The 72089-nt window shown below is 38.0% G+C and overlaps 1 protein-coding gene across 2 annotated transcripts; it reads right to left on the reverse strand.

The window, feature by feature from the left end:
* Window positions 1-19188: 19188 nt before the first annotated feature.
* RAB18 (RAB18, member RAS oncogene family) lies at window positions 19189-55462 on the reverse strand. Of its 2 annotated transcripts, XM_003269396.4 has the most exons (8): window positions 55199-55364; window positions 49729-49784; window positions 32436-32497; window positions 27702-27788; window positions 26741-26813; window positions 25491-25609; window positions 25350-25416; window positions 19189-21461 (listed from the first exon to the last, which is right to left on the reverse strand). In XM_003269396.4, the coding sequence occupies exons 1-8, from the start codon at window positions 55264-55266 to the stop codon at window positions 21286-21288; spliced, it is 708 nt and encodes a 235-aa protein (XP_003269444.1). In that variant the 5' UTR covers window positions 55267-55364; the 3' UTR covers window positions 19189-21285. The 2 variants fall into 2 exon arrangements, with proteins under 2 accessions (XP_003269444.1, XP_003269443.1); XM_003269395.4 differs by lacking the exon at window positions 27702-27788 and having other exon boundaries at window positions 55199-55462.
* Between the last annotated feature and the right edge of the window lie 16627 nt (window positions 55463-72089).

A 72089-nucleotide genomic window follows, 5' to 3' on the forward strand; every position in this document is an offset into this window, starting at 1 on the left:
AAAATGTCACTTTTATAAATTAATACATAAATTTAATGCAGCTCCGATCAGGATTCCAAAGGACTTTATTTTGTAACTGGGTAAAATGCTTGCCAAAATAGTAGTTACTAAAAAAAAAAAAAAAATAGTGAGAGGAGAACTTAATTTATAAATATACTGTCAATCAAAGTGGTTGTGATTTTGGCATAGGACTATGTCAGTGAACAGAACAGAATCTAGAAACAGACTCTACTGTATATGGGAACTTACTCTTTGAAGAAACAGAAACCATCATTCTCAGCAAACTATCACAAGGACAAAAAACCAAACACCGCATGTTCTCACTCATAGGTGGGAATTGAACAATGAGAACTCATGGACACAGGAAGGGGAACATCACATTCCGGGGACTGTTGTGGGGTAGGGGGGAGGCGGGAGGGATAGCATTAGGAGATATACCTAATGTTATATGATGAGTTAATGGGTGCAGCACACCAACATGGCACATGTATACATATATAACAAACCTGCACATTGTGCACATGTACCCTAAAACTTAAAGTATAATTTAAAAAAAAAAAATGATTCATGCAGCACCGGGGCCTCCTCCCTTTCAACTTTCTCCCAGGTTATAACCTGGAACTACCATCAATATCTGAATGTCAAACCTCTCTCTGACATTTCTTTCCAGGTCCCTTGCCTGAGTATATCTAGGCTGAACTATTTGGCCACATTAGGAACACCCACCCTTTGGTTCTATCTACTTTTTTCACCCTCCATCATCAGCTTCTCACTGACCTCACTTCTCTCTTTATCCAGTTCAGATTCATAATGCATCATTATAATTTGTCCCTTGTGTTTACTTTTAGATAACTTGTGGGGACGGACCTATCCCCATTTTGCTCCCTTAGGAAAATCCCAGCCCTGCTTAAATTCAACTTTTTACCAACTCTGTGTCCCTAGATGAACATGCCTAGAAAAACACACAGAATTACACTGACTGGCCTCTATTTTTGACCACACATTTTAAAAAATCACTTTGCACTACTGATAAGTTCTATTATATTACCCTAATAGAGTTTCTTTCCTATTGTCCTAGATAATTATTTCCCATTTTCTCTTTTCTCAAATCCTCTCTTCCATTTACCTTAGTGATGGTCTTGCTTTTTACACGAATAACACAGAAGCAATCCGAAGACAACTCTCACATCCTCCTACCCAAACCTACAAGTCTGTCCATATGTGTGCTCCCCCGCGGTCTTGCCATCTGATACCAGGGCTGCACTATCTCTGCTCCTGTCTGAGGTCACTGTCTCCACTCAAGAAGTAGAACCCATTCCTTCTTACCTACTAAAGAGCTTTGTTCCTACCAGTTTCCCTTTTCATGACTGTTATTTTCTTTATAGTACATCATTTCTGATGCAGGGCAGGTGAGCCCCCAAACTGGCGGTTAGCCCAGGGGACCTCTTGACTTCACCCAGAAAAGAATTTAACAGCAAGCCAGTGATGTTGGACGGTAACTTTTACTGAAGCAGCAGTACACGGCAGCAGCAGAGGGACTGCTCCTCATGGAACGGGGCTACCCATCGGCAGTGCACCCAGAGCAGCAGCCCAGGGGCAGTTCTGCAGTCATATTTACACCAACTTTAAATCATATGCAAATTACTGGACAGGTTATTTAGAAATTTCTAGAAAAAGAGTGGTAACTTCTGAGTGTTGCCATGGCAATGGTGAACTGACATGGCACTGGTGGACGTGTCTTATGGAGACGTGCTTTCACCTCTTCCATAGAGCCAGTCTTCAATCTGGTCCAGAGTAAAGTCCTGCCGCCTACCTCACTGTCTCATTCCCATCAACACAAAAGCATTCTGTAACGTCTCCCATTTTCTCTCTTCCTAGGCCCACTTACCCTCTCTTCACTTCCAGCGAGTACTCTATTCCAACAAGATGTCTATTCTCTCTGCCTCCACTTGCTTCTTTCCCTAACTTCCTTTAACCCACTATCTCTAGGCTTTCATTCCACCCACCTCTGAAATCTGTCAGTCACCAGTGACCTCCATATTACCAAATCCAAATGTGAATTCCCTGTTCCTATATGTCTCTGCTCTCAGCAGCAGGGGATAGTGTCTAAAAGCACTTTACACCAGAGGACAAGAATCTGGTCTTGAATCAACTGTGAAAATATGGGCAAGTTACTTACCTCCCTGTGCCAAGGTTTCCTCATTTGTAAAAGGATGATGGTCATACTACTCTAACACTATATTATAGGGTCTTGGAAGGGTTCTGTGATTTAATATGTATAGAGCACTTAGACCTTGTCTGGCACAACATATAACAATTCAATAAATGTTGGCTGTTATTAGTATTGATTGTTCGATTCTTCTTGAAACCTTTTTTTAGACTGACTTCTAGGATACCACACACCCCGGATTTTTCTGGCAACTTTCCAGTCTCCTTTGCTGACTCTTTCTTCTACTGTCTAAACAGCAAAGGGTTCTAGGATTACTTAGCACTTTCTTATTATCTATCTGTTTTATAGATATATTCTCCCCTTGGTGATCTACTATATATCGCATGTGTCTATGGCTTTAAATTTCATCTATGTGCTAATAATCCTCAAATATGTATTTCCAGATCTCTAGTCTCTCCTGAGCCCCAGACCCTTATATTCAAATATCTATTCAAGGCGGGGCACGGTGGCTCACGCCTGTAATCCCAGCACTTTGGGAGGCCGAGGTAGGCGGATCACCTGAGGTCGGGAGTTTGAAACCAGCCCGACCAACATAGAGAAACCCTGTCTCTACTAAAAATACAAAAATTAGCCAGGTGTGGTGGCACATGCCTGTAATCCCAGCCACTCGGCTACTCAGGAGGCTGAGGCAGGAGAATCATTTGAACCTGGGAGGCAGAGGTTGAGGTGAGCCGAGATTGTGCCATTGCACTCCAGCCTGGGCAACAAGAGCGAAAACTCCATCTCAATAAATAAATAAATAAATAAATAAACAAACAAACAAACAAACAAAACACCTTTATTCCAAATTTCCACTTGGATATCTAAGTGGCAACTCAAATTTAGTAAGGGCAAAATAATTTTTGCCCAAGTCTGTTTCTCCCTCCGTATTTCCCATCTTATAATGGAGCACCATTACCCCATTGCTAATGCTAAACACCCAGGAATCATCCTTTGATTCCTCTCTTTTCCTCATCCAATCTATTAGCAGGTCTTACTGTATTTACCTTCAGAATACATCTTGGATCTGACCAGTTCTCACTACCACCCTTAGTCCAATCCACCATCATCCCTTCATTAGACTTAAGCAACACCCTCCTCATAGATCTCCTTTCACTCTTGCTCCCAAATACCAGTTTAGCAAATTTTTTGAAACAAGTATCAGATCACATTTCTTCTATGGCAAAGTTGGTTAATTATCTTTCCAATAACCACGTAACACTTCTTCCTTATTTCCTTACTGCCATTGGAGACAGCAATGTGCCTAACCTAGACTATATTTTCTAGCTTTTTTTGTTAGGTGTGGCCAGGAGATTACATTCCAGCCAGTGAAATAAATGGGAACACTATATATATCTTCAGGAAGTTCCTCCAAAAGACAACTGACTCAGTAGAGAGTGTGCCCTTTTGTCTTCCTCTCTTTCCTGCTGCCTGGAATGTGGATGTGATAAACAGAGCTCTCCCACCCTGCAGCCACTTTGGACCATGAGGTAGTCTTGAAGATGGATAGAAATGGCCAATAGAGTCACTCTCAACAGTCCTGAATGATCATTTTTGGACTTCTCTGGTATGAGAAAACAAACCCTTGTACATTTAAACAATTATTATTCTGAATTTTCAGTTAATATACATCCAAACCTAAATCCTAAATAATACAACTCCTCTGTTTTTTCTTAATCATGCTAGTTAACATATCCACCCCTTCATGTACTTATTTTTCTGTGGTGAGAACTTTTTTATTGGTACATGATTTTTGTATGTATTTATGGAATACAAGTGATATTTTCATACATGTGTAAAATGTGCAATAATCAAGTTATTTGATTATTCAGGCTACCCATCACCTCAAGCATTTATCATTTCTTTGTGGTAAGAACATTCAAAATCCCCTCTTCTAGCTATCTTGAAATATACAATATAGTGTTAACTATAGTCACCCTACTGTGCTATTGAACATTAGAAATTATTTCTTCTATCTGTATTTTTGTAACCCTTAACCAACTTCTCTTCATCCTCCTGCCCATCTTCCCTTTCCAGCCTCTGGTAACTATCATTCTACTCTCTACCTCTGTTAGATCAACTTTTTTAGCTCCCATATATGAGTGAGAACATTCAATATTTGTCTTTCTGTGCCTGGTTTATTTCACTTAACATAATAACCTCCAGTTCCAACCATGTTGCTGCAAATGATTTCATTCTTTTTTATGGTCTAATAGTATTCTTCTTTCTTTATCCGTTCATCCACTGATAGACACTTAGGTTGATTCCATCTTTTGGCTATTGTGAATAGTGCTGCAATAAACACTGGAATGCAGATATTCCTTTCATAAACTGATTTTTTTCCTTTGAATAAATACCCAGTGGTGGAATTGCTGGATCAAATGGTAGTTCCATTTTTAGTTTTTTTGAGAAATCTCCATTCCCTGGTCGCTGTGCTAATTTACATTCCCACCAACAGTGTAGACGAGTTCCCTTTTCTCTGCATCCTCACCAGCATTTATTTTTGTCTTTTTGATAATTGCCATTCTAAAAGGTGTGAAATAATATCTTGTTATGGTTTTGATTTGCATTTCCCTGATGATTAGTGATGTTGAGCATTTCTTTTTCATATACCTATTGGCCATTTGTATGTCTTCTTTTGAGAAAAGTTTACTCAGATCCTTTGCCCACTTTTTAATGGGATCATTTGTTTTGCTGTTGTTTGTAACTTCTGTATTTAAAGCTCTTCAGTGGTTTCCCATCACACTCAGAATAACATCCAAACTCCACAAAGGATCTACGTGGTCTGACTCCTGCTTCCTTCTTCTAACACCTTCCTGCTCACTTTCTGTGCCACATAAACACTGGCCTTGTTATTCCCTGAACTCACCAAGCAGGATCTGCTCAGGCCCTTTCACACTTGCCAGTCCCTCTCCAGTAAACTCTCTTCTCCCACACATATGTGTATGCATAGCAACATCTTTTCTTGTTGAGAAATGACTAGAGTCTCTGCTCAAATGTCACTTGCCCAGAGAGGACTTGCTTGAGACCGATACACTTTTTATCCAGTTAGTGTGGTCTATTTTCTTTCCAGTCTTATTTCAAAATCATGTAATTCATCTTTTTACTCTCTTTTCCACCCTACTACATACACTAACACGAGGACATTGACCCTGATTTATTCACCATCCCTAGGACTTAGAACCGTGTCTGACAAATAGGAGGTCTGAAATAAATCTTTACTGAATGGATCAACAAGTTATGGAATTTCTATTCAGGGGAGAAAATATTTATTAAATTGTGTTGGCATAGTTTGCTATCTGCCTGGAAGAAAATAAACATCATAAAAACACCATAGGGGGGTGGAGCCAAGATGGCCGAATAGGAACAGCTCTGGTCTCCAGCTCCCAGCCCCAGCGACACAGAAGACGGATGATTTCTGCATTTCTGCTTGAGGTACCGGTTTCATCTCACTAGGGAGTGCCTAACAGTGGGTACAGGACAGTCGGTGAAGCGCACTGTGCGCGAGCCAAAGCAGGGCGAGGCATTGCCTCACTCGGGAAGCGCAAGGGGTCAGGGAGTTCCCTTTCCTAGTCAAAGAAAGGGGAAACAGACGGCACCTGGAATATCGGGTCAGTCCCATCCTAATACTGCGCTTTTCCAACGGGCCTGGAAAACGGCACACTAGGAGATTGTGTCCCGCACCTGGCTTGGAGGGTCCTATGCCCACGGAGTCTCGCTAATTGCTAGCACAGCAGTCTGAGATCAAGCTGCAAGGCGGCAGCGAGGCTGGGGGAGGGTCGCCCGCCATTGCCCAGGCTTGCTTAGGTAAACAAAGCAGCCAGGAAGCTCGAACTGGATGGAGCCCACCACAGCTCAAGGAGGCCTGCCTGCCTCTGTAGGCTCCACCTCTGTGGGCAGGGCACAGACAAACAAAAACTCAGCAAGAAACTCCACAGACTTAAATGTCCCTGTCTGACTGACAGCTTTGAGGAGAGTAGTGGTTCTCCCAGCACGCAGCTGGAGATCTGAGAACGGACAGACTGCCTCCTAAAGTGGGTCCCTCACCCCTGAGCAGCCTAACTGGGAGGCACCGCCCCAGTAGGGACAGACTGACACCTCATTCAGCCGGGTACTCCTCTGAGACAAAACTTTCAGAGGAACTATCAGACAGCTGAATTTGTGGTCTCACGAAAATCCGCTGTTCTGCAGCCACCGCTGCTGACACCCAGGCAAACAGGGTCTGGAGTGGACCTCTAGTAAACTCCAACAGACCTGCAGCTGAGGGTCCTGTCTGGTAGAAGGAAAACTAACAAACAGAAAGGACATCCACACCAAAAACCCATCTGTACATCACCATCATCAAAGACAAAAAGTAGATAAAACCACAAAGATGGGGAAAAAACAGAACACAAAAACTGGAAACTCTAAAAAACAGAGCACCTCTCCTCCTCCAAAGGAACGCAGTTCCTCACCAGCAATGGAACAAAGCTGGATGGAGGATGACTTTGACGAGTTGAGAGAAGAAGGCTTCAGACGATCAAACTACTCTGAGCTACGAGAGGAAATTCAAAACAATAGCAAAGAAGTTAAAAACTTTGAAAAAAAATTAGAAGAATGGATAACTAGAATAACCAATGGAGAGAAGGGCTCAAAGGAGCTGATGGAGCTGAAAGCCAAGTTTCGAGAACTACGTGAAGATTGCAGAAGCCTCAGTAGCAGATGCGATCAACTGGAAGAAAGGGTATCGCTGATGGAAGATGAAATGAATGAAATGAAGAGAGAAGGGAAGTTTAGAGAAAAAAGAATAAAAAGAAATGAACAAAGCCTCCAAGAAATTTGGGACTATGTGAAAAGACCAAACCTACGTCTGATTGGTGTACCTGAAAATGATGGGGAGAATGGAACCAAGTTGGAAAACACTCTGCAAGATATTATCCAGGAGAACTTCCCCAATCTAGCAAAGCAGGCCAGCATTCAGATTCAGGAAATACAGAGAACGCCACAAAGATACTCCTCGAGAAGAGCAACTCCAAGACACATAATTGTCAGATTCACCAAAGTTGAAATGAAGGAAAAAATGTTAAGGGCAGCCAGAGAGAAAGGTCGGGTTACCCACAAAGGGAAGCCCATCAGACTAACAGCTGATCTCTCAGCAGAAACTCTACAAGCCAGAAGAGAGTGGGGGCCGATATTCAACATTCTTAAAGAAAAGAATTTTCAACCCAGAATTTCCTATCCCGCCAAACTAAGCTTCATAAGTGAAGGAGAAATAAAATACTTTACAGACAAGCAAATGCTGAGTGATTTTGTCACCACCAGGCCTGCCCTAAAAGAGCTCCTGAAGGAAGCACTAAACATGGAAAGGAACAACCGGTACCAGCCACTGCAAAAACATGCCAAATTGTAAAGACCATCGAGGCTAGGAAGAAACTATAGCAACTAACGAGCAAAATAACCAACTAACATCATAATGACAGGATCAGATTCACACATAACAATATTAACGTTTAATGTAAATGGGCTAAATGCTCCAATCAAAAGACACAGACTGGCAAACTGGATAAGGAGTCAGGACCCATCAGTGTGCTGTATTCAGGAAACCCATCTCACGTGCAGAGACACACATAGACTCAAAATAAAGGGATGGAGGAAGATCCATCAAGCAACTGGAAAACAAAAAAAGGCAGGGGTTGCAATCCTAGTCTCTGATAAAATAGACTTTAAACCAACAAAGATCAAAAGAGACAAAGAAGGCCATTACATAATGGTAAAGGGATCAATTCAACAAGAAGAGCTAACTATCCTAAATATATATGCACCCAACACAGGAGCACCCAGATTCATAAAGCAAGTCCTCAGTGACCTACAAAGGGACTTAAACTCCCACACAATAATAATGGGAGATTTTAACACCCCACTGTCAACATTAGACAGATCAACGAGACAGAAAGTTAACAAGGATATCCAGGAATTGAACTCAGCTCTACATAAAGTGGACCTAATAGACATCTACAGAACTCTCCACCCCAGGTCAACAGAATATACATTTTTTTCAGCACCACACCACACCTATTCCAAAATTGACCACATAGTTGGAAGTAAAGCTCTCCTCAGCAAATGTAAAAGAACAGAAATTATAACAAACTGTCTTTCAGACCACAGTGCAATCAAACTAGAACTCAGGATTAAGAAACTCACTCAAAACCGCTCAACTACATGGAAACTGAACAACCTGCTCCTGAATGACTATTGGGTACATAATGAAATGAAGGCAGAAATAAAGATGTTCTTTGAAACCAACGAGAACAAAGACACAACATACCAGAATCTCTGGGACACGTTCAAAGCAGTGTGTAGAGGGAAATTTATAGCACTAAATGCCCACAAGAGAAAGCAGGAAAGATCCAAAATTGACACCCTAACATCACAATTAAAAGAACTAGAAAAGCAAGAGCAAACACATTCAAAAGCTAGCAGAAGGCTAGAAATAACTAAAATCAGAGCAGAACTGAAGGAAATAGAGACACAAAAAACCCTTCCAAAAATTAATGAATCCAGGAGCTGGTTTTTTGAAAAGATCAACAAAATTGATAGACCGCTAGCAAGACTAATAAAGAAGAAAAGAGAGAAGAATCAAATAGATGCAATAAAAAACGAAAAAGGGGATATCACCACCGATCCCACAGAAATACAATCTACCATCAGAGAATACTACAAACACCTCTATGCAAATAAACTAGAAAATCTAGAAGAAATGGATAAATTCCTCGACAAATACACCCTCCCAAGACTAAACCAGGAAGAAGTTGAATCTCTGAATAGACCAATAACAGGTTCTGAAATTGTGGCAACAATCAATAGCTTACCAACCAAAAAGAGTCCAGGACCTGATGGATTCACAGCTGAATTCTACCAGAGGTACAAGGAGGAACTGGTACCATTCCTTCTGAAACTATTCCAATCGATAGAAAAAGAGGGAATCCTCCCTAACACATTTTACGAAGCCAGCATCGTCCTGATACCAAAGCCTGGCAGAGACATAACCAAAAAAGAGAATTTCAGACCAATATCCTTGATGAACATTGATGCAAAAATCCTCAATAAAATACTGGCAAACCGAATCCAGCAGCACATCAAAAAGCTTATCCACCATAATCAAGTGGGCTTCATCCCTGGGATGCAAGGCTGGTTCAACATATGCAAATCAATAAATGTAATCCAGCATATAAACAGAACCAAAGACAAAAACCACATGATTATCTCAATAGATGCAGAAAAGGCCTTTGACAAAATTCAACAACCCTTCATGCTAAAAACTCTCAATAAATTAGGTATCGATGGGACGTATCTCAAAATAATAAGAGCTATCTACGACAAACCCACAGCCAATATCATACTGAATGGGCAAAAACTGGAAGCATTCCCTCTGAAAACTGGCACAAGACAGGGATGCCCTCTCTCACCGCTCCTATTCAACATAGTGCTGGAAGTTCTGGCCAGAGCAATCAGGCAGGAGAAGGAAATAAAGGGTATTCAATTAGGAAAAGAGGAAGTCAAATTGTCCCTGTTTGCAGATGACATGATTGTATATCTAGAAAACCCCATTGTCTCAGCCCAAAACCTCCTTAAGCTGATTAGCAACTTCAGCAAAGTCTCAGGATACAAAATTAATGTACAAAAATCACAAGCATTCTTGTACACCAATAACAGACAAACAGAGAGCCAAATCATGAGTGAACTCCCATTCACAATTGCTTCAAAGAGAATAAAATACCTAGGAATCCAACGTACAAGGGATGTGAAGGACCTCTTCAAGGAGAACTACAAACCACTGCTCAATGAAATAAAAGAGGATGCAAACAAATGGAAGAACATTCCATGCTCATGGGTTGGAAGAATCAATATCGTGAAAATGGCCATACTGCCCAAGGTAATTTATAGATTCAATGCCATCCCCATCAAGCTACCAATGACTTTCTTCACAGAATTGGAAAAAACTACTTTAAAGTTCATATGGAACCAAAAAAGAGCCCGCATCGCCAAGTCAATCCTAAGCCAAAAGAACAAAGCTGGAGGCATCACGCTACCTGACTTTAAACTATACTACAAGGCTACAGTAACCAAAACAGCATGGTACTGGTACCACAACAGAGACATAGATCAATGGAACAGAACAGAGCCCTCAGAAATGATGCCGCATAGCTACAACTATCTGATCTTTGACAAACCTGACAAAAACAAGAAATGGGGAAAGGATTCCCTATTTAATAAATGGTGCTGGGAAAACTGGCTAGCCATATGTAGAAAGCTGAAACTGGATCCCTTCCTTACACCTTACACAAAAATTAATTCAAGATGGATTAAAGACTTATATGTTAGACCTAAAACCATTAAAATCCTACAAGAAAACCTAGGCAATACCATTCAGGACATAGGCGTGGGCAAGGACTTCATGTCTAAAACACCAAAAGCAATGGCAACAAAAGGCAAAATTGACAAATGGGATCTCATTAAACTAAAGAGCTTCTGCACAGCAAAAGAAACTACCATCAGAGTGAACAGGCAACCTACAGAATGGGAGAAAATTTTTGCAACCTACTCATCTGACAAAGGGCTAATATCCAGAATCTACAATGAACTCAAACAAATTTACAAGAAAAAAACAAACAACCCCATCAAAAAGTGGGCAAAGGACATGAACAGACACTTCTCAAAAGAAGACATTTATGCAGCCAAAAAACACATGAAGAAATGCTCATCATCACTGGCCATCAGAGAAATGCAAATCAAAACCACAGTGAGATACCATCTCACACCAGTTAGAATGGCCATCATTAAAAAATCAGGAAACAACAGGTGCTGGAGAGGATGTGGAGAAATAGGAACACTTTTACACTGTTGGTGGGACTGTAAACTAGTTCAACCATTGTGGAAGTCAGTGTGGCGATTCCTCAGGGATCTAGAACTAGAAATACCATTTGACCCAGCCATCCCATTACTGGGTATATACCCAAAGGACTATAAATCATGCTGCTATAAAGACACATGCACACGTATGTTTATTGCGGCACTATTCACAATAGCAAAGAGTTGGAACCAACCCAAATGTCCAACAACAATAGACTGGATTAAGAAAATGTGGCACATATACACCATGGAATACTATGCAGCCATAAAAAATGATGAGTTCGTGTCCTTTGTAGGGACATGGATGAAACTGGAAAACATCATTCTCAGTAAACTATCGCAAGGACAAAAAACCAAACACCGCATGTTCTCACTCATAGGTGGGAATTCAACAATGCGAACTCATGGACACAGGAAGGGGAACATCACACTCCGGGGACTGTTGTGGGGTGGGGGGAGGGGGGAGGGACAGCATTAGGAGATACACCTAATGCTAAATGACGAGTTAATGGGTGCAGGAAATCAACGTGGCACATGGATACATATGTAACAAACCTGCACATTGTGTACATGTACCCTAAAACCCTAAAGTATAACAAAAAAAAAAAAAAAAAAAAAAAAAAAAAAAGAAAGTGGGATATTTGGGAGGTGATTAGGTCACGAGGGCAGTTCCCTCATGAATGGGATTAATGTCCTTATGAAAGAGGCCCCACAGTGATCCCTTGCTGCTTCCACCATGTGAGGATGCAGCAAGATGATCCCTGCTATAAACCAGGAAGCAAGCCCTCACCAGACACCAAATCTGCCCATGCCTTGATCTAGGACTTTTCAGCCTCCAGAACTGTGAGAAATAAATTTCTGTTGTTTATAAGCCATTCTGTTGTTTATAAGCTTATGGTACTTTGTTATAGCAGTCTGAATGAACCAAGAGCTTACTGATCTAAATAAATTACTTTAAAATAAAAAAATAAAAAAATAAAAAAAAATAAAAACACCATAAACACAAATAAATTCCAGATGGATTACATAATAAAATATAAAGACAAATAAGCAAACAACAAAACTACGAAAATAGTAGGAAAAAAATGTTTGAGAACGGCTGTACAACCTTGGGATGGGGTTGCCTTCTTAACTAAAAGGGAAACACAAAAGCCATAAAGGATTAATAATGTCATCCACACAAAAGTGAAATAATTAAATTTAAGAGTTAAAAAACAAATGATTGACCAGGTGCAGTGGCTCACACCTGTAATCCTAGCACTTTGGGAGGCCAAGGCAGTGGATCACTTGAGCTCAGAAGTTCAAGACCAACCTGGGCAACACAGTGAAATCCTCACCTCTACAAAACGAAAACAAAAAAGCCAAATGACTGCTCTGAACCATTGCGCCTGGCCAGGAACAAATGCTCGGTCTCTGACAAGGACATGAGTTGGTTCTTATGCCCTCCCTGAGAACATGTTAAAAATATATTTTAAACATTAAAGAACTTTGGGAGGCCAAGGCGGGCGGATCACGAGGTCAGTAGATTGAGACCATCCTGGCTAACACGGTGAAACCCCATCTCTACTAAACATACAAAAAATTAGCCGGGTGTGGTGGCGGGCACCTGTAGTCCCAGCTACTCGGGAGGCTGAGGCAGGAGAATGGTGTGAACCCGGGAGGTGGAGGTCGCAGTGAGCCAAGATCGGGCCACTGCACTCCAGCCTCGGTGACAGAGCGAGCCTCCATCTCAAAAAAAAAAAAAAAAAAAATTAAAGAACAAATCTTTGTTGTTTTTGTGACGGAGTCTTGCTCTGTCGCCCAGGCTGGAGTGCAGTGGCACAATCTCAGCTCACTGCAACCTCCGCCTCCTGGGTTCAAGTGATTCTCCTGCCTCCCGAGTAGCTGGGACTACAGGCGACCACCACCATGCTTGGCTAATTTTTGCATTTTTAGTAGAGACGGAGTTTCACCATGTTGGTCAGAATGCTCTCGGACTCCTGACCTCAAGTGAACTGCCCACCTTGGCCTCCCAAAGTGCTGGGATTACAGGCGTGAACAATTGCACCCAGCCAAGAACAAATCTTAACAATAAAGGGCTGAGGCAGAAGGATCACCTAAGCCCAGGAGATCAAGACCAGCCCGGGCAACATAGAGACCCTATCTCTCCAAAAAGTAGAAAAATCTGCAGGGCACAGTAGTGCCTACCTGTAGTCCCCACTACTTGGGAGGCTGAGATGGGATGATTGCATGAGCCCAGGAAGCTGCAGTGAGCTATGATGGCAGCATTGCACTCCTGCCTGAGCAACAGGGCGAGATCCTAACTAAAAATAAAATAGTGAAGGCAGCGAAGAATATTATCCTATGAGATATTTCTACAGATTTATGCAAGATAGAGGCCTCTAATAGATAAAGGAAGAGAAAAAGGAAGTCTAGAACACATAGGTAGAGACTGCAGAATGATGAGAGCCAACCTGCCTTGGGGTGGCCAGGAAAGCCCTGATCAGTGTCAGGTATAGTAGAGGTGGGAGGAAGGAGACCAAACATAATCACAAGGAAACTTTCTAGTAATACGAATATTCTGTATCTTAACTGACAGTGGTTCTTTAGAGAGTGGGGAGGACGGGGTCTCACTCTTGCCAGGCTGGAGTGCAGTGGCACAATCACAACTCACTGCCGCCTTGACCTGGATTGCTCAAACGATCCTCTCACCTCAGCCTCTGGAGTAGTGGAGACCATAGCTGCACCACAATATGCCTGGCTATTTTTTTTTTTTTTTTTTTAGTTTTTTGTAGAGATGAGATCCCACTATGTTGCCCAAGCTTGTCTGGAACTCTTGGGCTCAAGCAATCTTCCTGCCTCAGCCTCCCAAAGTGCTGGGATTACAGCCGTGAGCCACCACACCTGGCCTTGATTGTGACAGTATTTATACAAGTGCATATATTTATTAAAAATCATCAAGATGTAGCCTTATGTAATCAAAGTAGATTACAGTACTTATGGAATTTCATCTAAGACAATAAACATAAACACTGAAAAATTACAAATTGCATTTTTGCTATTTTGCCTAGAAAATGAAAGAAACCCTAGTTAAAACCAAAGTACCAAATGAAAGAAATTAATTAGGTGTCTCAATAAACTTAGAAAAGTCTATAGCTTTTCTTTATTAGTGACAACTACATAGAATTCCGAAATGAAGAAAACCTATGTTCTATTCACACTGACAAAACAAAATTCATAGGGATAACTTTAATAAAGAAGGTATAGGTCCTATGTAAAGACAACCATAAACTACTAAAAACACAGAATCTGAATACAGAAAGATACCCCATGTATCCTAATGGCAAGTCTTGTAACTAAATTATCAGTTTTCTCACAATTAATGCGGGAATATCATGTAATCCCAATTAGAATCCTGATTTTAAAAAACTAATTAAAAATTAAATTTTTGGTTTTTAAAACTTTTAAGGAAGCAAAACTTCAAACAAATTCAAAAGACAAGTCACTGGGTGAAGATGTCAGCAATACATATTAATGACAGAAGATTAGTAACCATATTCCATTAAAAGAAATAAACCTCCTTCATATGAATATTTTTTTAAAGAACCCACCAAAAGGAAAAATGGGTGAGGGATCATTTTGAAGATTCATATGTGAAGAAAAAAAAATAAAGCACGTAGAAGGATTTGCCTTACAAGCCATATACTATGTTTTCTGTTATCTAAAGTCACGATCAAGACTTTTGCTTTACCAAACCCGTAGCAGTCTGACGAAACCTGCAGAGCTATTTTAAGAATGTTTTTTAAAACATAAAATACACAGGATTAAAGAAAAACCAATTATACTAAAATACATTACTTTCCAAGGTTAAGAGCCCCTAAAATAGAAGGTCAAAGTAGATTACAGTACTTATGGGAATTTCATCTAGGGCAATAGCAGTACTTCGGCTCAGTAGGAAAAGGCAGGCTTCTTTCATGTTTTGTGCAGAAAAACAAGCCACATGTATGAAGAAGAATGAGATGGCTCCTTATCCTGTGCCATAAACAATTGAATTCCAAGGGATTCAAGATTTTAAAAGAAAAAATAAAATAAAAATCTCAGAAGAGGTTAAGGAAACTATGTTAAATCTAAGAGTTGAGGAGCCCAGAAGCAATAAAATTTTTTTTAATTGTAAGGAAAATATAGTATAAACAAAATTTAAAAAGGCTTAGGTTAGAAAAAATGCTTATAACATACACATTTAGATTAATATCTGTAGTATACAAAGAGCTCATATAATAAAACCACAAAAAAACTGAACAGAGAAACTGGCAAAGGATATAAATAATCATTTCAAAAAAGAGTCCACAAACATGAAAATGACTGCAGAAAATGCAAACTAAGTTACACTCAAAAGTTACACCTGGCCGGGTGCGATGGCTCGTGCCTATAATCCCAGCACTTTGGAAGGCTGAGGGGGGCAGATCACCTGAGGTCAGGAGTTCGAGACCAGCCTGGCCAACATGGTGAAATCCCGTCTCTACTAAAAATGTAAAAATTAATCAGGCATGGTGGCACATGCCTATAATCCCAGCTACTTGGGAGGCTGAGGCAGGAGAATCACTTGAACCCGGGATGCAGAGGTTGCAGTAAGCCGAGATCACGCCACTGCACTCCAGCCTGGGCGACAGAGTCAGACTCTGTCTCAAAAAAATATATATATATATATACTATCTGGGAAAGATTCATTAGTATTCCAAACCTCAGCATCACACAACATACCTTTGTAACAAACATGCACATGTACTCCCGACTCTAAAATAAAAGTTGAAAAAAAATTACACCTTATAAGTATCAAAGTAACTAAAATGTGGTAACACCTCAGGGCTGATGGGGAATGCAGGGAAAGTGATATGTCCATAGTTATTACACTAGTGGAAATGTAAAAGGTTACAGACTTTGGGAAGCTATTGACAAAATATATCAAAACTTAAAAAATGCATTGTCTGATCTATGGATCCAACACATAGATATCTTACAAAAGGAAATGTGTACAAGGATATTTATCGTGGTACTATGTACAGTAGCAAAAAAATAGAAACAAGATAATTGCCCACTACTAGAGGAATAGTTGAATAAATTGTGGTATCCCACACATTAGAATTTTAATATTGTACCATCATGGAAATGGATCTTAGATGTACAGAAATTGGTTTGGAGGGATTTTCACAATCTACTGTTAGGAAAGAAAAGCAGCCAGGTGCAGTGACTCATGCCTGTAATCCCAGCACTTTAGGAGGCCAAGGCAAGATAGCTTAAGCCCAGGAGCTCGAGACCAGCCTGGGCAACACAGGGAGACCCTGTCTATACAAAAAGATGTTTAAAAAATTATCCAGGCATGGTGGTGCACACTTGTAGTCCAGCTACTTGGGAAGCTGAGGTGAGAAGATCACTTGGGATTGGAAGGTCGAGGCTGCAGTGAGCTGCAATCACGCCACTGCACTCCTGCCTGGGCGACAGAAAGAACGCCTGTCTCTAAAAACAATTAAAAAAAAAACAAAGAAAAACAACATGCAGAGATGAATATACAGATGGTTCCAATTTATAATATATACTTAAAGAAAATTATAACTATATATAAATATATATGTATCTATATATATTTGCATATGATTATAAACATCAAGAAATGCAGAAAGAGCACATTAGCTAGGATGCAACAGATAACCTCACGGAGGAGAAGAACGAGAGGGCATGCTCAGGTGACAGAGGAAATGAAAAGAAACCACATCATATATGTATGAAGTTAACTCATTTACAGTTTTCTATTTCCATAAAGAAATACGTAAAAGTAATCTCACTAAAATGTTAATAGTTATTTAAGAGTAGTGGCTTTTCAAGTGGTTTACTTTTTTCTTCCTTATGCAAATAATCAATCTATTATTGATGTAACTAACTTGATGTACAAGCACCTCTGTAAATAAGAAAAACACACACATTCTCACACAACATATATTTGGTTGCAAGAAAAAAGAAAATCCAAGTCAAACTGCCTTCAACAAAATAGGAATTTCTTGGCTCACATAAGTGAAAGCTGAGAAATAGATCTCAATTCAGGTCCAATTTGATCCAGAAGTTCCCAAGGGCTCCAATAGACTCCCTCTCACCCTGGTACTGCCTCAGGCTGGTTCCTTTATATTAGAAAAATGAGCTGCAGCAAGTTCAGAATGTGACTCCTCCCAGCACACTATCTCCAAGAAGATGTCTTCAATAGCTCCTGAAAAAGCCTAGGCAAACATCTTTATCTCAGTAGTCTGGTCTGGGTCAGGTGCCTATCCCTGAACCATTGCTACTGGGGAAGTGGGGCACTGCTAAAAGGTAATTGGGTTAATCTAGAAAGCCGAGGGTGTGACAATGCCACCCAAATCACATGCATGATTGTTTGCAGGGGTGGGGGTGGGGGCGGTATGGTGAGAGAAGGAAGTAGGTGCTGGATTGGGCAGCTACAGCACACACAAACAAGAAATTAAAGTCAGTCACAAACATATCCAATAAAATATTAAAAGTACTCAAGCTCACTAGTAATCAAAGAAACACAAATAAAACTAAGTAATTTGTTGCTTCTCCGGTTAAAAAAGAGGAAAAACAAACAAACAAAAAAAACAAGAAATAAACTGTATGAGAAATGGTAAAGGGGGCAAGACTGAGAACAGGCGTGAACACATGACTATTCAAAATATGTGTGTATGTGTGTGTGTGCTTGCATTCATGGAACAGCTTTAACTAAGGGGCACTTAAGCAAACTTTATACCACAATCAGAAACATGACTGATTCCTAAATATGAAACAATAAGCTAGCAACAAAACAGTAAAATGTAAAGCCCCATCACAGTAGTCCTTCAGCATGATAGATATTCCCATCTGGGGAGAGAAAAATTAAAAAAAAAAAAAAAAAAAAGACCTGGGTGATTCTATATTCCTGAGCCCCTAGTCTTGACTTAGCCTGTCTATGTCTATTTATTCTTGTCTTTCAACAGTTTAGGCAAAACCCAGGGTGAAGTCTATATAGTTGAGTATACACGGCAGGGTCAGAGTCAGAACAATGTCTTCTGAAAGTTCAATAACGTTTTTACCCCTATACTTAACTAGGGAAATACACGAAAGACAAAATAACTTCCTAAGTATTACTGGTGAAATGTACCCCCAAGAAATAGAAGCATAATGCTTGAATATGGAGAGGATCTCTGATCTATAATACCTGAAGAATTGTTGAGTTCATTTGAAAAAAATACACAGAAAAAATATTAAGTTGTACTTAAAGATACTATGGATATTAGGTAAGTCTGTGCCAGCTCACAGGCAGAACAAGTACTGGTGTAAGAAGGATTCTTTTATGAGCTACGGTGCTAGCCCTACCCTTAGTAAAGAATCACGTCTCTTGACCATGCAAGCTACGATGAATCAAAATCAAGTCTATTTCCACAACACTCAACTAGAATGTCAACACCAAGTATGAGTTTACGGATGGCAATCAAATACATGAAATGAAAACATCACCCCCAGATTTCAGTTTTGAGCAAATTACTGTTTCCATAATTTCTATTCTCACATAAAAAGTGAAGGTACCATAAGTCCCCTAACTTTGTACCTTTTCTAAGTCAGGATTTTCAGTCCACTCTGAGCAGGTGAAAGAAATAAGACCACCTACTCCACTACCTTAACTTTTATGTCACATGACTTATGACGTAGGTTTACATCATGGGATTTACTCTATAACCAAAAAGTCTGAAATACTTCTATTACATACAACAAAAGAGTGATAAAGAAATAGTGGAACTGCCTTAACTCAGTTGTGTTACAAAAAGCTGGTAACTACCCATTGCAAAAGGAGCGATGGTGAAGAGTATGGGCTCAGGAGTAAAAATGCCATCACTGGAATCCAGCTCAATGACTGAGGAGCTATGTGATCTTTGGGGGTTACCTAACATACCTACATTGTTTTGTCCTCACCTTTAAAATGGGCATAATAGGAGTACTAATCTCTTAAGGTTGATGTGAGGTTTAATGAGATAATTCAGCACTTAGAATGGCACCTGGCACCAAGGAAGCTTTCAATAAATATTAACTATTACTCAGAAATTGAATAGTTTTTTATTTGTTTGGGTCAATCTCAGTACTCCTAGACCGCAAAATACTATACTCTAATTGTTCTAATTTGTACCATCTACAAAAGACCCTTTAAGACTGCTTCAATGATTCTGAAAAGAATTAACAAAACCCTGTTACTAGGTGCCTGACCTTAGATATTACAACCGTTTCATTTACAAAACCTCCACTACAAAACACTAAGCTTGCAACAAAATAACAAAATGTAAGCCACATAATATGAGTAACACAACAGTACATATTCCTCAGCTGATGAGAGTAATAGGGAAATGTATATACTTCCTACACAAATGCATCTAGGGAAAGCAGGCTATATTTATTCAAGAACTAGAAAAAGGTTACAATATAAATCTATCAAACAAAATTCATTTTTGTTATATTCAAGTAACTCATATATATTCAAATTTAGACCAAATCAAGACAACAATCCAATACACAGATTATTATATAGCTCAAGGAGCAAAAAACAACAGTCTTGTCAATACAGACTCTACATAAATACACAAATCTCAAGTTTTAATATAACATGAACAAATCACAAGTACACGTGTTAGTGTTCTTTCTCCAAATTTCTAGTAGTAAATCTTGTATATTTAGTAAAAGCATATAGAATGTATAAAACCTTCAACCACATGTAATGTAGACTAGGAAGTGTAAATCAAATAGAATGTGAGGTTTTCATATGTAAAGATATACATTTCAGAAAGAACCCAACATGAAGTAAATTAACAAACATATTGCAAAAGTGGTCACTCACAAAAATGCTTACCATTTGCAATTGTATACAGAGAACAAACTGCCCAGAAATTAATATTGGAATCTTACTGAGGGGTATTATAGTAACCAACCTTAAAGGACAAATAACTTATTTGGGGGGTTAAAATAGCAGAGATCAGTGTAAATTAAATAACACATGAATGAAAAAAATCTACAATATACAATAGCAAGAGGTGAGAAAACTGAATACTGTGAAGAAGATTTATTAGTCTGTACAAGTTGGTTTTGATGAACTATTGGTTACTTGTTAAATTGGCAAGATTTTCATTGTGACAGTATTTTCCCTCACACATCAGAATCTGGAAGCAATATGCCTTTCTCAAATTATCACTTTTCCCCACCCCCTCAAAACACAGAAATAGGTTTTTGAATATCAACTAGCCATTATGGAAGCTGTAAGATACAGATATTCATCAACATTACACAAGCTACAATTAAGTTACCTGGACAAACACTACCAACATTTATGAAAAAAGATGTTGGTTTTAAAAGTGTATGAGGAGTTACAATAAACACACTATTCATGTCCTCCTGAAACCAAAATGGGGGAAAACCTTATTGTCATTCTGCCAAACACCACATAACTAAAAATGCTGCACAGAGTCATGAATCCAATGTACATATCACAGGATTAAAACTCCAGTTAAGCAACTGAGCTAATCATTGAAGTAAATTAAAAATACCAAGCTTCTTTAACTTATCAATGCTGTTTTAGAAGCGTCATCAGAACAAATAGAGATTTAGTTATAAATTGGCCAGGGCTACATTCTGTGATAAGAATTCTGCTTAGTACTAAAAAAGAATCTCAAACATCCTAGAAAAGCTGTGGAATCATGCTCTTTATTATTCCTGAAAGAAAATTTGCCACGTTTGATGGTACCTCTATTCTTCCCCGTGGTTCTAGGAGTTCTAAATACCAAGTAATTCAGAAAATGATAGGAGTATTTAAGCAAAAAGAATAGCAAAAGCAGACTTTGTATCAACATATCCTAGATAGATGGATTTTTTAAAAAATTACATGATAAATGTAAATCATAAAATTGAATGTACTTATAAAGGTACACCTATTTTGCGCTACATAAAAAAACTGTAGACTGCAAACTGTGCATGCTTACCATAACATTTTACCCGGGGTCGATGAGTGGGATTTCTTGCAAATATTTACTGCTATGATATAAAACAATTATGTGCAAACTGCAAGGTCCCTAAAATAGCAGTTAAAGAGTTTATATACAGAAAGATGTCACTATCTGATCAAATATGCAAGAGATGGAATTTCCCAGAGTTTATAACACAGAACAATAACCACCACAGGCTCCTCCTCCTTGGCCTTCTTCCCTGTGTGACAGTTTGACTCCTTTATTCTGGTTCTCACTTTCCCACAGTCCAGGGGTCTGAATGATCTTTTCAACAAGTTCTTCAAAGGCACATTGTACACCATCACAGGTTTTTGCACTTGCCTCTGAAATTCAAGGAAAAAGGTCATTCATAGTATATTCCTTTCTGGCCATATTCTCATGTTTTTCTGGGAAACTATCAGGGCATAAATATCAGCCTATAATATATTAAGAAACAAATCAGTAATTTTTCCCCACAGGTCAACAACTGGTGAATTTCCAAATCTCAAAATTGAGCTACTTAAATTCTATACATAAGAATACCAGTATATAAATTTATACCAAAAAAATACTGGTTTATAATATTAAAACTGTGATAGAATTGTAACTTGTAAAGCCCTACTTAAATAGCATGTGAAAGTTTTTTCCTTAAGCTTTCAGTTAACTCTTACGACTCGCTCCCAAGGCAGGTATTATTCCTATTTTAAAATAAGGAAATTCATACAAGTTAAACAATTAACCTGATTATTCTGTGCCTTCAACCAAGCAGCTCCAGGCAGCTGGACAAAATGACAAACCACCATGAAAATTGGTCCCACAGCAAATGTTTGCTCATGAAACTCAAGTGGACACTCAGCACTGCTACCAACCCTACGTTTCCTTAGTGATGATCTTTCTCACTGTCTGAGATGACTACTTTATTCCCTCCTCTCAAAACTCTATCGCAGCTAATAATCTAGCTGCATTATGCTGAGAAAATCAGAAGCAATCTGGCAAGAACTGCCTGATCACCCCACTAATAAATTTACCAAGCTACCTGCATATGTATCCTCATGCTCTGCTTTCCCTCCTGTGAGAACAGATAAACTGTCCCTGCTGCTATCCAAGCCATCGCCTTCTTTTGTTCCTGGAGTCCCATCCCTTCTCATTCACCGAAGGATCAAACGCTCTCTCTATTGGATCATACCAATCAGCCTAAAAGTCTGCCAAATTATTTTCCATCCTATTAAAAAACAAACTTGCTCTCTGGGCCACATGCCCTTCTTGTAGTCACCCATTTCTCTACTCTCTTTGAAACCTCTTCTAAAGAGTTATCCACATAAGCTGTTTCTGCCTTCTTATCTCACATTCTTTCTTCAAACTACTCTACTTAGGCTTTCATTCCCACCACTCCACTGAAATCATTCTTTTCCAAGACCACCAACACCCTTTATCTTGTCAAATCCAATATCCTAATTTTATTTGACATCTTTGGTATTTGATACTGCTAATCACTTCCTCTTCTATCAAACAAGTTGTTCCCTTGACTTCCAGGACACTGAACATGCCTGAAAATCCTCTGATCCCACTGGCATGTCATGTGCAGCCTTATTTGCTGGCACTTCCTCTTTCTGCTGACCTCTAATTGCTGGAATCCCCCAGGGTTCAATCTTCTGCCATTTTCTTTGTTTTGTTTTTGAGACAGGGTCTCACTCTGTCACCTAGGCTGGAGTGCAGTGGGAGCTCCACTGCAGCCCTGGCCTCCCAGGCTCAAGTGATCCTCCCACCTCAGCCTCCAGAGTAGCTGGAATCATAGGCACATGCCACCACACACAGCTGATTTTATTTGGAGATGAGGTCTCACTATGTTGCCCAGGCTTCTTCAGCCCTTTTCTATCCACATTTCCTGAAGTCACCACTCTAATCACATGACCTTAAATGCCACCTAAATGCCAATGACCACCATGTCCACCGGTTATTGGGAAAATGTCTCATTCTTATGTCAAAGTGAGATTCTTCATTCCGCACTTCCCTACCCTAAACCTGCTCTTATCTCAATCTTTCACATCCTAATTATTGGCAGCACAATCTACCTCACTGCTCATGCCTAAAACACGGAGTTATCTCTGATTGCTCTCTTTTTTTTTTTTTTTTTTGAGACGGAGTCTCGCTCTGTCGCCCAGGCTGGAGTGCAGTGGTGCGATCTCACTCACTGCAAGCTCTGCCTCCCAGGTTCAAGCGATTCTCCTGCCTCAGCCTCCCGAGTAGCTGGGACTACAGGCACCCGCCACCACGCCTGGTGAATATTTTGTATTTTTAGTAGAGACGGGGTTTCACCGTGTTGGCCATGGTCTCCATCTCCTGACCTCGTAATCTGGCTGCCTTGGCCTCCCAAAGTGCTGGGATTACAGGCGTGAGCCACTGCGCCTGCCCGATTGCTCTCTTTTCTTATCCTCCATACCCAAGCCATCCACAAATCCTGTCAGCTGTACCTTCACTGTATCTCCCAGAACTGCCAATTTTCCACCACCCTCTACGGCTACACAGTCAAACCGCTTCTTCCTTCATCTGGGCCACTGCAAGAGAAGAACTAGTCTCTTGCTTCTGTTTCCCCTAGTCCATTTTCTACACAACAGGATCTTTTTAGAGTATCAGGTCACACCACTGCTTCCCTGCTTTCCACCACAATTGGAATACAATCCATCTCTTTACCATTTGAATGGCATCTCTCACCATCTGCCTTCTCCTTAACACACACTATGCTCCAGTACACATGCTTTCTTCCTGTTCCTTTAACACAGTAGCCTGGTTCTCACCTCAGGAAATATTCGCTCTTCTCTCAGCCTGAGATGATCTCCCTCTAGACTAGGGGTGTCCAGTGTTTTGGTTTCTCTGGGCCACATTAGAAGAAGAAGAATAGTCTTGGGCCACACATAACATACAGTAACACTAATGATAGCTGGAACTTAAAAAAAAAAGCACAACATCTCATAATGTTTTAAGAAAGTTTACAAATTTTTGTTGGGCCACATTCAAAGCCATCCTGGGCCACATGCAGCCCATGAGTTGGACAAGCTTGCTCTAGATCCTCACCTGAGAGATTTCTGCTCAAATGGGACAGCCTCTAAGAACTTTCCCTAACCCTAACCCTAACCCTAACCCACTCCAGTCATTCTCTCTCCCCTTATAATGTTTTATTTCCTTCATAGCACTACTTACATTTAAGTCTGTCTCCCTTACTAGAAGGTAAACTCCATGTGGGCAGAAAGTTTGTCAGTTTTGTCCACTGTTACATCTTGGGTGTTCAATAAATACTGGGTAAACTAATGTATGGAAATGGGGGACATATAGCAGTAAAAGTACTCAATTCCTTTCTGAAAATCTCAATACTTTCCACTAATTCCACTCTGCTTCTATCTATATATGAAGTCCTCTCAACTCATTTGCAGATTCCTAGTAGCTTCTAACACCATGGAATGGTTAAATCAGTAATTCCTAAAACTGGCTTCACATCAGAATCAACTGGAGTGCTTTCAATAAACTGCCTTTCAAACCTGTAATAAGGCACAGGGCCCAGGTGATTCTGATATAGCTCATCCAATTTTCTAGATGAGGGGTTGGCAAACTATTTCTGTAAAGGGCCAGATAGTAAATATTTAGGCTTCATGGGCCATATGGCCTCTGTTGTAACTACTAAACTCTGCCATATGGCACAAAAGCAGCCACAGACAACATGTAAACACATGGACATGGCTGTGTACCAATACAAATGGTGGGGCCAGATTTGGACCAGGCTGTAATTTGGCAACCCTTGCTGGACCATGTTTCTCAAAAATTAATGTGCACACAAACCATATGAAGAGCTTGTTAAAATGCAGATTCTAATTGAGAAAATCTGGGGTAGGGCCTGAGCTGAAGCACTGCTAACAAGCTCCCAGGTGGTGCCGATGGTATCAGCATATGGACCAGCAAGGCATAACTTTAGCACTGGGTGCCAAACTTTACTGAATGTCATTATATCCTGTGAGGAATAATTTGACTGTTTTTTAATATGATTTCACATAATATGATCATACATTTTACAGGAAGAAGAATAAAGAACCTTGCTATATAGTTAGATTTTGTAACACAAGGCAACTAGGAACAATACTCTAAATACATTTTATGGTTCATAAAGAAATAAACTTGGCAAAAACTCCATTCAAAAATTCCTCATTAATAACGAAACGACAGATATTCATTCACACACCTACCTATAAATAACATGGAATGCTTTCGTGCAAATTTCAGGCCTTCATTTCTATCGACTTCACGATTTTCCTAAAACATAAATGCAATGATTAAGAAAGGCTACCAAAATATAGAACCAAAATGCCAAGTGTCTGCCTTCTTACCTTATCAATTTTATTTCCAACTAGCATGTTTACTATGTCATTTCTTGTACAGTATGTTTCCAACTCATTTAACCAATTATCCAGTTTAACAAATGTGTCTCTTCTTGTGACATCATAAACTGAAATAAAAGGAGTCATTTTTTAAATAAGCATTAAAGAAAGAAGCAATGGCGTATTTCTGATATGTAGCTAGGAGTTAGCATTACTAAGCAATATAGACAAGTCTGTTTTTTATTGTCTTCAACGATTGAGTGTCTACTGATCCAAATGGAAGAAACAAGTGTTTTTTTAAAAGCATATACATTTCAATCCTATTAACATATGCTGTCACAGAAATGAAATTATATCCTGTGTAATAAGTGAAAACCCATTTAATACCCATTAAAGCAAAACAACAGCTATTCCCATTCATAATGATGAATGAGGTCTATCCAAAAACCAGAGTGTTTAGATTCGAATCTGTGGCAAAAAAAAAAAAAAAAAATACATGAATGTAAACACCTATGACCCCATTAATTTGTTTATTACAAGAACCAAAATTTATAGCTTTGAAAAAATTGTAGTACATGGGTTCCTGGTGGTCTTCCTGTTATCACTTTCATCTTATGTCATTCTGCATTATAACAAAAAGCTTATTAAAGTGTTTCATAAACTCAAGAGATGCTGAACCAAAAGGCTGTCACTATCAAGCCATAATATTTTAAAAAAGAGAATTCTACCTATTAATACAATTGATCAATATTCATTTTAAACAGTTTCCCAGGAATATCAAGAACAAGCACTTTTCAACAAATTACACTGAGAATCCACATCTGGTTTCTAAATTTTGTTTGATTATAAATCAATAGTGTTAAGTGCTTTGTGATATTTTTAGGACTAATAAAGCAGATTCTACTAATCAACAAATAATTTTCATCCTTTATAAACTGCCGCAAATATTAATATGCTGATGACTGAAGCCCAGTTTCTGTAACACTCCAAGACAGTCCAACATATGCTGATTAATCCTCAATTATGTTCTCATTGACATGTTTTCAAACCAAATAAATTAGTCTTGTCTTTATTTTTTAAGTGCTAGACAAGACTAAAATCAAGCTTTAATATTCATTAATATTACATGAAGTTAATACAACTACAAATTACATAAAAGTACCTCTAACGAGAAGTAAAACAAAAACATATTAACTTTCACAGACTAGGACAATCAGAAACTCCAATAAATATTTTTAAATAGTAAATTAAACACTTACCTAATATAACACCCTGTGCACCTCTATAATAGCTGGGAGTTAATGTTCTAAACCTCTCTTGACCAGCAGTATCCTAAAAATGATCATCATTATTAAATTAAACAAAGTATAAATAGACCTTCAATATACTAGTTTAAGAGTAGAAAGTCAAACAGCATTACTAAATAGTATTAACGCATGAGCTCATTAAAAAACTGGAACTTAAATAAGATGTGTTCAATTACTGACAAGTGTCACAAAATAAAATTATTTATAAATACTCATCTCTAGAAAAATGAAACTATGTAAAGGTTTTCTGCTGTTTTGAATTTAAGATTTTTATCATACATGAAATGAAACCCATGGTTCTAAACTCCAGCTGCACAATGAAATTTTCTGGGAATCTTGAGTCTAATCTCCAAAAAATTTCTGCTTAATTGGTCTAAGGTAATGACAGGAATTTTTTTAAAAAAAATCTTACCAGGTGCTTTTAATGTAGAATCAAGGCTGAGAACTACTGATTTGAAGAAAATTATGGGGATGTCTTACTTTAGGTAACAGATTTTTAGGTTGGGCTCTTTTAAGTGTTTTCTATGTATCTCCTTTTGAGAAAATGCATATAACCAAGCCATTCTTTATTACATGTTGTTGCTGACTCATGTTAGGGTTAGTGAACAATGTACACTTGGTAGAAAATGTAAATTTCATAAAGCAGGGACTCATCTGTTTAATCACCAGTTTAACCATTGTGCTGAGACCAATTCTTGAAAAAAGATAGTTGCTCAGAATTTGTTGCGAAAAAAAAAAAGAATGAATCTATTTAACAAGCCTTTACTTCCGGGCCCAATTCCTTCTCTCTGTTGTCTTTCTACCATCCTTGGACTATGGATTCAAGGTACCTAAGATTATACAAAGCAGCTCAGCCCACCACCTGTTTTATTAAATAAAGTTTTATTGAAACACAGCAGGCCTATTTGCTTACGTATTGCCACATGGCCCACTTCAGGATTGGACTATTTCCTATCTGGCTCTTTAAGAAAAAGTTTGCAGTCTGCTGATGCAAAGTAACCTAAAGAAAAGTAAAAGTAAAAACATGTATCAAACCTCAACTTAGCTACCAGTCCCACTGCTGTAAATGAGGGTTTGCTATGGGACAAGCAGAAGCTCCTCTAGATACAAAAATGTTACAATAACCTGTAAGAGGTTTATAAGATTGGAGAAGAATTCAAACCAGGGGCGTGAGGGGCTTGAGCAAGACAGTAGGGAGGATCTGCAGTCATTTATAACCCCAGAAGAGGTTAAAGTTAAGAGGAAAGTAACGTTTCAATGTAAACCACTTTGAACATTCACCACTCTTCCACAGATATACTTACATCAATTTGAAAGCCTTTCCTTCCAGATCCTTACCACCACAGAAACTAATCCCCACCCTGCCATGCTTAAGTGAAGAAGTAACAGATTTAACGTAAATGTTCTAAACAGATAAATTTATAAAATAAATGATTTTTCTCTTTACAAAAATTCTCTCTGCCTCTAAGTTTCTTACAAAACCTGCCTTGGATTTTTAAATTATTCAATTTGCATATTTACTCACCTTTTCAAGAACAATAATATAAATTAAAAGCTGTTTAAAGCAAAGTGAACTTGCTATCTAAAGCAGATTATAACTTTGATAACATGAGACGAGTCAATATTGTAGTCCACTAATCATTACTGAAATGGCACATGGATGCCCAGTGATCTTTTTTGATCACTATGCTCAAGTAATCAAAACCCAAATTTGCAGGGAAAAAAAAGTAATCAACTAGAAGCCAAAAGATATAACTACTATGCATATCATAGTAAAATGATTACTATGTATATCAGTAAAAGTGTCACCACTTTTAGGAAGCAATTGGTAATATATATAGTAAGAAACTAGAAATGCTCTTCATAGCCTTGTACTAGTACCTATTTCAGACAATCTGATTCATAAAAACTCAACAAAAAATGTATATTTTAAAATGACAAATCATTATGAGAATGTATCCTAGCTATTTGCTTACATGCAAAAAATGACAAATTAGTAATATTCAAATTATTCAGTATCCAGATACATTATAACTTTGAGAACTGCACCATGTTAAGCATTTAACTTTTAGTAGTACAGACTATCTTTTTTAGAGAGAAAGAAAAAAAAAAAGAAGGAAAAGCTATTATTGAAAAGACAAGCCTTGGATTTGGAACAGCGAATTACTGAATTAGTGAATCTGGAAATTTAAGAAGCAGCTATTTTTCTATACAGTGAATTAGTGAATTTGGAAATTTAAGAAGCAGCTATTTTTCCATACATGGAACACCATTCTATATTCATAACAAATAGTTTGGGGCAAGGACCAAGTATGAAATATTTTAGCCCCAAGACTTTGTGATAACAGGAAAAAAGTTTATTCTATTTGCATAAGGAAACTGTATCCATAACTTCCAGAGCTGGCAGAAAAACAAGTGAACATGAACTTTGTTCTCTCTGGTCTTCATTCAGATCAACTTCAAAAACTGCCTTAATGAAACACAACATAAAAGTCAGAACTGCAATTCCAGTTAAAATATCCATAAATCCTGATGTTTTAAAAGTAAAAACCATAGCAAGAAAGTTTTAATGTTGAAATATTACACTTGACTTTGAAACTTTGCTTGTGAATATTTATTAATAATTAGGCCAGATGTTTAGAGCCTTGCCATTTTTGGATTCACTTATAAAAATGTTTAAATAGGTGTTATAATTTAGGGGGTGGAGGGAACCATGTGCAATAGCATTGCATCAGGATTTATAGTAACTATAAAGTGTATATGCTTAAATAGAAGTTAGATTGTTGCTTGTGTTTGTTTTCAGAACAGGAATATGTGGTAGGTATAATAACATCTTTGTAAGATAAATGAAGCACAGCTTTTTGTCTCTATCCTGTGGTTTTATTTTCTGATGGGGGAAGGAAAGAAGAAATTACTGAAAGATACATAGACAAATTCAGGGCTAGGAAAGAACTAGAAAGGCTTAATAATAGATGTAGGGAGTGAAAGTGAAGCAAGGACATACAAAAAGGCAGTAGAAGAAAACAAGGTCATGATGAGTATGCACTTTCAGGAGGTAGGAGGGGCAGGGCTATGCTTAATTATTCTATTTCATCCTAGAAGAAGCTTCCAAGTAGGAGAGAAACTCATAAATAAAACTATAGAAGAATTAGGCAACTATGGATTCGTATATTTCTAATACAGAGGAAAGGCCTTCCCAAATACGTTACACCCAAATGCCATGATAAAAATAGCTGATACAACCATATAAATATTAAAACCTTGGAATGACAAGAACACCCTTTACCTCCTCTTCGCCTCCCCATCCCCATATTCATCCTTAACAATATTGGAAGGTAAATGACAAACTGGAAAAAAAAATCTGTAGCATATGGCAGTTAGTATTACACACACACAAGAACACAAACATATGTTCAACTGATACACGATTTAAAGACAAATGATAGCTTAGAAAATTGTACCACATGACAAAGAGCTAATAATTTTATTATATAAAGACTTTAATGAAGAAAAAGATGAATGCTAACATATAAAATGGGTAAAATATGTAAAAAGAAAACTTATTTTTTAAAATGATCAATAAACAGGCAAAAATCTCTTATCAAAAGACATACAAATATAAGTAAAACAGTAACACTCAGAAGCAAAAACAGAATGATAACAGTACAGATAAGGATGTGGCAGAATGAATATGAATACAATTGGTGGGAGTATAAACTGAAAAAAAAGGCTTTTTGGTGTACATTAATGTTAAGACTTCATATTCATTTCTACTTCCAGCTACACATTCTAAAGTAACTGGACAAGTACACACAGACGTATAAATCAGGATGCTCAAAGAGCTCTAATCTTTTCTGAAAAGCTAGCAAAAATGTAAGTATCTCTCACTGAAGGTTGACTAAAAGTACAGCTATGAAATGGAATACTAGCTGGCCATCTAAACGGATACAGCACATACTATGAGTGGCGGTGAGGTGGTAGGAAAGGAGGACAAACAGGTTTAAAAATGTAAGATATAATCCCTTTGTTTTGGAAAACTCACATACTCGTATGTATAGTGGTATATATACATCTCCCTAGATATTTTAAAGAATGTTCACTAAAATGTATTCAGTGGTATACTTTTATGGATGTTCTTCTCTGCTACTGTCTTATTGTCTCAATTATCACTTTTAGAATGACCCTGTATTATTCTTACAGCCAGGGGGAAAACCTCTCTTCTTTAAAAAATGTTCATAGGCCTATGGTAAAAATGTCTCTTCAGTAATACCTGCCAGCCTTTTTATTAGGCAGGAACTAGAAAATAAATTTAAAACAAAACGAAACTATGAGAGAAAAACCTCACTGCAACCAGCAAGCCTCAGATACTACTCTAATCTATGTATTTCACAAAGCAGCAGCAAGGCCGGAAAGGGATAATAAATCAACCATGAAATGCATATGGAAATCAGAGGCCCCCACTTTAGTATGGAAAAAGGCAGCATTCTTATATCGTTCAACACATTTTACCATAGTCTAGTCCAACATTTTCCAAATTGTTTTCTGTTAGACATTACTGTTCTGATTGATATTAAACATATTTGGGGGAAAGAGGCAAACAGGTTAACAAATTTAAAGTATTGTATGTTAGGAAAAACTGACATAAAAACATTAAACACACTTACATAGTTATTTGTTATTTGGGGATGTGTATTAGAAACAGTGTGCCATTCAGAGAATGCCAAGAAATATGACATCATACAATGCATGAACACTTGCTGTTTTCAATCTGTGACTGATGTACAAACAGCATTTACCATTTAACTACCATGTGGAAATATGTCTCGATTTGATGACTGCTGATCAGTTCTAATATGATTTCTTATGTTACAAACATATATGTATAATTATCACAGTATATGGGAAAATTAGATATATAAAACAGTATATATTTAGAATTAATATATGTATATATATAACCGATCATATTTAGATAGACAGATATAGATAGATCGGTATGTAGGTGCGTAAATAGACTGATGAAAGGGAGACACAGAGAGAGATAAACATAGACACTAAGCATCTTGGATATTTTTGACAGTTAATGCTACCTTATTTGACACTAGCATGAGGAGTTCTGGCTAGTACAGCAATGGGGATCAGAATGGTTGGATTGACAGGAAAATGAAAAGAAGCCAATAAGGAAAAACGAGGCATTAAAAATAAGCCCAAAGTTTGAAACCTCAAATTTTATAAATATCTATACTAACAAACAAGAAAAATAAAATTTTTTCCTAAATATCACGTCATTCCTCCTCCCCTTAAAAATTGTCTTTAGTGTTAGTTCAGTCTAGATAGTCTTTTTAAAACTGCAAAGAAACATATCCAATTATGATTCTCTTTGGCAGATGAGATGATTTTTTAATATTCTGTTCTGTTTTGAAATATTCATAAAGAATTATGCATTGTAAAAATTTAAACAAAACATAGCTGCCTAATTGCCCAATTATAAGATATTACTGTTTATCCTTTAATCAGTATCAAATCTCCCAAAAGTTATTTAATACAAATTGTTCATTCACCACCTCTAGAACACTACACAAATCAATTTCTGCATCCTTAAAAAGTAAAGTTTAATATTTTAAAAATACATTTTAAAAACTCTTACCCATATTGCAAGTTTAGCCTTATTTCCATCCACTGAAATCGTTTTCACCTTAAAGTCAACACCTTAAAGAAATGAAAATTTCGATAAGTCTCCCAGTAAAACAGACTTTTAAAATCCATTACCAAGAAAACCAGAAAACAGAAAAGTCACTTTTATCAAATGCCCAGTTCACACCCCAAATTCTTAGAATTCTGGATGTGGAGATAAAAAGTGTCATTAAAATCCAGGATCTTAGGATTTAATCAGGATAAATAAAAATCAAATGCTTGTAGAATTCACTCACTCACCTACCTTCCATTCTTCCAAAAAGGAAAAACAAAATTCAATTTAAGGTGATAACTCACTATGCGTGTTAAAAGTCAAGAGCTGCAATTACCGTGCTCACATAAAGAAGACTATCCATGGCTGACTGTGGATCATGGCAGCTTCCAGGGGCTCCCTAAGCATCCTCATGCTACTGTTAAGAGTGCTGTCCACTGTCAGCCAACCACTAACTCAGATCTTGACTGTAAGCAGCTTGGGGAACCAGTAAAAATATTAAAGGGCCACTCACTGCCTGTCATATAATCTCTTTATTTTGTTTTTATCCCAAAAAAATACTATTTTTATGTAATAACCTAATCAATAACTTGCTACAGCACAATTTCAATGAAACAATTTACACATGAAAACATTTATATACAACCATCTAAGAATCTTCATAAGTGAAAGAGGAGTGCCCAAAGTCCTATGAAAAGCTTCTATAAGTACTAATTTATGTAAAGAAAAGAGTTTCATAAGAAGTCACACAAGGCTTTATTACAGCAGCCAAAAAAGAAACCTCTCCCTTTCCAGGAAAAGGAGTTGACACATGCCATCTGGCTTAAATGAATAGCAACTGCCCACATGTCTTTAAAGAGTTCAGTCTACCCCACTGGCCAGAGGGAAAACATTAGCTCAAGAAGCTTGGAAAGAAACTTTCAAAAGATCTTATTAGCTTGTCACAATTAATTCAGAACAGCCCCAACTAAGATGAACAGCACCCTCTCATGCTAAATGCTTAATAGAACACCTGTCACCAATATGGAAATATATTTGTAATTCTTGGAAGACTTGTAGTGATCTATTACATATACAAATTCGGTAATAAAAATGCACATTCAAAATGTGCATTATGCCAGGTCTTTCTGTATACCAAATATATATATTTTTAAGTTTGGTGTTTTGAGCTGGGGTGATAAAGGAGTTGATAAAGCCTAGAATGATGGGCAACCATTAGTAAAAGGACAGTGCTGATTACATAGCCCAAGAAAAACCTAAATATAAAATTTCTTCACAGCCAAACAAACAAAAAATCCCACATGCTAAATAATCTTGTATTTACCAGGTCTAAATAAAGAAGTTACTGTGCCATTTTAAAAGTGGAACCATCTACATAAACAACATGAAATTATCTACATTTTCTTCCTATTGCTTTAAAAAAAAAAAAAAAGCAAAGCACAAACCCTGAGAAAATTCAGAGGAGGAAAATGGTTCTGACTTGGTGCAGGTACTAAATGACAGCCACGGGCAGACATTGCACAGAGATAGCCTCTGTCATGCACACTCTACAGTTAAATTCTCAAGGTTTTTCAGGGAGTATATAAAGAACTAATTTTTTTTTTCTTAATAATCCCAGATACATGTTCAAGAGCAGACAAGCATCTTTCCTAACTATCAGCTAATTTCTTTACCCAAGAAAAGAAACCCGCCGCTTCCAGAATGTATGTGTTGTCTTCCCATACCCCATCTCCTCTTTCTCTTTTATTATTTCCTGGTTTTGCATGTTTGTTGTCAACAGTCTAATGACTGTCTCTGACATAAGAATAATTTGCATGTGGATAACTAACAATGTCTCTAAGTTATGCTTTTGACATATTATATCTGAAACTTACCCACACCATCCACAGGAGACACTGCCCACTGTGGTTCTGCCATCAAAGCCAACAGACACAGGTAGCCTGAAGGGGCACCTAATCTAAATCCAGGCCCCTAAAGTCCCCAGTCATCTTCCCTAGGTTCCTCTGGTGAATCTCACATGCAGCAATTGAGCTCTTCAGATCTCACATGCTAAAACTGCTTCTTCATCATGCTTCTCTTTTGTAAGTGGCTGATAATTTGTCTTAATTGGTAGCAGCAGTGGGAGTCTTTTTGAGAGATTTGATTTTGCCAGTTTCTTACCCAATTTGATTGAACTATGTCTTCAATCTCTTCGTGTGGATAACATGGAGCTCACAACAGAAACAGAACTGTCATCTCAGCTTTTCCTTGTTCATTTGTGTTTGCATTTTTAATATGATCTTTAATTCAGTTTCTTTGCAAGAATCTTTTTTTAGGCACACTGGTAAATTTTCATGTTGCACTTACTGCTTATTTCAAAGGCTCCATTAATTATATTATCTAGTTTTAACTAAAATAACCTTCATGAAAAAGGCCAAAGAAAATATGAACTCAACAGTAGATATATGTGAATGGAAGACCAGAAGATATTAATGGAAGCAGAAGCATACGTCTTGTCGAAGAGGAGAAAAATCAATCAATAGAAACTGACTCGGAACTGACACAGATGTTACAACTGTACACCACATGTTCAAACAGTTAAGTAGACATGAGTGACATAAAAAAGGATCAAACAGAACTTTCTAAAGATGAAAATGGGCTGGGCACAGTGGCTCATGCCTGTAATTCCAACACTTTGAGAGGCTAAGGTGGGAGGATCGCTTGAGGCTAGGAGTTTAAGACCAGCCCTGGCAAAACAGCGAGACTTTGTCTTGACAAAAATAATTTTTTTTTTTTTTTTGAGACAGAGTCTTGCTCTGTCGCCCAGGCTGGAGTGCAGTGGCAGCGATCTTGGCTCACTGCAAGCTCCGCCTCCTGGGTTCATGCCATTCTCCTGCCTCAGCCTCCTGAGCTGCTGGGACTACAGGCGACCGCCACCACACCCAGCTAATTTTTTGTATTTTTAGTAGAGATGAGGTTTCACCGTGTTAGCCAGGATGGTCTCAATCTCCTGACCTCGTGATCCGCCCACCTCGGCCTCCCAAAGTGCTGCGATTACAGGTGTGAGCCTCCGCACCCAGCCAAAAATAAACTTTTAAAATTAGCCAGGCATGGTGGCTTGTGCCTGTAGTCCCAGCTTCTCAGGAGGCTGAGGTATGAGGATGGCTTGAGCCTGAAAGGTCGAGGCTGAAATGTGCTGTGGTTGTGCTACTGCAGTCCAGCCTGGATAACAGAGCAAGACCCTGTCTCAAAAAAAAAAAAAAAGGTAAAAATGGCAATGTCTGAGATGAAAAATACACTGGATGGGATTAACAGCAAATTAGATGCTACAGAAGAAAACATCAGTGAATGTGATGACACAGCAAAAGAAACTACCCAAAAGGAAGTAGAAAGAAAAGGTTCAAAGAAAATGAGAGACCATCAATTATCTGTGGGACAACTTCAAGCAGCCTAATATGCAAACAATGGAGTTGATGAAAAAGAAGAGAGAAGGGGGGAAAATATATCTGAAGAAATAATGGCTGAAAAATTTCAAATTTGATGAAAAATATAAATCCACAGATCAAAAAAGCTCAATAAGCCCCTAGCAAAAAAAAAAACAAAAAACAAAAAAAAAAACTCAGAGACATCATAATGAAATTGTTCTAAGTATTTTAAATTAAATATTTTAAAGAAAAAGAAAAACACAACATCAAAATTTGTATGATGCCACTAAAGCAATACTTATAGGAACACTTATAGCACTAAACACCCATATTAGAAAAGAAAAGTGATCTAAAATCAATGACCTAGGCTTCTAAACTAAGACAACAGAAAAAGCAGCAAATTAAATCCAAAGTAGTAGAAGAAAGAAAATAAAGTTCAAACCAGAAATTAAAAACAGAAAAACAACAACAAAAATCAATGAATCCAAAAGTTGGTTCTATAAGAAAACCAATAAAACTGATAAACTTCTAGTCAAATTGATCAGGAAAAAGAAGACAAAAAATATCATTATAAAGGATGAAAAAAATCACACCATTTATAGATTGTACAGAGGTTAAATGAATGACAGAATGTTATGAACAAGTTTATGCCAATGAATTTGACAACTCAGATAAAAATGGACAACTTCCTTGAAAGATTAAAAGCTACCAGAATTTACTGAAATCGATCACAAAGAAAATATATATACAATATAGATAAAAAAGGAAATGTGAAGAGAGTCGAAGCATATTATTATGAAAAATCCCTAAACATATAAGAAGGCAGTAACGGAAGAATTCAGGAACAAAAACTCTTTAAGGAAATAAATAGCAAAATGGCAGAAGTCCTTCCTTATTGGTATATTAAATGCAAATAGAATAAACTCTCCTAGCAAAAGATTGGCAGAATACTTTTTAAAAATTCAACTACATGCTTTCTATCAGAGATTCACTTTTGGTCTAGAAACAAATACAGGTTGAGAGTGGAAGGACAGGAAAAGATATTACATACAAATAGTAAACAAAAGATAACAAAGGTAATTATATTAAAATCAGACAAAATAGACTAAGTCAAAAACTGTTAGGAGACTAAAGACAAAATATTTTGATAAAAAGGCCAATTCCCAAGAAGATACAACAATTATAAACATATACACGATAGAACAGAAGTCCAGTATATATGAAGCAAACACTTGATAGAATTAAATGGAAAAATAGTGTTACAACAGTCAGAGATTCTATTTATTTATTTATTTATTTATTTATTTATTTCCCTAAACACGAACCCTCCACCGAAAATACTGATTATTTTTATTGCCTGACTGAATTCCAAAACTTTTTTTTTTTTTTACAAATTACATTTTATTTAGATTTTTACAATTACAGTTTTATTACAAAGGATACAATATCAGGACCAACCAAAAAGAAACACATAAGGATGAGGTCTGGGAGGGTCCCAAACACAGAGCTTCCATGCCTCTCCCCTTCCTCTCCCCGCAGAACCAGAGCACATCACCCTCTTTTTTTTTTTTTTTTTAATCCTCCCATATACTTTATCCTATTTTTTTTTTTATTTCAATAGGTTTTTAGGAACAGGTGGTATGTGGTTACATGGATTAGTTCTTTAGGGTAATTTCCGAGATTTTGGTGCACCCATCACCCGGGCAGTGTGCACTGTACCCAATGTGCAGTCTTTTTATCCCTCATCCCTCTCCCACTCTTCCTCCTGAGTCCCCAAGTTCCACTGTATCATTCTTATGCCTTTGTGTCTTCATAGCTTAGCTACCACTTATAAATGAGAACATACAACGTTTGGTTTTCCATTCCTGAGTTACTTCACTTAGAGTAATGATCTCCAGTTTCAGCCAGTTTGCTGCAAATGTCATTATTTTGTTCCTTTTTATGGCTGAGTGGTATTCCATGGTATGCATATGCCACATTTTATCTACTGGTTGATTGACGGGCATTTGGGCTGGTTCCATATTTTTGCAATTGTGACTTGTGCTGCTATAAACATGCATGTGCAAGTGTCTTTTTCATATGATAAACAGTCGGAGATTTTAATACACCACTTCCAATCATGAATAGTGTACTGAGATATATTATCAACAGAAAATAAAGGGTTTGAAGGCCAATTAGAGCCAACAGAATGCTCCGTATAACAACAAATTTTTTTCAAGTATACAGGAAACATTCTCCAGGATAGGCCATATGTTGGCTACAAAACAAGTCTTAATACATATAAAAAAACCGAAATCATGCAAACCATTTTTCTGATTACAATGGAATAAACCTAGAAATTAATAACAGAAGGAATACTGGCAAATTCACAAATACGTGAAAATGAAACAATAACCTTTTAAACAACCAATAAAATCACAGAAAAAAATTAGAGAATGCCTTGAGACAAATAAAAATACAATATATTAAAATTCAGGGAATGCCGTGAAAGAAACGTTAAGAGAAAAAAGATTTTTTTTTTTTTTTTTTTTTTTTGAGATGGAGTCTTGCTCTGTCACCCAGGCTGGAGTGCAGTGGTGCGATACCGGCTCACTGCAACTTCTGCCTCCTGGGTTTAAGTGGTTTACCCATCCCAGCCTCCCTAGTAGCTGGGATTACAGGTGCCCGCCACTATGTCTGGCTAATTTTTGTATTTTTAGTAGAGACGGGGTTTCACCATGTTGGCCAGGCAGATCTCGACCTCCTGACCTCAGGTAATCTGCCTGCCTCAGACTCCCAAAGTGCTGTGATTACAGGCATGAGCCACCATGCCCGGCACAGAAATTTATAGCTGTAAATGAATATATTATAAAGGAAATAAAACTTCAAATCAATAACCTAACTTTATACCTTAAGGAACTAAAAGAGAAGAGTAAACTCTGTGCAAAGCTAGCAGGGCAGAAGTAATAAATAATACGAGCAAAGACAATTAGAGAATAAAACACAATAAGGAAAACTGATAACCAAAGTTGTTTTTTCTTAAAGATCAACAAAATAGACAAACTTTTAAACTAGATTAACTTTAAAAAAAAAAGACAGTGAGAGAAAAGATTCAAATTACAAAACTCAGATATGAAAATAGGGTCATCACTACCAATTTTATGGAAAAAAACAGGATCATAAGAGAATACTATGAACAACCATATGTCAACGAATTGGATAACATAATTACATGGACAAATTCTAACAAATACACAATCTGCCAAAATTTACTCATGAATAGAAAACCTGAATAGACCCATAACTAGTAAGAAGACTGAATCAGTAATCAATCAAGTTTATTCCCAGAATGCAAGAACAGTTGAACTTTAAGAAAAATGAATCAAAGTAATATATCGCATTAAGAGAATGAAGGTTTTTAAACACATGATGATTATCTTGATGCAGAAAATGCATTTGACAAAATTCAATTCCTTTCATGATAAAACACTCAACAAACTAGGAATAGAAGGGAATTTCCTCAACATGATATACATCATATATGAAAAACCCATGGCTAACGTCATACTCAATGGTGATAAAGCTTTGGTTTTTTTCCAAGTTGTTTTGGCTAGTCTACTTCCTTCGCATTTCCTAGTGAATTTTAGAATCAGCTTGTTGATTTAAAACTAAAAGCCTGCTGGGATTTTGATAGGGATTATGTTGAATCTATAGATCACTTTGGGGAGAACTGACCTCTTAGCAATATTAAATCTTATGGCTACTGAAAAAGTTGTATCTTTCCATTCATTTAAGTCTTTAAAAATTAATCTGAAAGTATTTTGTAATTTTCAGTATTACAGGTCTTTGACAAATTTTGGTAAATTTAGCCCTGGGTATTCCGTAGATTTTTATTTAAAATTGCATTTAAATTTTTCATCTTCCTTTTATTCATTACTAATAAATAGAAATACAATTGATACTTTAAATATGGATTTTGTATTCCTGTGGATTTTTACATTCTTCTTTTCCAATCTGGATGCACTTCTTGTCTTACTGCCCTGGCTAAAAATTTCTAGTACAACAGAAGTGGTGAGAGCTTATATTCTTATTTTGTTCCTTATATTAAGGGGAAAACATTCTTTATTTTATCATTAAGTATGATGTTAGCTGTATGTTTTTTATAGATATCCTTTATCAGGTTTCTATTCACAGTTTACTGAGAGATGTTATCAAGAATACATGTTGGATGTTTTTCAAATGCATTTTCTGCATCTATTGAGATGATTACGTGATATTTCTTTTTTAGTTTAAAGTAGTGAAGTATGCATTGATTTTTTTTTTTAACGTTAAACCAACTCTTCCTTTGTGGGATAAACCCCACTTCGTTTTATTGGTTTATTATGTGTTGTTCTTCATGTTTCATATCAACTGATAATTTTTCAAAAGTGCAAAAGCTATTCAGTGTAGAAAGGACAGTCTTTTCAACTAATAGTGTTAGAACAACTGGATATCCATATGCAAAAGGAAAAAAAACAACTTCATACCTCACACTGTATTCAAAAATTAATTCAAAAAATTATACTTAATGTAGCACTTTATAAACTATAAAACTTCTGGAAGAAAATATAGGGGAAAATCACTGCAACCTTCTGTCAGGCAAAAGACACAACACTGAACTCATCATCCATAAATGGAAAAATTAAGAAATTAGATTTCATCAAAATAAAAAACATATGCTGTTAGAAATACACTTTTACACGAATGAAAAAAACAAGCCAGAGACTGGGAGGAAAACATTTGCAAAGCATATATCATCTAATAAGGGACTTAAATGCAGAATATATTTCAAAAACTCTCAAAGCCCAACAAAAAGCAAAAAACCCACTTAAAAATTAATGAAAGATTTGAACAGACACTGCAAAAAAATACACATATACAGTCTATATAAATGTGTGTATAGACGTTAAAAAGATACTCAACCTCATTAGTCATTAGCAAAATTCAAATTAAACCACAATGAGATCTGAACACATACCTACTTACCCATTTGAAAATAGGTTAAAATTTAATAAGGCTGCTTGTAGACATATAATAGGTGAGGGGTATAGAAGAATAAGAATTCTCATATGAAGCGAGTGGGAATGTAAAAACGATACAACTACTTTATAAAAATACGGCCAAACTGTTTTCCAAAGTTAAATATGCATTTATCATATGACCCACCAATTCCATTACTGGGTATGTATTCTAAAGAAATAAAAATTAGTATTCACACAAAATCCTATACCTGGATGTTTACAATAGGACTATTCATAATCACTAAAAACTGGAAACAACACAAATGTCTTACAATTGATGAATAGATAAACCAACTAAAACTGTGGTACATCCACACAATGGAATACAGCTCAGCAATAAAAAGGAACAAACAATTCACAGGAACTTGGATGAAGCTCAAAGGCATTAAGCTAAGTGAAAGCAGTCTCAAAGGTGCACATGTACCCTAAAACTTAAAGTATAATTAAAAAAAAAAGGTAACATACCATATGATTCCACTTATATGACATTCTCAAAAAAGATAAAACTAGAGACCAGGTAAGTGGCTGCTGAGGTTAGAGGCAAGAGGACCAGACTAGAATAGAACAGAAAGGGATAGCACCAGGTAGTTTTGGGGATGATGGAACTATTTGGTATGCCGACTGTGGTGGTGGCAATTATATGACCATAAACATTTGTTTTAATACATATGTTAAAAATCAAACTGTATACCAAAAAAATCAACTTTAATGTATAATTTTTTTTAAAAAACTGCCATGAACTCATATGTAAGAAACACAATAGGTAAAACATATTTTCTGAAAGAATAAATTATCAAGAATGTTATATTATATTAATTATATTATATAATATAAATTAATATTTAATATATTATATATAATTCATCTTTAATATATTATATATATTATTAATTATTATTATATATTTATTAATATAAATATATAATATAAATTAATTTATATTATAAAACCTCTACTTCTTTTCAATTTAGGATTTACTTTGTTGTGGTCAAGTCTGAGATTGATTCTGTATAATTGTTCCATGGGCTTTTAAAGTAGTGGGGTCTTTATTCAAAAGATTTGCTGATTTTGTTAGTCCAATTCCCTGTGCCTTTATCTGTATCTTTTGGGTCTACCTATCTACAAAATAAATGCAGCAAATCTAATATAACTGTATTTTCATCAAATTCTTTTTTTTTTTCTTTGAGACAGTCTCACTCTATCGCCCAGGCTGCAGTGCAGTGGCATAATCTAGGCTCACTGCAACCTCTGCCCCCTGGATTCAAGTGATTATCCTGCCTCAGCCTCCCGAGTGGCTGGGACTACAGGTGCGAGCCACCATGCCTGGCTAATTTTTGTATTTTTAGTAGAGACGGGGTTTCACCATGTTGGACAGGCTAGTCTCGAACTCCTGAAATCAGGTAATCCGCCCTCCTCAGCATCCCAAAGTGCTGGGATTACAGGTGTGAGTCACTGCACCCAGCCCTCATCGAATTCTTTTCTTGTGTTTTAAAGCTTTATTTATAGAGAGCTTCTACATTTGGTGCCTACTTGTTTATGACTCTTATAGCTGCTTAGTTAATTTACTGGGCCAACATTATATACTATCCACTTTATTCTGTCCAGTGCATTAAACTTAAATTCTACCTAACTTAGGCTATATTTTGTCACACGACTTTTGCATTTTTGCATTCGCCTGGTTCATCTATTTTCAACCTTTTCTTACTTCTTTTTCAACTCTAGCTGATAATTTGAATTATTAAGAGAAGTGGACCCAGGCACATTTAATTAATTAACATTTAATTTTACTGCTTCCCTCTTAATTATATTTAGCATTCTTTGACATTCAGGTCAAATCTGTGGTTGATATACTGTGAAATAATTAAAAGAATTCCAAATTAGAAGTTGGGAGGCTGGATTTAGCCCCAGCCTTCTGACTAAGGTATAGCCTAAGGAATACAGACTAAGGTACAGAAATCAAAGATTTCCTTTTTTTTTTTTCTTTTTGAGATGGAGTCTCTCTCTGTCACCCAGGCTGGAGTGCAGTGGTACGATCTTGGCTCACGGCAACCTCCATCTCCTGAGTTTAAGCAATTCTCCTGCCTCAGCCTCCCAGGTACCTGGGATTACACACAACCTGCCACCACGCCTGGCTAATTTTTGTATTTTTAGGGGAGATGGAGGTTTCACCATGTTGACCAGGCTGGTCTGGAACTCCTGACCTTCAGTGATCTACCTGCCTCGGCCTCCCAAAGTGCTGAGATTACAGGTGTGAGCCACTGCGCCTGGCCCAAAGATTTCAAATGTTCAAAGGGGAAAACAAAACTGAAAATTCAAAGTATCCAGAGCAATGACAAAGAAACACTCCATACCAAAACCTATGGAACACAGAATTGGTTGTTAGAGAACATCTTTAACAAAGAATAAGCATTAAAAATAAGGGGACTTAATATTTATCTTAACAAACCAAAAAAATAATGGCAAAAGAAAAGCAGGAAGAACAACGAGGGAAAAAAAATTAAAGCAATCCTCAAAACAATAAAATAGATACATTCCTTAGGAAAAGACAACAAAAATAGACAATTTTAGAAATGAAGAGCCACAATCACAGATAATGAAAAGTTTAAAATAATACTATGTGCAACTATCTTAAGAGAAAATGAATACTTTCCAAGTTACACTCCCAAGACTATTCTAAGAATAGAAAACTTGAAGAGGTTGGAATGGTAAAGAAGGAAGGAGGATCAGATTGATTCAACAGGTAAAATGTAACCTTTAAAGAACAGATAATTCCAATATTATTTAAGCTTGTCATGAAAAAAAAATTTTTTTTTTTTGAGACAGGTCTTGCTCCGTCACCCAGGCTAGAATACAGTGGTACGATCACAGCTCACTGCAGCCTTGACCTCCCAGGCTCAAGTGATCCTCCTGCCTTGGCCTCACAAAGTGCTGGGATTATAGGCATGAGCCACCGCGCCCAGCAGAAGTCATAGGTATTTTTGAAAGCTCACTAAGGAAATAACATCAACCCATAACAACCACCATTTGTCTAAGTGTAGTTGAAATATACCAACCCTCAAAAGACATTTTCACATATTTTAACAATTATAAGTCTTAAAATAGATTAAGAAATATGTTGTGACCCAGTCTGAAGTAGAAAAATGGTTTTACATTCATTTTCTAGGTTTTTATTTGAAAATAGCTTTTAAAGCACCCTTTTTATAGTCAAAAGGTACATAAAATAGGGTAAACAAAAAAATAAAAAACAAGATAAAGCGAATTGTGCCTATTTAATCAGATTATAAAAAATTAGTATAACTAATTTCTACAGGATCTAATTTCCATGCTTACCATTCCATCTATGCTACCAATTACTTAGATAAGTACCTGATTAAGGACCACCATGTGATCCTGTCATAGCAGAAAAAGAAACCTAATACTATCTTTTATCAAACACTCCTATGTAATAAGCAAACAAAAAAAAACTTGTCAAGATATTTTTGCAGGCTGAGAGCAGTGGCTGACACCTGCAATCCTAGCACTTTGGGAGGCCAAGGTAGGAGGACTGCTTGAACCCAGGAGTTCAAGACCAGCCTGGGCAACAGTTTGGTGAGATCCCATCTCCAAAAAACAATACAAAAATCATCTGGGCATGGTGGCATGTGCCTGTAGTTCCAGTTCAGGAGGCTCAAGCGGATCACTTGAGCCCAGGTGGTCAAGGCTGGAGTGAGCTGTGTTTGTGCCACCGCATTCCAGCCTGGCGACAGAACAAGACCCTGCCTCAAAAGAAAAAAAAACAAAAAAAACTTGCAATTTTGTGTGTATGAGTGTTTATTTTTATGTCAGAAATGTTATCTTGTACTACATTTTTAAATATTTGTGTTTCATTATGTTTCCTTCTTAGTCTCAAATATGCATATGTTGGATTTCCTTTTCTGATTTCCATATCTATCACTTTCTAATTCGTTTTAACATTTTCATTAATTTTGGTAAATTCTACCTGCTTTTTCCATTTCTAGACTCTGTCTCTTATTGTATTTTCCACAGTTCTCTATTATCTATGTGATCCTTTCAATTTCATCTTCATTTCAGTAATGGTTTTATTTTCTAATTTCATTTATTTTTCTTTCCACTCAACCAGCTTACCTTGCATTTTCTCATGCAATCACTCTATTTCTTCCCTGGCCTCTTATATCAATTGCTTTGTGCTCTCAGCAGTAAATACTTCAATAAGATTTCTAAACTCATGGCAAAATGTTTGATCACAATATTCATCTTCTTTATGGCAATATTTTAGGTTACTGTTCTTCATCTGTCCTTTGTTTTTCTGTTTCTTTCTTCCTTTTTTATTTCCAAACATTCGTGGCAGTCAAGCTTAATGAATTCCTTTTGATTATTCATCTCTGAAGAAGTGCTGGTTGTCCAGAAACTGATATTTGTAGGAGGTTCATGCAGAAGGCCAGAGTGCCTCCAGTTCTGGACTGACAACTTTTTCGTGATTCAGAGATTTACCTAAGAGACAGTTGAGCATTTTACTTCTCAACAGCCAATGCAGACAGGCAGTCTGGAGGTTTTTCACAATGCAGTCATCTCCTCCCCAACTGCTATAGAGATAGACACATATTACTTCCTTCAAAAATGGCTTGTTCATGTGACTCCTTGTTTGGCTTCATTTCCCCAACTTCTTAGAATCAAACCAGGTGCAGGAAAGCTCCTGCCTTGAGCTGAAGAAACCCATTTCACTTTTGTAAACAAGGGGTTTAGGTTTTATACCTCAGGGGGGCCTTGCAGTTTCATGGGTGTTTCTTGCTGTCTCTGAGCTCCACAGCCATGGCATCCTACCTACTTATTCCCACATGCAGCCAGCCTGATGGCCACTGCTCCTGGCAACAATTCCACCTATTTTGTGGCTTGGGGTTCTTAACTGTCTTCTAGTTTAGTGGAATGCTGGGTTTGTGTGTCAGTTTTTCCCTCTCTTTCTTGTTTTTAGCTAATTGCCAACAAAGAAAAATGCTAACTTTATAGTACCATCTGCAAATCCCAAATCCAACAATTATCTTAAAAGAGTATTTTATACAAGACAGAAACTTAAGTGTCTAAGTTACTAAAAGGTAACAATACACTTTCCTTACTACTATTTTACTGTGGGGTAAAATACCAATTTTCATAAAACACTAATTTTCACAAGGCTGTTAAGTAATTGTTTTTATTTTTAAAACTCGTGTGGGCTGGGCGTGGTGGCTCACACCTGTAATCCTAGCACTTTGGGAGGCTGAGGCGGGTGGATCACTTGAGGTCAGGAGTTCAAGACCAGCCTGGCCAATATAGTAAAACCCCATCTCTACTAAAAACATAAAAATTAGCAAGGCATGGTGGCACACACCTGCAATCCCAGCTTCTTGGCAGGCTGAGGCAGGAGAATCATTTGAACCTGGGAGGCGGAGATTGCAGTGAGTTGAGATCATGCACCACTGCACTCCGGCCTGGGCAACACAGCGAGACTCTTGTCTCAAAAAAAAAAAAAAATATATATATATATATATATATATATATACACATATATGCTATTACCTAAGGCAGAAAGTAATCTGATGCTTCAATGTAAAAGATATTTTGTTCAACATATTCAAGATCCAGGGCCTATTTGGGAAACAAATTATATATATTTTCACCTGCATACTATAATCTTAGTATTTGTCTTTGCAGAAGACAAAGCCTTTTTAGTAATAAAGACAACCCACGATTTGTCATGCTACAAGTCCCCAAATTCCATTTGGGTTTGTAATGAAGACAGTTAATATTATATGTATGTCCATTCCTTCAGTAAAATTTTAACTTTAGGCAAGTTTATTTTCCTGCCAGTTGCTACTGCTCTCCTCCTGGCTAGCCATTACCAATATGTATTCAGGCAGGTTCTGACCAAAATAAGGTTTTACTACTAAGTAATTTTTATAGGAATAAATAATACACCAGTCTGGGCACAGTGGCTCACACCTATAATCTCAACATTTTGGGAGGCCCAAGGCGGGTGGATCACTTGAGGCCAGCAGTTCAAGACCTGCCTGGCCAACATAGCAAAACCCGTCTCTACTAAAAATACAAAAATTAGCCAGGTGTGGTGGTGCATGCCTGTAGTCCCAGCTACTCAGGAAGCTGAGGCACCAGAATCACTTGAATGGGGAGGAGGCGGCTGCAGTGAGCCAAGGTTGTGCCACTTCACTCCAGCCTGGGCAACAGAGCAAGACTCTGTCTAAAAATAAATAAATAAATAAAATTAAATAATAATTATTATTATAATACAACAAAGCCAAATTACAATGGATTTTGTATTCGTGTTTTAAATGATTCCCTTTCCTATGACACAAGAGTAAATCTGTAAATTTTAATATCATGCAAAAGCTAAGTAATGCCTTATTGAAAATTTAGAGGCACCATGAGTTCATATGAAGAAAAAGAAACAAACAAACATGAGCTCCTCCTGAACTGGGCATGGTGGTACATGGCTGTAGTTCCAGCTACTTGGGAGGCTGAGGCAGGAGGATCACTTGGGCCCAGGAGTCTGAGGCCAGTCTGGGCAACACAGTGAGACACTGCCTCACAAAAAAAGAAAAAAAAAAAAAGAGCTCTTACAGAAGAGCTCTTACAGAAGAAGAATTACTTACAGAATTCCAAACAAGATACATAGATAGAGTGATGGCATTTTAAAAAAAATCACCATTTGATAACCATCACAGTTGGAATGACAAGATCATATACCGTCCTTATCACTTGTCACAGGCAAGAATTATCAATGGATGCCCTTTTTAGGAGGGCAAAAAGTATAAGAAAGAGGATACCTATACAGTCTCAATGTATCTCTCTACGAGAAATATATTAGTTATGAAGGGAAGAATAATAACTTCACAGAGGAGTAAGTTGGCATATATCACCTTAAGTAACCAAAGTCCCACCACCAGTAAATGGGATAAATAGACACAATGTGCCTCCTGACACTATGCTCTGAAAAACACTTCTGTGGAATTGCTGCCAAAACTGCATAACCTGAATCTAACCGTAAGGACATACTGGACATATACAAATTGAAAGACATTCTACAAAATAATTATTTACTCTTCAAAAATGTCAAGGCCCTGAAAAGGCAAATAAAGACTGAAGAATTGCTGATTAAAAGAGGCTGAAGAGGCTTGACGCGGTGGCTCACACCTGTAATCCCAGTACTTTGGGAGGCCGAGGTGGGTAGATCACTTGAGGTCAGGAGCTCGAGACCAGCCTGGCCAACATGGCAAACCCTGTCTCTATCAAAAATACAAAAAAAATTAGCCAGGCGTAGTGGCATGCACCTGTACTCCCAGCTACTTGGATGGCTGAGGCAGGAGGATCACTTGAACCTGGAAAGCGCAGGTTGCACTGAGCTGAGATGGTGCCACTGCACTCCAGCCTGAGCGACAGAGCTAGACTCTGTCTCGAAAACAAATTAATTCATTAATTAAATGAAATAAAAGAGGCTAAAGAGAAATAACTAAATTCAATGTATGATCCTGGACCCGAAACAATTATTTGCCTTTTGCATTAATGGGACAACTGATAAAATCTGTGTATAGACAATAAAATGTATCTATGTTCATTAAAGAAATACACATTAAAGTATGCAGACGTTGAAGACATCATGTCTACAATCTACTCTCAATTCATTTTTTTAAAAAAGAATACTGTGTGTATGTAGAGAGAGAATGATAAAGCAAATGTGACAAACATTAACATTTGGAGTAATTTAATAGGATACACAAGAATTATTTGTGCTATTTTTACAAATCTGTGAGTCTGAAATTGTTTCACAATAAAATTTTAAAAATAGACATACAATCAATGAAAACAAATAAAGGCAGTTCAGAGAACTCTTTATTTTCCCTAACAATAATGCTAGGATCATCTTTACTATATTTTCCTCATCAGATCATGAAATTTTAAAGCTGAAAAAAAAAAAGTATTCTCTCTCCCCAAAACCTCCCAATTTACAGATGAAGTTAGTAAGTCAAGTGACTTCAACAAGATTACATGTAATTCAAGGCAAAGACAACCAAGACTATTATCTAGCTCTGACTCAGCTCAGCTACCTTTCAACTATTCCAAGTGGTCTCTTCATCCCTTTACATTGTAGCTACCTTTCAACTATTCCAAGTGGTCTCTTCATCCCTTTACGTTGTCTACAGTCTAAACACATGATACCAAAATACTTACCTCTATCTTCTCATATATTCTCATAAGTTAGTGTGACTAACCACTTTCAGGCGATCTAAATTTTATCCTTAAAAGGCATTTAAGTATCATTGCTCCTAACAATCCTTAATAACTAGTATCAATACATATGTGAAGATAAGAATACATGTCAAACACTGTAGCAAATGCTGAACATACAAAATTAACACACTCTGTTAGGTCCATGATGATGGAGACCAAGTTTGTTATTCAATATTATAACCCCTCCTCTTAGTGGCAGTCCCTGGCATACAATAAGAATTTAAATAACTGTTGTATATTACAAAATAAAAGACAATCCATAGTATAGGAAAGAAATGTGTGTACAGATAATCAGATTAGCAGTTTTAATAAAGTACCATGAGACAACAGATAAGGAAGTTATTTTCTCTTGGTAAGATCTAGAAAGGCTTCAGAGATTTAATGATACCAAAATTAAGTCTTGAAGGACAAATAAGATTTCAACAGACATGGAAGCAGTGGGGTGGTGAGAGGAAGGTAGAAGGATTTAGATTAAAAAGGCCAAAGGCAAGAAAATACTGGCCATTTCTATAGAATTTTTAAACACAGGCTTACCTATTGTTGCTGCAAGTTCTGGATCAAACGTATCATCTGTGAACCTCAAGAGCAGGCTGAAAGAGATATTAAAAAGACAGGTTGGGAACTTGAATTTTCTAATCATATGATAAATGTGTTCATGATTATTTGGTCACAAATTATTAGATGTAGATAAAAATAACTGATGTAGGCCTGTTCCTAGGAATACTGCCTCAGAGCAGGTATACACAGAAAAATTAAATTACTGGAAAGGCAATTTAAAAATCCCAAGAGCAAAGTAGTTTACTATTAAATATATTCCCCATGCTCTTCTACACAATCCCCCAAGTACAAAAGGTGGGGGTTTTTGTTGTTGTTTTTTAACTGTTCTGGTATGTTCTTCTGAGAAAATGATAATAGCAGCATGTCATGCTTTAACTGACATAGATGAAAAGGGAAAAAATAAAAGTCTCTTAGAATGCAACAAACTAGCTTTAAAAAATCTGATTGTGTAATCCATTCTGAATTCAAACAAAACCAGAAATATACCAAAGCTGAGCATTCTGTAACACTCAGCATGGCTACTACCTAAGAGAAGATACGGTAAAAAGAGAGGTAAAAAGAAAGATCACAGGACAGAGTAGGTAGACTCGGGCAAACACTAGGTAGAGTGTGTAAAACCAAGTAGGCAACTGGAGGCTACTGCAGGCTTTTAAAGAAAGTTAAGACAAGTACTGCTCTTTGTTTTGAAAAGTTAATACTAACAAGAAATGGAAGAAAATCAATGGAAGACAACTGCCATGGTTATGGCAAGAGAGAACAATGGACTAAACCTAGGAAATGGTAAGAAACTAGAAAGAAAGGATAAAAGCAAAAGACACCAGATTAGAAGGGTACTCTAAGATTTTCCATCTTCCAGAATTATTTTACTTACTATGAAGCAGAAGTGTCACTTATTAGAAACTCTTCAAAAATAAAATCTAAGCTTTTGTTAAAGCCCTTGATTTTAAAGTCATTCAATCTTCCCTCATGTTAACTTCTGAAGTATAAGACTCTCCTAATTGACCTGTTTGCATGAATAAAATCAAAGAAACGGCCATCAGATATCTAAATTACAGAAAAATCTTATGACTCTTTGTATAGGTTGTGATTATTGCTGGTAGAGGTATGTTTTGTCCACAGAGTTTTTGCAAAACATAATGGCCTCCTGGTAGTTTCCAAACCCAGTGTCATTAATTATATTTGAACGATTAACTCTCCCTTACTTGGTTTTGTTTTCTTGTGTTTACCATAAAACCAGCATCATAAAATCAAAGTAAAAAAGAAAAGTCAAATTCTAGATTTATCTACTTAACATCTTGACTATATTTACTTACTTGGAACATAGGTAACAATACTAGTAAGACTCTTAAAGACTACCTATAAAATTTTTATTCTCTCCCAACATACTCAGTTACCCATAATTTAAGAAAAGATACATAATATCTACACGTGGTCACCACAGAAAATATTACTACAAAAATATAAGTTAACATTACCTTGTAGACTAGTTGTAATAATATAATAATAATACAATAATGATGATATTGGGTATTATTTATTGTACATATGGCAATGTGCAGACACAAAGCCAGAGGTTTTTCTCTCATAATTGCTAATCCTTAAATGGCCTTTGTTATTAACAAAGGAGAGGCAGGGTATTGGTGGCATGGTGTGAAGCAACAAATTTTAATACAGGCTCTGGGTATACATCAGATCTTAGACAGGGATACCCTGGTAGCCCAAAAAGTATTCTATGTATGCCTTTTTCTAGGCAGAGAGTCCATTTCTCTATTAGACTTTGAAAGGGGCAGAGAGTCCATTTCTCTATTAGATTTTGAAAGGAACTGACAATCTCAAAATAATTAAGAAGCACACTTTTTTTTTTTTAAGAGACAGGGTCTCACTCTGTCACCCAGGCTGGAATGCAGTGGCACAATCACAGCTCACTAATCCTCCCACCTTAGCCCCCCAAGTAACTGGCATGACAGGTGTGCATCACCACGGCTGGCTAATTTTTTTTACTTTTATTTTTTTAGAGGCATGGTCTCGTTATGTTGCCCAAGCTGGTCTCAAACTCCTGGCCTCAAGAGATCCTCCTGTCTCAGCCTCCTGAGTAGCTAGGATTACAGGATGAGCCACTGCACCTGGCAGAAGCACCATTCTTATAGTATTGTATGTTTACACCCTCATATTTTCAAAGTTAAAGGAGCAAAATGTTTCCCATGCAGAAGTAGAGATGGAAGGAGTAACTACCACCATGGCACTTAGATGTGACCAAATTTATAATATACAGAGTGTGATTATGACTAATCTACATTTTTTTAAATTTACAAATGAAATTCACCGAAAAAAAAAATGGGAAGGCAAGGGGCAAAGGAGGGACAGCAATTTAGATAATAGGTCTCTCTAATCCCTTCCAGTTCTTGATACATTCTGCTACTCTTTACCTCACCAGGCCTAGCCACAGAATCGGAGTCTTACACATTTAGGGTCTGAGAGGTTTCTATTCCAACCCCCTCGCTTTTGAAATGAAGGCCTACAGCATTCAAGTATCACACACAAGGTCACACAAGTGGCAGCCCCAGTTTCATAATCCTGATCTCCTGACTACTATCACATACCCTTTAGACTCTAACACTATGAAATACACTAGAAAGTAATCCACTAATTCGGATTAAACATATCCTTTGTTTTCCCCAACAACACAAGCGCTGTCTCACTTCCACTAGCTCCAGCTCTGTAATGAAATAGAAGCAAACTTGGTTAAAACAATCCTTTAAGATCATATCCACAACAAATGTTTTTGTACTAATTCACTTTAAAAGGCATAGACTTCTATTTCAGTGGAGTCATTTATTCTCATCTTATCCAGAAACATAAGTGCTTAAGATTGTTTTCCATAGCATATCACATAGGCCAATAATGTATATCTAGCTAGACAAATAAGACAACTTTCTCACTATATGTAATCCTTTCACGAAAGAAATAGTGATAAAAACCTGCAGCGAGCAGTTGATTATCCATTGCTACGTATTGAGGAAAAAGTTTAAAACAGATTAGGCCCACGGTAAATTTGTTTGTTTCGGTGGCATGAACCAGGGAGACTGACAAATCCACTTAACAGGCCTTACTCTACAAGGAGAACCTAGGTTGGGTGTCATGCCTTGTGTCTGTAATCCCAGCACTTTAGGAGTACGGGGTAGGAGGTTGGCTTGAGCCCGTGTGTTGGAGACCACCTGGGCAACATAGGAAAATCCCATCTATGAAAAAAATTTTAGAAGTAGGGCCGGTTGTGGTGGCTCATGCCTTTGTTCCTAGCACTTCGGGAGGTCAAGGCAGGAGGATCTGTTGAGCTCAGGAGTTCGAGACAGCCTGGGCAACACAGTGAGTCCTCCTCTCTATAAAAAATAAAAAAACACTAGTCAGACATGGTGACTCATGCCTATAGTCTAGCTACTCAAAAGGCTGAGGTGGGAGGATCACTTGAGCACAGGAGATTGAGACTGCAGTGAGCTATGATCATGTCACTGCACTTGAGTCTGGGTGACAGAATAAGACCCTGTCTCAAAAAAACAGCGGGTAGAGCAGAGGAATTTTGTTTATATACTCCAGTTAACCTTCCGGAAATTTTAACACACCCTAACTCGTCATCCATGCAATACATTTAGAAAAAGTGCTAACCGACCATGTACTGGGTTGAACTACGTGAAATGACAACCAACCATTCTTGACTTCAAAAACACTAATTTCACATGCCTGAACTTAAATGAGAACGATATCTCAAGGAGAAAAGGAGAAAAGAAAAAGAAAGATTACAAGGCTGTGAAATTCCTATTAAGACAATGTTTACATTAACTTTTTAAGCCTCAAATATGTATGTGCAATAATAGATGATCATGTAAATAATTTTACTCATGCCTTTTACACACACACAGACAAATCATGCTGGTTTGCTAACTCATCGTATTTCATTATTCTATTCCTTGGTATGTGCAAATCCTTCATTCCAGTAGACACAGAGGACATTACATGAGGAACACTATGAAAACGTGTTGTCAAACTGGTGGCTCACGCCTGTAATCCTAGCACTTTGGGAGGCCGAGGTGGGAGGATCACGAGGTCAAGAGATCGAGACCATCCTGGCCAACATGGTGAAACCCCATCTCTACTAAAAGTACAAAAGTTAGCTGGGCATGATGGTGCGCGCCTGTAGTCCCAGCTACTCGGGAGGCTGAAGCAGGAGAATTGCTTGAACCCGGGAGGCGGAGGTTGCAGTGTCCCCAGATGGCGCCACTGCACTCCAGTCTGGCAATAGAGCGAGACTCCGTCTCAAAAAATAAATAAATAAGTAAATAATATCAGAATATATTACATAAGCTTTCAAATTCTGAAGAAGCTTTTAAAAAGTAAGACTTTACGAAGTGACTTTTACAAGTTATTTGAGGAGAGCTTTCATTCTAGTTTGTAGAATTAAGGCTACTTCAATTTATGAAATATAAAAAATTATTTGAAAGATATGTGTACCAGAAGGTATAGCTAAAATATGAAACTGATTACAGCCCCTGGAGTGTAAATGTGGTTTAAGGATCAAGACGGCCTTGAACATAACCTACTCATAATCAGATGGCAAGAATGACATCACCTGGAGAACTCTGTTCCAAGACCTGGATGAAATCACAGCCCTCTAGCAACATCCACCTAGATCCATGTCTTACCTTATACTCAACTCCACTGTCAATATTATTTTCCCCAAGGAAAAAGTCAAAAATGAAAGGACAACACTAATCTTGTCTCCATAGGATGTGGCAAAATGAGAAATAACAATTACATTTTATTTTCAAAGGTGGCCCATGGCTGAAGCACTCGGACCTTACACTAAAGCGAAATTTTCCAGCAGTCACAAGATCCAGTTCTTTCACAGCCGACTAATAAAAAAGTAAAAGAATCGACATTAAGCTGCGCCCGAACAGGCCAGGAATGGGACCTAAGGCGTCACGAAACTTCCCGAGGACATTATGTATTTAGAGAAGGCCCCACAGAAACCCTCAAGTGGGAAAGTTATGTCTCCCGGGTCTCGGGGTGACAGGCAACCTCAACCCCGAGGGGCTCGAGGCAAGGCGCCCCCCGGTCAGATTCGGGCCCAAACCAGCCCGCCACGCCCTGAGCTCCGCGCAGCAAACCGACCGGCCCAGTGGCGGCCCTCGGAATGGTGTTTTCTCGGCGCTACAGGAGGGAGAGCGACCCAGAGAACTTGGGCCTGGCAGAGGCCGGGAACCAGGCAGGCGCGGGTGGGGAGAGGGGAGCAGAAGTCGCGGGAGAGCGCGGCCCAGAGGCCAAGGAGAGCGCGAGCGGAGCCGGCCCGAGCCCGCCGCTGCAGTTTACAGTTCCCGTCGCGGCCCAGGAGACAGCAGCCACCGGGGCAGAAAGAGCCCAGCCACCCTCGTCACGACCCGCACCTCCGCCTCACCTGGACTTGCCCACCCCACTCTCGCCGATGATGAGGATCTTCAGGGTGGTTAGCACGTCCTCGTCCATCCTGACCCCGCTCCGCTCCGAGCCCAGCTGGCCGCCCGGGTGCGCCTCTCAGCCCTTCAGCAGAGTGATCTGCTGCGCATGCGCGCCGCTCCACTTCTGCCACCTTCCTTTCACGCCGGGTGTTCACGCTGCCGAAGCCCTGGACTCCCCAGTTCCGCCTTGAGGTAGCTCCACGGCTGCTCAACCCAGAATCCCCGGCGTTTTTCCAGACTGCGTGTTTCTCCCCTGCGCAAGCGCAGGTGGGGAGTGCTATGTGTGACTTTGTTGGCTTCTTCTTGAGGTCTACCTCCGCCCCAACATCAACCTCACCCTCCTTTCGAGTTAGTGGGAGGACTGAGTCAGGAGACTATCAAGCTGTTTTATTTCAGCAGCTGCTCATAACAGCTGCACTGCGGTGGGAAAAGCACTGTGCTTGAAGCAGATTATCTTAAATTTAGGTCCAACTCTACCTTATAACTGCCTTGTCATACTACCCAGCTTTCTTAGCCTTTCTCCATCTCTGAGAGACACAGTAAATACTTCTTAGAACATCTGCTTCTTATTTTTATGAAGGTTAAATGAGTTAATTTGTGAGGACATATTGTTAACCAAAGTGCTCTATAAAAGGTGTGATCAGGTATTAACTTGCTGGCTTCCCCTCTGTTATAGTGGAAAGCACCCTCCGCACCCCAATTCATCTGGAAAGGGAGGCGTAGACTTCAGGTAGGTCAGGTGCATTACTTCTGGCAATGCAACTTCAAGCCAACTCTCCCTCCTCATAAGAACTGCAAACACCCAGACTGCAGGAAGTGTATGTCTACACCTTGCCTCCTGCATTAAGTTGTAAATCTTAGTGAAGGTACCAAACCTCATTCATAATACTTAGCACAGTGCCTGATACATGGCAGGCACTCAATAAACCTCAGTTCTCTTGTCTTATTTCCTTGTACCTGCAGCTAATGTCATATACAATGGATATTTGATTAAAGACTACATATAAATAAAATTTCAAATGTTAAGAAATTAATTTGTTAAATAGCTGGAAAAACCCTTTCAAAAGATATCCAAATGGCTTCTCCTCCTTCAGGTCTTCCCTCAAATGTTGCATTCTTAAAGAGGCCTTCCCTGTCCATTCTACTGAAATATGCAAATCCCTCCAGCATTCTCTAGACCTCTTTACATTGTTTTTCTGCATAGGACTTAACCACTCTCTGATACACTATATATTTTACCACTTTATTAGAAGTCTCATGAAGGCAAGGATTTTTTGTTTTGTCTACTGGTGTGTCTTCCGTATCTAGAGTACTTCATGGCACATAATATGCGCTAAATAAATGTATGCTGAATGAATTAATTGAATGAATGTTGTAGAGTCCATTCCTAACTTTAGAGAATAATGTCAATGAAACAACCTCCACTTCTCATCAAATAGCCCTTGAAACTTCAGTCAAGTCTATCTAGCTTACTTTTCATTACGACAAAAAGATCTTATTTATGAGGTTCACAGTATTGTCAAGCTCTCCTGCCCTGGGGTCCCCAGATCCCTAGAAATCCCTGAAAACCTTTCAGGGGGGTTGCCAGATCAAACTATTTTCATAGTTAATATGTTATTTTTTCATGCACATTCTCTGATGATAATATAATGGAGTTTTCCAGAGACTATATATTAATAACATGTAATAGCAAAACAGATTGAAGGCAGAACAAGATATGTGAACTTACTAGTTTTCTATATTAAGCCAGATATTAAAGGGATTTCCTAAAATGTAAAACATTGCCACTGTTCTCAATTTTGTTTTGTTTTAAAGTAGTTATTTTCATAAACATTTATATTAACTGGTAATAAGTTTATTATTGTTTTTAAGTAAGTTAACATGTTTAAAATTTTCTCAGTTTTAATTTCTAGTAGGATAAATAAGAGATGTGATCTCTTTGGGGTTCTTATAATCAAAAGCTCTTTCAGGTCCTCAATGATTTTTAAGGGTATACAATAATTTGTACAACCAAAAAGTGTGAGAACCATTGCACTGTGCTATTCACACCAAGATAAATACAAAATCAAAAACTTCATCAATAAATCCAGGGCTATCTCTTGCAACCTGTAATACTGTTGACAGACTTTGGCAATATCATTTTCTCTTGGATTTCCTCCATCTCTTGGCCATTTCCTCTCTTTTTCTTTTCTTTTCTTTTTTTTTTTTTTTTAAGAGATGGGATATTGCTATGCTGCCCAGCATATTGCTATGCTGCCCAGGGTGGACTCTAACTTCTAGGCTCAAGAAGTAATCCTCCTACCTCAGCCTTTGAGTAGCTGGAACTGCAGGCATGCATCACCACGCCTAACTAATTTTTAAAAAATTTTTTTAGAGATGGGGTCTTGCGATGTTGCTAGTCTCAAACTGCTGGGCTCAAGCAATCCCCCTGCCTCAGCCTCCTGAATTGCTGGAATTAGAGGCATGCACCACCGTGAACAGCTCCTCTTGGCTATTTCTCAGTTATTTTTCTGTGATCCTCTAGCTCATTTTTTAAACAATTTTGTCTTTAGGATTTTAGCCTGATTTTATCTTCTTGCTCTACTTACACTGTCCCCGGTTGTCTTCTTGGCTTCTTCATCCCCAAATTTATATCTCTGACTGAGATTTTTCTCCTGAGGTTCAGGACAACATATACAACGGCCAAGTCATCCCCACATGGGGGCTGGCAATAAAGAGCTGTATGTAAAAGACACAACTGTCCCATGCTTAGTGAAGGAGAGGGGAAAGAAAAGGGAAAGAAAAACATCAAACATTTCTCCAGTGTTTCAAGCCTCAGCACTACCAATCCGAGAGAAAACCCAAGACAGAAACAAGAAGGAATATGAGTTTCATTTCAGCCACAGTGAATTTTATGTAAAGGTGAGCCTTGAAGGCAAAATTTTTCAGAACTCTTTTAGAGCGGTGGTTCCAAGATTCAGGACAGATAGCAAGACACTAAAAAAACGAACCAAGGAGATGGCATTCCTAACCAACAATTTGGCCTAGGTGTTCTGTTCTATATACTATTATCCTTACATCCCTGGAAAACACAGCCAAATCCTTTCTTAGGTTTCAGACATACCTGACTGCACTTTTCCCTGTGGATCCATCTTCTAGTATTAATTATTTTTACCATACTCCAAATATATGATCACCTCATAAAGGAATGTCTATGGCAATATTCTTAAGACCTGAAGTTTGGGATGAGCAATGAGCAAGCCCAGTATGTAGGAAGAAATTGAAATGGCAAAACCACTTGGAGATGTGATGGAGAAGGCCCATCACATGTTGCTGTCAGTAACACGCCTACAGCAGGCAGCCCCAGAGACAGACAACAGGTGAGAGAAAAAACAAATTCAGGGCTTTGACTTTTCTCCATCCTTCAGCATCAGTAATGAAGAGAAGAGAAATGCTGCTTGCAGAACTCACATTCTGTGAACAGGTACCAACATGAGCACTGTGACTCATGGCTTACGTAGGACTGCTTGGGTCCAAGTGTAACAGGCGTCTGCGGCTGGAGTTTAGGAGTTGGTAGTGAGAGAAGTCATACAGCATTGCCACCTCCACCCCCAGCTCCATTGCCCCTGGCTGAGCTGAGGTTCCGAAACAACCCCCACCCTCTCCAGGTACTGCTTCTCCTCGCCTCGGTTGATATGCACAGGAGCTTTGGTACGCAGTCAAGGAAGAGTTTACTTTTTGTTGTTGTTGTTGTTGTTAGAGATAGGGTTTCACTATGTTTCCCAGGCTGAACTCAAACTCCTGGGCTCAAAATATCCTCTTTCCTTAGCCTCCCAAGTGGCTGGGACTACAGGCACATTCCACCATGCCTGGTTTAAAGAGGAGTTCATTTCGTTGTTTAATTATTTGGGTGAAGGCTTGGGGATTTGAGAGAGAAGGGTTAGAAGTAAAGTCTGTAGAAAAGGTAGCTGAAATGTCATTTTGACCACTTGGGTGGGGCTTTAGCCTATGATTAGAGGGGTCAGGGTCAAGAGCTGGAGTAGCTACTTTAGGCTTGCAGCCCGACACAAGCAACGCTGTCTGAGGGCCCATGGGACAGGATAGCCGGGGCTGAGAAGAAGGTCATTGCACTATTTTTTTCCATTTGACCCAAGACCCTTTTCCAACCTTCTCTGTTACAATTTGTATAATATCACCTTCTACCAAGGAACTTATTTTACAGCAGAAGTGTGGCTGTGGGCTCAGGCATGCCCTTGGACTTCACTAGTGTTATCACCAGACCCCACTTCAGGAAGCAGCTAGTATGATAAGACAATGGGATGGCCCAATGCCCACTCAGTTAAGGTGGCAGCAGGGAGATAATATTCTGTAAGGTTGCACTGCTGCTGTATAGGATGTAGTAAAAACTTTAAACCTGCAACCTACAAATGATGCTGTTTTCCTAATAAAATTCACAGTCAATGAGGAGCATCTGACCTCCTGGATCATTACATGTTTCTCTTATGTGACTCCCACCCTGGCCCCAGCACTCACTGGGTTATGGTAACATTATTTTCTGCCTTTGCTTCCTCAGATCTAGGGTGGAAAAGGCTGCCTACTGAAGTTAATTTCTGGGTTCCTCACTTCTTGGTGACCCTAACCTGACCATGCTGCTGTAAATAGTCTTTTGATTATACTCTCTTGAGACATCTGAGTTAGTTTTTGTTTCTTGCTGGGACCCTGACTAACCATTCTATTCATTTATTCATTGACCTGAGCACCTAAAGCTCACTTCCTTGGAAGAATTAAGAGACAGCATCTTTGGCACAAATATTAGTGTTTTCAGGAAAGTTACCCTCAGCAATGACGATGAAACTTTTTTTTCTTTGAGACAGTCTCTTTCTGTCACCCAGGCTGGAGTTCAGTGGCGCCATCTTGGCTCACTGCAAGCTCCACCTCCTGGGTTCTCGCCATTCTCCTGCCTCCGCTTCCCAGGTATCTAGGACTACAGGCGTCCGCCACCATGCCCAGCTAACTTTTTGTATTTTTAGTAGAGACGGGGTTTCACCATGTTAGTCAGGATGGTCTCAATCTCCTGACCTCATGATCTGCCCATCTTGGCCTACCAAAGTGCTGGGATTACAGGTGTGAGCCACCGCACCCAGCCAGTGAAACTTTTTTAAGAGGCGGTTTCTTGCCATATTCCCAGGCTGGAGTGCAGTGGCTCTTCACAGGTATGATCATAAAGCACTGCAGCCTCTAATTCCTGGGCTCAAAGGATCCTCCCACCTTAGCCTCCCCAGGAGCTGGGACTGTAGGTGCATGCCACCATGCCCAGCTCTGATTACACAACTTTAAGAGGCTTTGTGGGCAAGAGACATCAATCCATGATAACATGAGCAGGAGGAAAAGATGGCAGAGTCGATATGATAAAAGCCTGGGACCCACATAAATAGTCAACTGATCTTTGACAAGGGGCAAAGGTGACACCATGGATAAAAAAAAATCTTCTCAACAAATGGTGCCGGAAAAACTGGAGAGCCACATATGAAAAAATGCATCTAGAAACAGACCTTACGCTTTTCACAAAAATTAACTCAAAATGGATTACAGACCTAATGCGTGACACAAAACTATAAAGCTCCTAGAAGATACCATAGGAGAAAATCTAGATAACCTTGAGTATGGCAATGACATTTTAGATACAACACTGAAGACGTTTCATGATCCGTGAAAGAAACTGATAAGCTGGACATAATTAAAACTTTAAAAATTTTCTCTGAGAAAGACAATGTTAAAAGAATGAGAAGACACCTCTGCCAAAAGACTGCTATCCAAATGTACAAAGAAACCTTAAAACTCAATAATATGAAAACTAACAATCCAACCAAAAACTGGACCAAAGACCTTAAAAGATACCGCACCAAAAAAGATATACAGATGGCAAAAAAGCATATGAAAAGATGCTCCAAATCATATGTCATTGGGGAAATAAAAAGAAAACAGTGAGATACCACTATACACCTATTAGGATGGCCAACATCCAGAACACTGGCAACACCAAATGCTGAGTAGGATATGGAGCAACAGGAACTCTGATTCATTGCTGGTGGAAATGCAAAATGGTACAGCAACTTTGGAAGTCAGTTTGATGGTTCCTCATACTACTACATATACAGACTCTTACCATGCAATTCAGCATGCAATTCAGTTCTCTTTGGTATTTGCCCAAAGAAGTTTAAAATTTATGTCCACACAAAAACCTGCCCTCATATGTTTATAGCAGTTTTATTCACAATTGCCAAAACTTGGAAGCAACCAAGATATCCTTCAGTAGGAAAATGGATACATGAACTGTGTTCGAGCCAGAGAATGGAATATTATTCAGCATGGAAAAGAAATGAAATAACAAGTCATAAAAAGACATGGAGGAAACTTAAATGCATGTTACTCAGTGAAAGAAGCCAATCTGAAAAGTCTGCATATTATATAATCCCAACCATATTACATTCTGGAAAAGGTACAACTATAGACACAGTAAAAAGATCAGTGGTTGCTAGAAGTTAGTAGGGAGGAAGGGATGAATAGGCATAGAATAAAGGATTCTTTAGGTCAGTGAAACTACTTTCTGTGATACTATAATAGTGGATACATACCATATACATTTATTCAAACCCATAAAATGTACAACAGCAAGAGTAAGCCCTAATATATACTGTGGTCTTTGGTGATAACGATGTGTCAGAGTAGCTCCATAAATTGTAACAAATATAACACTCTGAGGGAGAAGGATTTTTTTATTATTATTATTTGAGATGGAGTCTTGCTCTGTCACCCAGGCTGGAGTGCAGTGGCGCGATCTCGGCTCACTGCAAGCTCCACCTCCCAGGTTCATGCCATTCTCCTGCCTCGGCCTCCTGAGTAGCTGGGACTACAGGCACCTGCCACCACGCCTGGCTAATTTTGTGTGTGTGTGTGTGTGTGTGTTTTTAGTAGAGACGGGGTTTCACCGTGTTAGCCAGGATGGTCTTGATCTCCTGACCTCGTGGTCCACCCGCCTCAGCCTCCCAAAGTGCTGGGATTACAGGGGTGAGTCACAGCGCCTGGCCTACTGTCTATTGTCTTTGTCTAATTTTGGTATTTTATGCTGACCTCATGAAAGTAGTTGGGAAGTCTTTTCTTTACCATTTTCTAAAAGAGATTTTGGAAAATTGACCTAAACTCAAACTTAACTCTTCCTTAAGTGTTTGTAAAATTTACCAGTGAAAGCATCTGGGCCTGGTGCTTTATTTTTTGAAAGGTTATTTGTCATTGATTTAATTTCTTTAGAAGTTGCATGGAATTGGTTTTATTCCTTCTTTATATGTTTGGTAGAATTTACCGGCAAAACTATTTGAGCCTGGAGATTTCTTTTTCAGAAAATTTTCAATGGAGAATTAATGATTTACAATAGTCACAGGACTATTGAATTATCTATTTTATCTTGGTCAGTTTTGGTAGTTTGTGTTTTTTAGAAATTATTCTTATTCAACTAAGCTGTCAAATTTATGTGAATGAAGCTGTTTATTATCTTTTTAAAGTATGCAGGGTATGTAGTGATTTCCCCTATTTCTTTCCTGATACTGGTAATTGGGACTTCACACTTTTTGTGTGTGTCACTCTTGCTAGATAGAGATTTATCCAATTTATTGATCTTTTCAAAGAACCAACTTTTAGTTTTATTGATTTTTCTCATTTTTCTGTTTTCAATTTCATTGATATCTATTCTTATCTTTCTTAGTTCCTTCTTACTGCTTGCTTTTTGTTCTTGTTCTTTCAGTTTTACATAAGGAAGTTTGGTTATTGATTTGAGATCTTTCTTCTAATAAAGTATCTAATGGCAGAAAATTTCCACTAAGCACTGCTTTAGCTGCATCCTACAAATTTAAATATGATATATTTTCATTTATTTCATAGATTCCTGTAACTTCCCCCTCTTCTGTTATGGCTGTCTTGTACATTACATCTACATTTGTTGAAATCCTCACCAGACATTGTAACCATCCGATGGGTTCACCTTGCCTACTGCCTAGACAGAGCCGATTTATCAAGACAGGGGAATTGCAAGAGAGAAAGAGTAATTCACACAGAGCCAGCTGTGCAGGAGACCGGAGTTTCATTATTACTCAAATCAGTCTCCCCAAGCAGCACTCAGGGATCAGAGTTTTTAAGGACAACGTAGTGAGTGGGGGGAAGCTAGTGAGCTAGGAGTGCTGATTGGTCAGGTCAGAGATGAAATCATAGGGAGTCAAAGCCGTCTCCTTGCCCTGAGTCAGTTCCTGGGTTGGGGCCACAAGATCATCAAGTGTATCAGTCTGGGTGGTGCTAGCTGATCCAACAAGTGCAGGGTCTGCAAAATATCTCAAGCACTGATCTTAGGAGCAGTTTAGGGAGGGTCAGAGTCTTGCAGCCTCCAGCTGCATGACTCCTAAACCATAATTTCTAATCTTGTGGTTAATTTGTTTGTCCTACAAAGGCAGTCTAGTCCCCAGGCAAGAAGAAGGTTTGTTTTGGGAAAGGGCTGTTATTGACTTTGTTTTCAACTATAAGCTGTAAACTAAGTTCCTCTCAAAGTTAGTTCAGCCTATGCCCAGAAAGGAACAAGGACAGTTTAAAGGTTAGAACCAAGACAGAGTAGGTTAGATTAGCTCTGTTTCACAGTCTCAGTCATAATTTTGCAAAGGAAGTTTCAACATTGTTGAAATTTTTGCTTTCAAACATATTTAAAGGACTAAAGAAAAAATAATAGCCCATTATATATGCTCATATGCCTATCATTTCTGTTGGTTGTCCTTAATTAATAGTTTTCCAAGTATACTTAATCTAAGAATGTCTTTCACTTTTATTCCTGAAACATTTTTTTTTACCAGATATACAATTATGAATTAACAGTTATTTTCTTTCATCACTTGAAAACTATCTCACTTTTTTCTGGCCCCTGTGGTTCTGAGGAGAACTCCACAGTCATTTGCATCATTCTCTGCCTATAAGTAATGAGCCATTTGTCTCTGATGGCTTTCAAGATTTTTTATTTGTCTTTAGTTCATGTGTTTTATATATATACTAGTTATAATTTGTCTTGGAATGGGTTTCCTTGGTTTTATCCTGTTCAAAGTTTGCTGATTTCCTTAAATCTGTAGGTTTATGTTGTCTGCCAAATTTCAGGATTTTTAGCCAGTTTTTTTAAATAGTTTTTTTGGCACCACGTTTTCTTCTCTCTTTTTGGGACTCTGGTGACATAAAGGTTAGGTCTTTTGCTATTATCCCATAGGTCCCTGAGTCCATGCGGGTGTTTTTATATCTTTTTCTCTGTTACTCAGATTAGATCATTTCTATTGAACTTTGTTCACATATACTGGGTCTTTCCTCTGACATCTCTATTTTGCCATTAAGCCCATACAGTGAGTTGTTTTTGTTTTTGTTTTTGTTTCAATTACTGTGTTTTTCAGTTCTCAATTTCTATTCAGTTTTTATGGCTGGAGTACAGTAGCTATCCACAGGCATGATTATCGCACACTACAGCTTCAAACTCCTGGGTCCAAGCAATCCTCCTGCCTCAGCCTCCACGGTAGATGAGACTACAGGCATCTGCTACCATACCTAGCAATAATTTCTGTTAAATAAAAATTATAGGAGGTCACTTTTTTGAACTAAGCTCTTGCTGTAGGCTCCAAAAGACCAGACTAAAAATCAAAATGGAGACATCCATACTACAGTTTCATGTCACCAAACCCAAACTAAGCTGTTATCTGAACTTCGGAGAAATCACGAGAGACATAACAGCAATCTTCAATCCAACCTTCAATCCATATGATAATGAAGTTTCCTCTACTTAAATCCTTACACAAAAGAAGTAGCCTAAGAAATCTTGATAGAGTTTTTGTGGACAATATCTGTGTCCACAAAGTGGCTGTTCTAATTTATGTTCCCACCAACAATAGAGTTCCCTTTTCTTCACCACATCTTTGCCAGTTTCCCTTTTCTCCACATCCTTGCCAGTATCTGGCTTTTGTTGTTGTTGGGTTTGTGTGTGTGTGTGTGTGTGTGTGTGTGTGTGTGTGTGTGTGTGTGTGTCTTAATAATAGCCATTTAACTGGGGTAAGATAATATCTCATTGTGGTTTTGATTTACATTTCCCTAATGATTTGTGATGTTGAGCATTTTTTCATGTACCTGTTGGTCATTTGTATGCCTTCTTTTGAGAAATATCATTCATGTCTTTTTCCCACTTCTTAAGGTGATTATTTGGTTTTTTACTATTGAGTTGTTTGAGTTCCTTGTACATTATGGATATTAGTCCTTCATGAGATGAGTAGTTTGTAAATATTTTCTTCCATTCAACAGGTTGTCTCTTCACTCTGTTGATTGTTTCCTTTGCTGTGCAGAAACTTTTTAGTTTAATATTATCCTATTTGTTTATTTTTGGTTTTTTTGCCTGTGCTTTTGAGGTCTTATCCATAATATCTTTCCCTACACCAATGTCCTGCAATATTTCTCCCATGTTTTCTTCTAGCAGTTTTATAGTTTGGGGTCTTGCATTAGTCTTTAATTCATCTTGAGTTGATTTATGTATATGGTGAGAGATGGGTCCAGTTTCATTCCTCTGCATATGGATATACAATTTTCCTAGCATCATTTATTGAAGAGGGTGTCTTTTCCATAATGTATGTTCTTGGCACTTACGTTAAAATTCAGTTTGGCTGTAAATACATGATTTCTGGGTTCTCTATTTTGTTCCATTGGTCTAAGTGTCTGTTTTTATACAAATAGAATGATACCGTGCTGTTTTGGTTACTATAACCTTATATTTTGAAGTCAGGTAGTGTGCCTTTAGCTTTGTTCTTTTTGCTCAAGAAAGCTTTGGCTATTCAGGCTCTTTTTTGGCTTCACATGAACTTTAAGATTTCTTTTATTTCTGTGAAAAATGATATTGGTAATTTGATAGGGAATGCTTTGAATCTGTAGATTGCTACAGAATAAAATAAAATAAAATAAACATACATTATGGAAAAGACACCCTCTTCCATAAATGGTGCTAGGAAAATTGTAATCCATATGCAGAGGAATGAAACTGGACCCTTCTGTCACCATATACAAAAATCAACTCAAGATGGATCCCATGAGCATGGGATATCTTGTTTGCGTCTTCTTCAATTTCTTTCATCATTGTTTTGCAGTTTGTCTTTAGAGCTCTTTCACTTCCTTGGTTAAATTTATTCCTAGGTATTTTATTTTATTTTGTTTTATTTTATTCTGTAGCTATTGGAAATGAGATTGTTTTCTTGATTGCTTTCTTAGCTAGTTCATAATTGGTGTGTAGAAATGCTACTGATTTGTATATGTTGATTTTTTAACCTGTAACTTTAGTGAATTTTTTTTTATCAGATCTCAGAATTTTTGAGTGTAAAAACTAAAAAGTGAACTTCTTTATGCTCCTGCAATCCCACTACTGGGTATTTATTCAAAGGAAAAGAAATCAGTGTATCAAAGTGGTGCCTTCACTCTTGTATTTATTGCAGCACTATTCACAATAGCAAAGATACAGAATCAACCTGTGTCCATCAACAGATAAACGAATAAAGAAACATGGTACATGTACACAATAGAATATTACAAACCATAAAAAAGAATGAAACCTGTCATTTTCAGCAACATGGATGGAACTGGAGGTCATTATGTTAAGTGAAATACACCAGGCACAGAAAGACAAATATCGAAGGTTCTCACCCATATGTGGGAGCTAAAAAAGTTGATCCCAAGGAGGCAGTGTAGAATGATAGATACCAGAGGCATGGAAGGCTATATGCTGGGAGTAAGTGAATGAACACAGATTGGTTAATGGAACAAACATACATTTAGATAGAAGGAATAAGGTCTAATGATCAACAGTGGAGTAAGGTGAATATAGTTAACAACAGTGTACCATATATTTCAAAATAGCTAGAAGAGACAATTTGAAATGTTCTCAAAACACAGAAATGATAATTACTCAAAATGATGGAAACCTGAAATACCCTAATTCGATTATTACACATTCTATGCATGTAACAAAATATTATGTATACCCAATAAATACATACAAATATTATATATCAAAAAAATTTAAAACACACACAAAGTAGCCTGAAGTAACCTGATATTAACTAATCAGTTATTTTTCTATTGTTCTTTCTCCCTGTCCCAGTCTTACAAGAAAAAAAATGGCTTTGAAATGACTAATATGCTCTTTGTTCTTTGCTTCTGCTTTCTGCAGCTCTTCTCTGTCTATAAAGCCAAACTCTTCTGCTCAGCTCATCAGAACATTTATTCTGTTTTATGGAATGAAGTTTTGCCCTATGCTATAATTGCAGTGAAGCTAACTGCAATCTTTAAATTTGTCCTAATTTTTTTCTTTGATATTTCAAAATCTGCATCATCTCAGCACTGGAATCTGCTTATTGTCTTTTTGAGTTGCCCCTGATTCTTTGTAAACTGAATAATTTTGGATTATATTCTGAACAGTTTACATATTGTGTTATGAGACTTTGAATCTTATCTAAATCCTATGTAGACTGTTTACATTTTGTTTAAGCAAGGAGCCCACGTGATTGGGTTCAGGAAACAAATTTCTTTTTTTTTTTTTTTCTTTTGAGACGGAGTCTCGCTCTGTCGCCCAGACTGGAGTGCAGTGGCGCAATCTTGGCTCACTGCAAGCTCCGCCTCCTGGGTTCATGCCATTCTCCTGCCTCAGCCTCTCCGAGTAGCTGGGACTACAGGCGCTCGCCACCATGCCCGGCTAATTTTTTGTATTTTTAGTAGAGACGGGGTTTCACCATGGTCTTGATCTCCTGACTTCGTGATCTGCCTGCCTCGGCCTCCCAAAGTGCTGGGATTACAAGCGTAAGCCACCGCGCCCGGCCCAGGAAACAAATGTCAACCTACCTTCTTCAATTTTCAACAATTTTGCAGGGCTATTGGATCTATCCAATGTATGCACTACCCAATGGCCAAGTTGGCATAAGAGCAGTCATCTTTTGTATGCTGAATAGGATCAGACCCAATTGTGTGAGCTTGGTAATTAATCCAGGATAATTACCCCTGCTATGCCATGAATGTTCATAAATGAGCCCATGTCCATGGTCATGATAGAGGCAGGAGGCAGACAAATCTATGGCAGACAGGGGCAGGTCCCAGTGAAACCCAACCTTCAAGCCAAAGACAGTCCTGGGTAAATCCTTGGACTGGATTGAGAACCTCTTTTCCCATTTGGCGCTCTTTCCTCTGATTGATTCCCACTCTTCACCTATTTTACATATACCTACACTTTCCTAATTGGTTTTCTGAACTGTTGTGCCCACCTTTGAGTGGTGCCTTTGTTTTAGCCTTTTTTTTTTTTTTGCATACTCACAAACCAATCAGCATGCACTCACCATTCTGAGCCCATAAAAGCCCCAGACCCAGCCACACTGACAGACAGACCGCCAAACTTCAGGTGAAGGATCACCCTCACATCCCCCATCTGCTGAGAGCTGTTTCATTGCTCAATAAAATTCTTCTCCACCCTCCTCACCCTTCAATTGTCAAAGTAGCCTCATTCTTCTTGGACGTGGGACAAGAACTCAGGACCCAACAAACACAGATACAAAGAAGGCTGTAATACTGTGGCCCTCTGCCCTCTGCCATCAACCCAATTATATTGTCAAAGGAGTATCCATTTAGGAATAGGCTGCCTCTCCCTCCACCAAACCAACAATGAGCCAGCCCAGCACCATATCAAAATCTCTTGCCCTGCTGTTCTCATGTAAGGGTACTCATGGCAACTATGCCTGTAGCTCCAGGGCACCAGTAGGTGCTGGCAAATACACACCATGGAAAGTCTAGGTCCCTACCTAACTCTGCTACCTACAGCACTTGGAGAGTCAGAGCTTCTGTATTCACAGTGCCAGCTGGCTGGAATCTGCTCTATGAATCAGGCCAGCTGGCTGGATTCTGCTTCCGGCCTCATTCCTGCGAGTCCCATTGCCTGGGGGCTGTGTCCTGTTCTTTTTCTCTAGTTTTGGGATAATTCTTAGAACAACCTGGCTCTGTGTCTAACACTCCCACTGCTCCTGTTCCAAAGCATGCTTGTGTCCTTGTCTTTTAGATTAGGTTCTCCTTGATGATAAACTGAACTGAATCTGTACATGTCTGTTAGTTTTGATCTGTTGTTGATAGGACAATTCTCCCACTTTCTATTTACTATACTTTTTGTATCTGCCTTTTATTTTAATGCATTGACTACCATTTTAGGAAAAATAAAATAATAGTGACAACAACATGCATCACTTTTTTCTTATTCCTAATTTTAATGGGAATGTCTGTAGACCTTCACCTATGGTTTGTCATTTCTCACAGCTTATTAATGCAATGTATTATGTTGGATTTTGTAATAGATTTTGTTATAATATTTTGTCCTAAGATTCATTTTGATTCATCTTGGTAAGTTATTCCTTTATATACTGTTCAATTACATTTTCTGGCATTTCGTTTATGAGTTTGCATATGTAGACATATTCCCAAGTGAAACCAATTCATATTTCCCTTTAACTCACTGTCACTTAGATACGGGAGAGCACAGCAGGCACTGTTCTAAGATAATCATTGATATAGTGTACACGCAATTCTTTGTAAGACTAGATATCTGTTGTTTCTTATTACCCCAAATCTGTTTCTCCTGGTTCAGTTAACACACTCCTATTTTCCTTGGGAAACCTCTCACTTAATGTCCTTTGAAAGAAGCTGATCTCCTATCTCACCAATTCCAGAGGGTGCCCATTAAAAAGGTCCAGCCTATCAGCTCACTCCCCAAGTGAAAATGATGTAATTCAAGGATGGGTACATTACTCAATGGGGTGAAATTCTAGGACCTTTGCAAAAACTTTGAGAAAAGAGAAGTCCATTTTGCAAGAGATGCCAACAGCTTAAGATAGGGCCCTGGAGGTATTAGGAGCCCTCTAGCTGCTGAAAATGAAGAACCTAAATAAGAATAGCACCTAGAGAAAAGAAAATAACTCCAAAAGCTGGAGACAGCTCCTGACACCATCACTGGATCCTCTGGATTGGGTCAGACTCACAGCCAGATAGTCATAGATCTTTCTGTGACATGAGCCAGTGGATTCCCTTTTTAAAGAAAATTATGAAATATTTTAAACATATACATCTATAGAGAATAATATGAATAACCAGTTTTATCAAATGTATTAAGCATCAAACATTGTTATTAATGGGAAGCACTAAACATTAAAGACAAGTTCAAGACCCCCCTGTGTGCTCCTCCCTGATCCAATCTATTATTTTCCTCTCACCCAGAGGAAAATATGATATGATATGAAAATTGATATGGTTTGGCTGTGTCCCCATTCAAATCTCAACTTGAATTGTATCTCCCAGAATTCCAACGTGTTATGGGAGGGACCCAGGGGGAGGTAATTGAATCATGGGGCAAGTCTTTCCCATGTTATTTTCATGACAGTGAATAAGTCTCACAAGATCTGATGAGTTTACCAGGGGTTTCCGCTTTTGCTTCTCCCTCATTTTCTCTTGCAGCCACGATGGCAGCCTCTCACCATGATTCTGAGGTCTCCCCAGCTATGTGGAACTGTAAGTCCAATTAAACCTCTTTTTCTTCTCAGTCTTGGGTATGTCTTTATCAGCAGTGTGAAAACGGACTAATAGAATAATTATTGTCATAAATTCAGTGTTTGTCATGTCCATACATATGCTATATTTTTACCTACCTATTTATGCATCCTCAAACTTACAGAATTTTATATATTATTATTTTATCAAATTATACAAATACTTCTGCAACTTGCCTTTTTCATCCAGGGGGTTTACCTATGTTTTGGGGGTTTAACTATGTTGAGAGATGTAGCTGTAGTTCATTTAAAATGCTGTATTCTATGGCCATAATAAAAAAAATCAAAAAGTAGTAGATGTTGGCATGGATGTGGTAAACAGGGAACACTTCTACACTGCTGGTGGGAATGTAAACTAGTACAACCACTATGGAAATCAGTGTGGAGATTCCTTAAGGAACAAAAAGTATAACTACCATTTGATCCAGCAATCCCACTACTGGGTATCCACGCAGAGGAAAAGAAATCATTGTACGAAAAAGATACTTGCACACACATGTTTATAGCAGGACAATTTGCAATTGCAAAAATGTGGAACCAACCCAAGTGCCCATCAATCAACTAGTGGATAAGGAAACTGTGGCATATATAGGAATACTACTCATCCATAAAAAGGAATGAATTAATGGCATTCACAGCGACCTGGATGAGATTGGAAACTATTATTCCAAGTGAAGTAACTCAGGAATGGAAAATCAAACATCGTATATTCTCACTCTTAAGTGACAGCTAAGCTATGAGGATGTAAAGCCATAAGAATGACTTTGGGGACTCAGGGGGAAAGAGGGGAAGGGGGTGAGGAATAAAATACTACAAATAGGGTACAATGTATACTGCTCAGGTGATGGGTGCACCGAAATCTCACAAATCACCACTAAAGAACTTGCTCATGTAACCAAACACCACTTGTTCCCCAATAACCTATGGAAATAAAAAAATAAAAAAATAAAAATAATAAAAATAAAGTGCTGTATTCTATATTCCATAAAGCTGTGTATTCATCAGTTCTTTCACTCTCTGGTGTTTCTGTAGGGGATCAAAACATGCAACCCCAAAATATACCACTTTGGCATATGGATTATTTTGAGCGGAAAGCATTTGAGATCCAACAGATGCAGAAAGAATCCTTCCCAGAGCTAAAAGCAGAAGCTTTTCAGAAATGAAGATTGCCATAAGTCCCCTTTCCTGGAGAAGCTTT

Source organism: Nomascus leucogenys, chromosome 18 (assembly GCF_006542625.1).
Source record: "Nomascus leucogenys isolate Asia chromosome 18, Asia_NLE_v1, whole genome shotgun sequence".
NCBI lineage: Eukaryota > Metazoa > Chordata > Mammalia > Primates > Hylobatidae > Nomascus > Nomascus leucogenys.

Excerpts from the sequence above, each read along its gene's own strand:
- RAB18 (XM_003269396.4), bottom strand. The coding sequence starts at position 55,266 with ATGGACGAGGACGTGCTAACCACCCTGAAGATCCTCATCATCGGCGAG. Across the intron at positions 49,785-55,198 it reads AGTGGGGTGGGCAAGTCCAG|CCTGCTCTTGAGGTTCACAG; the intron begins GTGAGGCGGAGG and ends TATCTCTTTCAG. Across the intron at positions 32,498-49,728 it reads AGAACTTGCAGCAACAATAG|GTGTTGACTTTAAGGTGAAA; the intron begins GTAAGCCTGTGT and ends CATTTCTTTAAG.